Below are 72,089 nucleotides of genomic sequence, written 5' to 3'. Positions count from 1 at the left end.
GTTATTTATAGGATGAACATCGCGATATTTGTTGAACATGCAGCAAGAAAATCCTAATTTAATTTTGTCATTGAATTGAAATAGGAATTAAATTGTAATTCCACATCTCATGACAACTTGTAATAGTTAACTAAGTTAATTTGACTTAGTTGGCTTAGTTGATTTGAGTTGAGGATCTAACTTGAGTCATGTAGAGTGTCTCCTTCCTTATAGGAGCCCTAGTTGAATTTACTTTGTGTTGTAATTAATTAATTCAGTCTAATTAGGCTAAAGTCAGTTAAACTAGTTCCAACTAATGGAGGAATTAATGGGAGATCCAGTAGTGGGGTGTAACCTGTAGTATTGCGGTGTAACCTGTAGTGATCAACCAGTAAACTAAAGATTCATTCATAATTAACTCATGCATGACAGATCAGAGAAAGACCCAGTTGAGATTGGAGAAGGGTGACTCAATACCAAAGTACTTGACCAAGTTCACCCAATGTTGGGATGAGCTTGGAAGTGTTGGTGTTATAGTTGTTGAAGACGATCTAGTGAGCTTAGCACTTCTAGGCCTTCCCAAGAGTTGGCACAACTACCAGGACTTAGTTAATGGGATGGAGAAGCTACCAGAGTGCTTGGAAGTGTTGGTGTTATAGTTGCTGAAGACGATCTAGTGATCTTAGCACTTCTAGGCCTTCCCAAGAGTTGGCACAACTACCAGGACTTAGTTAATGGGAGGGAGAAGCTACCAGAGTGGGAGTGATTGTGGTCCGACTTGGTACAAGAAGAGATTCGTTAGAACAAAAGAGATGGATACTCATCCAAGCATGATGATGAGGAGAATTGTTCATTGGCTGGAAAGACTATGAAAGGGAAAGGGAAGTCATCCCATTCCAAATCAGATTCCAGTCAGGGCAGAAAGAAGAAGGACATGGCTAATATTAAATGTTTTCACTGTCACGAGCTAAGAGGCGATGCCAAAAAGTGTTCACACAAAAAGGTTGGAAAGAATCCATCAGGAGGTGTAGCAAGTGATGCTCTTGCTTCACAATTCAAACTGGATTTCACCCTCATTGCTTGCATGGTGACATCGGTGATGGGTATTTTGTGGTACCTGGATAGTGGAGCCTCATTCCACATGATCGACAACAAAGAGTTCTTCGGTGACTTGGAGGAGAAGGACCTCCAGATGCACATCGAGATGGGAGTTGATGGGAGGTATAGCGTGACTGGAATCGGTACTGTTACCTTTCATATTAAGTCTGGTTCTCCTCTCACATTAAAATATGTCATGTATTTTCCTGGTTTGAAAAAGAATTTGGTTTCAGTTTCCATGTTGGAGGCCGTGGCTACGATGTCATATTTAGCAAGGGAAAGAATTTCCTTCATCACATAGCCTTAGGACAAGTGAAGTAGATCGGGATTTGGGTGAAGAACCTCTACAAATTAGATGTGGAAGACTTCATTGTTTTGAGCACAAAAGTAGAGAAGGTGCAGAGCCGAGACATCGATGAGTTGTGGCATAGAAGATTGGGTCACTTGCACCACAGAGCTTTGAATATCATGCAACAAATTTCTACGGGACTTCCCAGAGAGACACATGAAAAGGGTGTACATTGGGGAAGTACACTAAATATTCCTTTCATGATAAAGACAGTCGAGCGCAAGCGATGCTTGATAGAGTTAACTCATATGTGTGTGGAGTGTTCTCGACAACATCCACGGCCAAGCACAAGTATTGTTAATATTTGTTGATGATTTTTCTCGTAAGTGATGGATTTTCTTCATGTAGAAGAAAGATAAGGCATTTGCTAAATTATGTGAATTTAAAGCACTTGGCGAGAAATATACTGGCAAGAAAGTTAAAGCTCTTAGAAACGATACTGTGGAGAATATGTGTTGAATGAATTCAAGAAGTTTTGTGCATTAGAAGACATTCGATGGGAGTTAATAGCACCTCATAACCCAAAAAAGAATGGGATGGTTGGAAGGAAGAACAAAAGTATTGTGGGAGATGCATGGACAATGTTACATGATCATGGCCTACCATTGAACTTGTGGGTTGAACCATGCAACACAATTGTTTATTTGTAGAAAAAAAACCCTCATTAAATTCTCGGGATGAGTACACCAAAAGAAGCGTTTTCAAGTAAGAAACCATATATGGCACACTTTAGGATCTTTTTTTTATCATTCTATTGTCATGTTACCAAGGATGCACAAAAAAATCTAGAGCCAACAACTAATTTGGGTATATTTGTGGGGTACACTGATACACCTCATAACTATCGAGTGTACCTACCATCCAACAAGATGACAATGGTTTGTAGAATGTGAAGTTCGATGAAGAGAAGGCCATGAGATGTTCCTTTGAAAGGGAGCTTCAGTTACATGCAAATGAGGAGATTTTAGCTGCAAAGGAGGAACCTCACAATGATGTGGAGTAGCCACATGCAAAGGAGAAAATAGTGGAAGCACTCACTCATGCAAATATTTCCAGAGATGGAAGGAAGCACACCAGTGAGGCTAACAGAGTGATGCATGATGCTTGAGAGAATGTGGGAGCACCCACATCACAACGAAGGAAGAGGAGGTCACCAGATTAGTACACTGGCTACATGGCTTTGATTAGCGAGAGTGTAGAGGTTGAGCCATCCTCACTCGAGGAAGCAGTGCAGCAACTAGTACGGGTTGATGCCATGGTTGAGGAGTATGACTCCATTATCATAAACAATGTTTGGGAAGTGGTCCCAAGAGCAACAGATAAGTTAGTGGTGAGTTCCATATGGATTTATAAGGTAAAGCAAGTAGAAAATGGGAGTGTGGAGAAACATAAGGCCATATTTGTGGCTAGAGGGTTCTCTTGAGTAGAGGGAATTGATTACGAGGAGACCTCTTCTCCAATATGAAGGTACTCTTCAATCATATCTATTTTAACATTGTTAGCGCAAATGGGATGGAAGATACATTAGATGGATGTGAAGACAACATTCCTCAATGGTATGCTTGAGGAAGAGGTGTATATTGAGCATCCAGAAGGATTTGAGACCTTCAACAGAGAGTTGCATGTTTGCATACTCAAGCGAGCATCATATGGACTAAAACAAGCACCTTGTGCTTGGTGCAACAGAATTGACAGCTATTTCACCGGGTTGGGCTTCACCTAAAGTGAAGCAGATGCAAACCTTTACTATATTGTGGTTGAAGGTAAATTGTTGTTTATAGTATTATATGTTGATGATTTGACTCTAACAAGTGATGAGAATTTGATAAAAATCTTGCAAAGAGGATCTTGCAAGAGAATTCGAGATGAAGGACCTGGGGCTCATGCATTACTTTCTTGGTATGGAAGTATGGAAAGGAGATGAGGAACTATTTGTTTCTCAGGTAAAGTATGCGAATGAGATACTACAGAAGTTCCACATGGAGAGCAACAAACCCATGGAGACTCCTCTAGCATGGAATTAAAGGAAGGAAGATGCTACTTCAGGTGAAGTAGTGGAATCTACTATTTATAGATAACTTGTGGCTTCACTTATGTATTTGGTGAACACACAATCGGACATGTGTTTTGCAGTTAACCAAATTTGTCAAGCCATGGTTAGGACAACCATACTTTATTGGAAGGCAACTAAACATGTGTTGAGATACCTGAGAGGCACCACTTGGTTTGGTCTTTGGTACAAACAGACAGAGGGAGTGAAGCTTCAAGGCTTCACAGATGCAGATTGGGAAGGCAATCCATTCGACCGAAAGATCATATGAAGGGGAATCTTTAGTATTGGGTCAACAATAGTTTCTTGGTACAACAGGAAGCATAGATTAGTTGCACTCAGTTCAGTAGAAGCCAAGTACATGACTGCTAGTCAAGCAACTTGTGAGGCTATCTGGATGAGGAAGATCCTTGTTGGGTTATTTGGTCAACAAATGGATCTTATAGTGATTTACTGTGACAATCAAAGTTGTATAAAAATCTCTGAGAATTCAGTTTTTCATGAGTGGTCCAAGCATATCGACATCCTGTATCACCATCTACGAGATTGTGTGCGGAGGAGAATCATGTTGTTGGAATACATTCCTACAGAGGAGTAGGATGCGGATATTTTGGCAAAGAAATTGTTAAGATGCAAATTTGAGTTTCATAGAGGCAGGATCAGGGTAGTAGATAATCTCTTTCTTGTTGAGAAGGAGTGTTGAAAATGCAACAAGAAAATCCTAATTTAATTTCGTCCTTGAATAAAATTAGGAATTAAATTGTAATTCCACATCTCATGATAACTTGTAATAGTTAACTAAGTTAATTTGACTTAGTTGGCTTAGTTAATTCAAGTTGAGGGTCTAACTTGAGTCATGTAGAGTGTCTCCTACTTTATAGGGGCCCTGGTTGCTTTTATTTTGAGTTGTGATTAATTAATTCAGTCTAATTGAGTTAAAGTCAGTTAAGCTACTTCCAATTGGTGGAGGAATTAATGGGAGATCCAGTAGTGGGGTGTAACTTGCAGTGATCACCCAGTAAACTAAAGATTCACTCATAATTAACTCATGTATGTCAGATAAGAGAAAGATCCAGTTGAGATTGGAGTTCAAGGACAATGTACTATCAATTGAAAAATCATCTGAATTGTACATATGGTGCATGCAATTAGAGGAAGGCCTATGATGATTGCGCAATTCATAATTGTGAAATTTCCCAAGTAAATATGGACTAATTCCCAAGGAAATTGTGCAAGGAAATAGGAGCTTCGCAGGCAGCAGAATTGGCTTGAGCTTGTCTAGGAAGTAGTGAGATAGATAGAGATAGTGCAGAAGTTACTCAAGCTTGAGAAAAGCGTTGTAATCTTCTCATATTTTATTATTAATGCAGTAGACAAATAGTAGGGGTTTTTAGCCGTAGACTTCCCTAGAAAATCATTGTGTTATATTTGATTGAATTCTTTCTATTGTATACTTCATGATTTCATTGATCGTTTATTGTTTCCGCTGATCAGTAGAGTAGATTCAAGTCAATCGTTTTAACATATTACAAGCTGTAGTTTGAATGTACAAGGAATTTCTACAATATGGCTCTTTGATTGACACATAACGAATCCCTCCTAGTTCATGAGAAATGCCCAACCTTTTTGGGCACCTTGGTGGAGCCAATCGACATGTCCACTTCCTCCTAACTTATTTCGATGACTAGTAAAGTTTGCTTCCATGTTGGCCTTACTCCTTGCAAATCAGTCAATGCTTTAGCTTTTGTTAGTTTTTCATGATTTCATATGATGCATCTAGACCATTTTGTACACTATTATATAGACTATCTACACTCAATACTGAATGTGTCCCAACTCGCTAGTTATGCAACTATTTAAACTATGTTGATTATATGACTAAAAACCTCAAATCTCATTGCTAGTTTGGTTTTCAGTGGAAAACTACAACAATAGAAGTATGACTATGACTATATTTTGATGGCCATAGAGGTATGACTATGATTATATTTTGGTTCCAATGACCAATAAAAAGACTGCTAATTTACTAATAATAATAAAAAAACAAAACAAAACAAACTATTATTAAAATCAATGTCTACGTTTATCCTCCAGAAGTATTCACATCCACCGCTGAACGTTGGGAATGTTTGTGTGAAGTTGGTATCAAAAGAGACATGGAGTCCCACAAATGTTAATCTTAAATCTTTCTTCTTTGATGTTGGCAATGGAACACTAAGCAATTCCCACTCATCTTCTTGGGTATTGTCATTCATTGACTAAGTAATTATTTGTGCATTGTTGGGGTGAACATGATTTTTTCATAGGGAAAAAGCAACATGCTTTGCATTAATAAAAATGAAGTTGTTACATCTTGACAAAATTGCTCTATACCCAACCATACTGAAAATCCTGCAATAACGACAAAAAGAGAAACAAACCAAACTAATTTAGACACAAGCAGATCATACAGAGGTGTGGGTCACCACCCATTAAATAAAAAAAAAATATGATTGCATATGGCAACGCAGTGCCCAAAAAGAGACATGGGATCTAGACAAGAGCATGACAGGTGAAAACGTAGACCATCAAGCAAAAATGAAGTGGCCAGAACTAGTGACTGATCCCTGAACCAGAAAATCAAAATGAAAATATCTAGGATGTGTCGATTTCCCTCGCTTGGATAGCAGGTTTGCTAAAGTATTTTGCTCTCTGAAAATATGGTGGAAGGTTAATGAGTGAAAAGTAGACCTCATAGAGCAGATATGTTCCATCCAATGGCCCAAAGATGGAGCGTCAAGAGTGGAACTACCCGATGCCCAATCGATTGTCACTTTGGAATCCCCAAAGATGGCGATCTCATCCACCACTAGCCATAAGGCATATCTTAGGACTCCTAGAGGGCAAGCACCTCAACTCGCATGTTAGTGCTGAAACCACCAGTCCAAAAGAAGTGATAATGAAGTTAAGGGGATAGGGAGATAACATCTCTACACCCACATAGGCACCATCAAAGAAGCCACTTGGATAGCTATGGCCAATACCTTTGAAGGTCTTGCCACTCTGATTTTTGGAAGATGAAAGAGGACCAATCTCCAAGAAATACTCAACAACTTTGAGGGAATTATATCTCAAATTTGGAGTAGCATTGTTCAAAATGTAAGCACTTCGACATCGCTAAATCGCTAAGAAAAAATACAAAGGTATGGTCTTCTACACTCTGTTGTGGTGTTCCCAAGAATGGAGGCAAGATAAGATGGAGGTTTTGTCCACATCATTGTTAATGTTAAGCATAGAAGTGATTTCCTACCAAAACAACGAGGGTGTAAGGACATACCAAGAAAATATGCATGACATTCTCCTCCACAGAGCTACAAAGAAGGCAAACTCCAAGGCCAATAAAACCTGTTTTGACAAAGTTATTCCATGTTAATATACGGTTGTGAACAACTAACTAGGTAAAACATTTGAGCTTTGCGAGGACCTCCCATTTCCACATCTAAACCAGCGAAATAAAATAGAGATTAAACCTAAACCGTAATATATATATATATATATATATATGAAATTTAGTGTTATTATCTTCTTAGGATGAACATGATTACATTATATTTTTATGAAATCATCACCACATCAGCGAAGTCAATAATATATTTTAATATAATTTTTAACAACGCTTCACCCAACCACTAATAAAACTACCTTTAATATGAGCCATTCTTCTACTTTGAACGAACCTTTGCAATAATTTGTACCCATCTCTCACGTATAAAAATGGGTTGGGAAATACCGGGACAAGACCTTGTGAATCCCACATAGCGAATATGAATCCGCCACGGAGATTTCTTGTTTCAAATACATCGAACAAACCTCAAATATTACGACGTTCATATTCAATCCAAACTTAATTGACATGTAAAAGTTACATATGGAATCCAACCAACCAAAATTGGAAGGCTACATTCCATTTTCATTAACCAAACTTTACCTTCCTTGAATGCTCTGCGTTCAACGCAATTCAACTCCCTTTGGAGTAGTTGTCATCCAACCCAACTCCCTTTGGCGGATGACAGATAACCAAAAGTGGAAGGCTACATTCCATTTTCATTAACCAAACTTTACCTTCCTTGAATGCTCTGCTTTCAACGCAATTCAACTCCCTTTGGAGTAGTTGTCATCCAACCCAACTCCCTTTGGGGGATGACAGATTACCTGTAACTTTTGTAGCTGTACCTAAAATATACTCGCATTTACCTAAAACACACCTAACTTTGGTAGCTCTAGCCTCAACACCACAAACGTTCAGATGAACGGGTTCTTTTGTTCTCAAATGTACGTCTAGTATTCATACGACGGAATTTATTAATTCATAATTCATAAACGTCGGGAACCTGAAATTGACAACCATTCTACCAAACAAAACCTCTAGGACCACGACCCCGAAGCTGAAAACGTCGGCCTCTGTGGTTGCCCTGCCCGAGGCCATGTCATGTACCCAAAGATCCCACGGACAACATTAGTGGCATGGTGATCGTTGTCGTTGTGGGCGACGAACTCCACCAGCGCAAAGCCCCCGAGGCGAGGGCTCAGGTCGGCATTCCTCGCTGCAACACCCTTGTGCACAGCGATTTTGTCCCAGTCCTCGTGCAAGTACAATAGCACCACGGAGAGCCCCTTGACAATCTTGTACCAGTTGGGCCAGTTGATCACGAAGCCCTTCTTGTGGCACAACATCTTGCTCAGCGACCGGTTAATCAGGCAATGATAGACGACCAGGATTTCACCCATCTAAGTGCTCCAGCCCCGGTTGGAGAGCTTGTGAGTGAAACTGGCACGAAGCCGCACAGGTTTTCATAGCGTTTAACTAAGATTAGCACGTTCGAATCCCTCAACACGCTATGGTAAGCTGTGTCGAATTCTAATTCGGCAACCATGTTGACTATTTTATCTTCTAATTTGTTTGTGGATGGAATGTTGTAGACCTCTTTCATTGTGTCAATCTTCTCATAATGTAGTCAAAATTGCATTGAGAAAACTTATGTCCCTATTTAAAATAATGCTGCTCAATATCCCAAAGTGAACCCAATTTTTTCAAAGAACAAGTTCGTATCTTCCTGCGCACTAATGACATTTTTACAGGGCATCAAAGCACACTTCTTGTTAAACCTATCAACTACCAAAAACAGTGAGTCATATCCCTTCTTGGTTATTGGTAAATCTCCCACAAATTCCATGGAAATGTTTCCAAGGATGATTGGGTACAAAAGATGATAGAGACCCTATTTCCTATTGTTATGCTTTCTAGTACAACAAAATATGCATCCTCTTACAAATCTAGCTACTTGTTCTTGCATCTTCGGCCAATACACATACCTCTACAACTTGGTCATTGCCTTTCCTACAACAAAGTGTCTTGCAACCTCGGAGGTATGAGCCTCTCTAATAAGCTACAATGAATCACATTTAAGAACATGTAACTTATCAAACTTTTAGAGTAACCCATCCTCGAGATGTTAGTCAACTTTGTTGACACAATTGTGCACATGACTCTAGTTTCGCAATTGTCGAAACACCTCCTTGAAGTCCTCATGCTCTGAGTATGCCTCTTTGTATGCATCGTCGGTGAATGACTCCATGTGCATCAAAGCTCCCAAAGCTGTAATTTTTGATGTGGGTGTTCGTGAAAGCATGCCAACCCACTTTTTTATGTTTCCCTTCTTATACTTCATCACTAAATGAAACTACTGTAAAAACTTCATCCACTTGTAATCTCTAGTTTGTTGTAGCTTAATTTAGGCATACAGACACTGTAGCGACTAGTGATCTATGTATATTATTGTTTCCTCTCTCATCTAATAGTGCTTCGAGTTCTTCACAACTTGCACTAAGACATAGAGCTCCTTGTCGTAGGTAGGGTAGTTAAGAACTGTCCCATGAAATGCTTCATAATGGTAGCATACAAACATTCATCTCTACATCATAATTGCTCACATAGCATACCCACTTACACCTATCTCCACTTTGAAGGGTTATTGTGAGTTCTGGTGCTTAATTAATCTTTTTCTTTAGTTCGTCAAGGCCCCTCTACTGACCCTTGCCACTTTTTATAGCATGAAATGATATTGCTATTGCTGAAAATGATTCTATGAATGTCCATATATATTTTGTTGTCCTAAAGGAAACCCCTAATCTCATAAACATTAATAAGGATAAGTTACTCCATGATTACCATCTTAGAATAAAATACTTACCTTTTGTAGGAAAAAAATGTATTAAAAAAAACTAAAAAAAACATTCCAAAAAGAGAATAAGGTTTATAATATATTTAAGAAAAAACTTATAAAATATATTTTTAAAATTTTGTCAATATTAGAGGGTTTTTTATCATAAGGATTCACACTCTAAACTAATTATATTCTCATCCTTCTAAATTGTAAAAATATGATATAATTTTTTCCTTTAATAAATATTTTTTATATAAGGCCTAAAGAAGAGAATGATAAGTTGTATTATTAAGGTACTATGTAGTGTAAACTTTATCAATTTAAAACTCTATGGGTAAAATTCCAGCCATGTTAAGGGCTATTGTGATCCCCAAGTGATTTTCACAGCTTAAATGCCCTTGGGTCACAACTATGTCAACCCACTTGTTTATGTTTTCCTTCTTATACTTGATCACTAAATGAAACTACTGTAAAAACTCATCCACTTGTAATCTCTAGTTTGTTGTAGCTTAATTTAGGCCTACAGACACTGTAGCGACTAGTGATCTATGTATATTATTGTTTCCTCTCTCATCTTATAGTGCTTCGAGTTCTTCACAACTTGCACTAAGACACAGAGCTCATTGTCGTAGGTAGGGTAGTTAAGAATTGTCTCATGAAATACTTCATAATGGTAGCATACAAACATTCATCTCTACATCATAATTGCTCACATAACATACCCACTTACCTCTATCTCCACTTCGAAGGGTTATTGTGAGTTCATAATGCTAGAACTTGTGCTTAATTGATCTTTTTCTTTAGCTCCTCAAAGCCCCTCTACTGACCCGTGCCACTTGTTATACCATGAAATGTTATGCTATTGCTAAAAATGATTTTATGAATGTCCATAAATATTTTGTTGTCCTAAAAGAAACCCCATCTAATAAATATTAATAAGGATAAGTTACTCCATGATTAACATATTAGAATAAAATACTTACCTTTTGTAGGAAAAAATGTATTAAAAAAAACAAAAACAAAAACATTCCAAAAGAGAATAAGATTTATAATATATTTAAAAAAAAACTTATAAAATATATTTTTAAAATTTTATCAATATTAAAATTAAAGGATTTTTTATCATAAGGATTCACACTCTAAACCAATTATATTCTCATCCTTCTAAATTATAAAAATATAATATAATTTTTTCCTTAAATAAATACTTTTTTATTAAAAAATATACAAATTGATAAAAATTGTGCATAAGGCCTAAAGAGGATGATGATAAGGTGAATTATTAAGGTACTATGTAGTGTAAATTTCATCAATTTAAAACTTTATGGGTAAAATTTCAGCTATGTTAAGGGCTATTGTGATCCCCAAGTGATTTTCAGGACTTAAATGCCCTTGGGTCACAACTACTTAAGCTTCAAGGCGTGCAAGTGATATTAGGATTCACATTACCCAACAAATTCTATGTATATAATACTTTAAAAAGTATTAAGTTAATTGATGAACTATTTAATAAAATAGATAATGAGAGAAAAATCATAAGTTAATAAGTCAAATAATATCACATTTTTCATATTTACAAATTTTATACATTAATAATTTTTCACAACTATAAACTTCATATATCAATAGTACATATCATGAAGTGATTATTTACATTTCTATATTGTTAAATTAATAATGAATGTACAATTGTTATTATATCAATTTAGATCTACCAAGTGCTGAGAGGGATCATTTCTCCCTCTTAGCTCTAATATATATATATATTTCTTTTTACATAAGAATATCGTTGGTAAAATCATGTGTTGTTAAAAGGTGGACATCTAAACCGCTAACAATAAATTGACTATTTTATCTTCATTTTAATTTAATTATTGATTTTTTGTTATCTTATTTTATTTTTATTTTTATGTAATTTGACTGATGCAAAATGTTTATATAATAGGACAAGACATTTCAACATATCTTCCACATTAAATTAAGAGTGTCTCTCAACACAATGAAAATATAAAATAAAAGTACATTTTTTTTTTGTAAATTTGTCTTGTATTACTATTGGAAACCAAGGAGATTACATGAAGTTCTGATATTGAGAGCAACCAAGATATTGAAAGTGGCATAGATACCAAATACCCTGGTTATAGAAACCAAAATTTGGGCCATTGTAGACTTATAGGACCCAGAAAATAGGGAGGTTCTATAACTTCTCATCTTTCTATCTTCCCCCTATACAAAACTAGTTATTTGGATGAGCCGAGAAAAGTACTAGAAAGTATAACAAAAAGTAAACAACATAGATACCATATATACATAGGTAGAAAAATAGAAACATAAGAATACTAATCGAGGATGATGATTGTAGATCCTGGAGAGCCAACTGCATGGAACTATTCTCTGATAGAGAAACCTTAGCAGAAATGGAATTGAGAGGGATTGCATTGATAATTACTTCCCCTTTGTCATGTCCTTTTGATTTAGTATTAGAATTTGAAACAATATATCTTTCCACCTGGTTCAGCCTTACCGCTATATCATCCAAGTTGTAGCTGATGTCTCTCATAATGCGCTTTATTTCTTCCTGTCCTACAAAAAGTTTGTAGTTATCAATTTCTTTATCCCTCATGACCATGTTTAAAAAAGTCTCCAACTGGCGATGAAGGGTGATGGAGTGCAGAAAGTGAAGATGTCTCTTCCTGAATTTTTTAGGGTCTCGAAACCATTTGAGACAACCTCCACTAATATCAAAGTTTGAAAAGTATTATTGTCACTACATTATTTAGCTTCCATCTTTAGAATTTCCTTCATGACCTCTAGTGGAGCAGCCTCGAAAAAATTGGCAACGAAATCCCATCCAAAGAGTGGTCAATGCCTAGAAGAGGAAGGCCTTGTAGCACCTCCTCGACGAGTTGATGGTCGTTGCCTAGGCACCATGAGTTCCCTACAAAACACAATCAAATCGACTATGACTAACCATAGAAAATGTTGGCAGGAAATATAGTGGAGGGAGGAAGTGTGGATGTGAATGTTAACACAATTGAAAGTACGAAAGGAGAAGTTGATGTTAAATGAAGGTAGTGTGGTATAACTGTGAAGGGACACTCAAGAATGCATATGAATTTTTAAAATGGATGATTGATGATGTACCCTCAAACACATAAGAAGGTGAAACACCTTGATACATTCGAGGAGACTCTAGACTAGAAATATAACTTGAACCTGAATAACAGAGAGGATTGTAAGGTACTGAGAGCCCTTAGAGACTATTTCAAAACAAAATTGAAAAGGTACTTGAATACCACACCCCATCGACGAGGACCAGGCAGTTGAAAGAGATACTAGTTGGATTAGAGCCTTATAGGGAAGCCAGGGAAAGAACAATGACCAAGTCAAAAATCAGTCCTGAACCAGTGTTATTCAAAATTAGAATGAAGAACATCGGTGATTACAACTTCCTAGAGACCTAGGACATAAATTTGAGTGACAGTGACAAGATACAAAGGGATTTCATAGAGACGGGGGAGGCATCCATATGTGGAACAAATCTTGAGATAGTGCCACTACCCAGTCGTGAAACCACCATCCTAGAGCTAACCCAGAATCATCATAGCAATGAGCACCACGTTCAATTACTGACAAACTTCCTCAGTTCAGCCTCCTCGTGATCTTCGTGGGTTCTTTATACAAACTCTTTTGCATGGAATTCCTAAGAAGGAGAGTGAAGAGAGGGTTGTTGATGCCGCAAGTCGATGGCCAAGTGTCCTTGAAAGGTCTGAGACTTTGCGGTTCAAATCGAGAATGTGTGATGCAATAATAAATTGAGCAAATTTTCATGTAAGGGAGATCCCAAGTGATAGCCAATCTGCCATAAGAGTAGAACTCCTTTGCCATAGAGACAAAGGGAATTAAAAAGTGTGATGATCTCAGAGTATTTGAGGATGTAATGCTTAGTGGGTGGGAATTTAATAGGCTGAAACAAGCGAGGAGAAAAAATGTACCTGCATCCATCCCAACCACGCGGTAGCCATGTGGATTATCATGGAGGGACCATACCACTTAACATAAACCGCCAAAGGTCATGTCGAAAAGAGGACACATTTGGTAAGAGACAACATGAGCATTAACATGAGTGTTGTATTATGTGTCTGTTGGAGAGACAATGCTAGGCTACCGAAAAGCTTACATGGATGATCATCCTCATTAGGGATAAAATTAGCACAACCATATTTACCGACATGGTTGATATACATTGATAGCCATATATGAAGCACATGTACAACCACATTTACCAATGTGGTTGATATACGTCGATAGGCATATACCAATCACATTATAATTATTAGGTGTATCTTGTTAATTAAAGGATAACTATATATGATTCTTAATAACTATATAAATAATAAAAATTATATATATATATATATATATAGCAATTACTAATTATTAATAGTATTTATTTATCTCTCGCCATTATGTTATTGTCAATTATATATATATATATATATATATATATATCTATGGGGATAATATTAATGATATATAGACCATATATTAAAATAAAATTTATTATAACATAACATGCATATATAAACCCAAGGGATTATTAATATTGATGATGATGGTGGTGGTGGTTAACGTACACTGAGACCCAATTGGTCTATCGGACCTATAATTTTCTTAGTGTTTAATTGTCTGGCTCCTCGTCTTTCTTGGCAAGATTGGTGCTGTAGCTTTCTTTTTTTTCTCTATGGTCTTCCAACTTCCTTTATCTTGCGTCTCCTTCATCTCTTATGGTTCTTGGGACATTGGTGTCTTAGCTTCACGATCTATTGTGTTTGTCCTTTTGAAGATAGTCGAAGAAGAAGTTTGGTCTAGGAGATCTGCTTTGCTGGTAAATGAAGATTTATTTTGTGCGGTATTCGAATCCTCATAACTGTTGATGCTTGAGGGGTTGTCAAGTTCACTTTTTTGTTGTTGGGTGGGGCTTTCCCCTGCTTGTCTTGAGAGTTGTTTCTTTCGTGCCTGATTTCTTGTGATTCAGAGTTTTCTTGAGAGTATTCTTCTTTGATGACAGTGTAGTGTTCTTTTTGTGCTCCTTCCCACCATGTAGATCTGTGGTGATTTTTTCTAGCAGAATTTTTCTGGGAGGCTTTTGGGCAATTTTTGGCTAGATGGCTTGTCTTAAAGCAGGATCGACATCTGAAGAGGATACTTTCATAATCGAGTTTCTGGTTCCACACATAGTCTTTACTTGTTAGGTTTATTTCAGTTGGGAATCCGGCGCTGAAGTCCATTTCCACACAGATGCGTGCATAGGTGGTTCTGGCATATTCCTTTGTTTCTGGGCACCTGGAGTAAAATTTCCCAGTTGCATTTCCAATGGCTTTTAGCGAGGGGAAATTCCAGAGATGCAAGGGTAGGTTTGGAAATCTCACCCAAACTGGTTTTGAGGTTATGATTGTTGTTGAGGGATCGAATGATGGGTTCCATGGCTTCATGAATAGGCCTGAGTTTTCCCAAAACCAAGGGCTAGAATCTAGAATACATTTTCTGCTTTCAGGGTTTTCAAAATCTACTATAATGAAACCCCTAGCGCAGGGGTAGATATTAATTGCATCAGAAATGATAGGCTTCCATACCTTCGAGATCCAACTGTGGAGAGCTAACAGTCGCGGCCAAAAACCATTGAACCAGCAGATTAGGGCAATTTCAGAAAACTTCAAAGCCTCATCGAGTGAGGCCTGGACCACCTGGACAGTGGGAGCTGGGGCTTCACTGACGATATGGGCAGGAGCTTTCCCCCTAGAGGTGGACAGAACTGAGCCAGCAGCTATTTTTGCAAAGCTGGGAGCCATCTGGAGATTTAATATTTGCGAGCTGTTGAGATTTAATATTTGCGAGATTGATCTCACAGGATCCCCCACAACAGAGAACAAAATGTGCAGCCACAGAGATAATTTGCCAGCCGCAGAGATCAAAGCCCTCGCTTGCTTGCTATCTTAAATCCCAGAAAATCGCTTGCTATCTTAAAAATGGTTAACTATAAGTTCAGAAACCCTTGGGCCGCAGATAGCAAGAACCAAATCAGGTTCTAGACAACCAAATTTGAGCCCAAAATTCCCCAAATGTAGAAGAAAAAACCCGACAAAGTCAGATCTAAGCCCTAAAACAACCTTAGATGAAACCTTAGATGCAACGGATTATTACTATTATAAACTCAAGCGATTAATCGACCCAAGGGATTAATATTATAGACCCTTATGATTATTATTATAAACCTAAGAGATTAATAAACCCAAGAGATTATTAATATTATAAATCCAAGTGATTATTAATGATTATAAAGAATGTATATTAAACCCTATATCTTAAGCAAACTATATTACAAATCTAATATTAAAACACTATATTATAAACACAATACTTTAAACCCTGTTATTAAACTCACTATTATAAACCCTAATATCAAATCCAATATTATAACCCCAAATATTAAACCCCAAGAGATTTATATTGAACCCAAGGAATTAATATTATGAACCCTATAAATAATTATGTTATTTATATATGCTTATATAAACCCAAGAGATTTATATTGAACCTAAGGGATTAATATTATAAACCCTATGAATAATATTATATCCTAGGAATATGAACCCCTAGATTAATATACATAAGAAATTAATATTAAATACCCAAGAGAATAATAAACCCAAGGGATTAGTACTAAAAACCCAAGGGATTAATATTATAAACCCAAGGTGTATAAACCCTAAGATAGCTATTATAAACCCTAAAATAAACATGGTTGACCATGGTTTAGCATTTTTTATTTTCATATTGAGGCAACCTTTGTCACAATTCAATGTTGGGCCATGGTTGACCATGGTTGATTTTCATAGTGATACAATCTTTGTCACAATGTTACACTAGAGCATGGTTGACCATGATTGACCATGGTTAATGATGGTTGATCATGGTTAACGATGGTTGACAATGGTTGATTTTTATATTGAGACAATCTTTGTCATAATGTGACGTTGGACCATGGTTGATCATGCTTAGAAACCCAAGGGATTTATATTAAACCCAATGATTAATATTATAAATAGTATGAATAATATTATACCCTAGGTATATGAACCCTTATATTAATAAACCCAAGGGATTGATATTATCAACCCAAAGTAATAATAAACCGAAGTAGTTAATACTAAAACCCCAAGGGATTATAAACCCAAGGGAATAATATTAAACCCAAGGGATTAATATTATAAACAAAAGGTATATAAACCCTAATAAAAATATCATAAACCCTAAAATAAACATGGTTAACCATGGTTGATTTTCATATTGAGACAAACAATATCACAATGTGATGTTGGACCATGGTTGATTTTCATATTCAGATAATCTTTGTCACAATGCGATATTGGACCATAGTTGACCATGCTCGACTACGACTAACAATGGTTTCTCATAGTTGACAATGGTTTAACATTGTTGACCATGGTTGAAAATGGTTGACCATGGTTGATTTCCATATTGAGATAGACGTTGGACCATGGTTGACCATGATTATAAACCTAAGGGATTTATAATAAAGTGAAAGATTAATATTATAACCCTATGAATAATATTATACCCCAGGAATATGAACCCTTAGATTAATAAACCCAAGGGATTCGTATTATAAACCCAAGGGAATAATAGACCTAAGGGGTTAATACTAAAACCCCAAGGATTATAAACCTAAGGGAATAATAAAAAACCAAGGGGTTATTATTATAAACCCAAGGTATATAAACCTTAAGATAAATTTTATAAACCCTAAAATAAACATGGTTGACCATGGTTTACCATGATTGATTTTCATATTGAGACCATCTTTATCAAAATGCGACCATGGTTGATTTTCATATTAAGACAATATTTGTCACACTGTGACATTGGACCATGGTTGACCATGATTGACCATGGTTAATTATGGTCGACAATGATTTACCATTGTTGACGATGGCGAACAATGGTTGACAATGGTTGATTTTCATATTGATACAAGCTTTGTCACAATGTGAAGATGGACAATAGTTGACCATGGTTGACCATGATTATAAACACAATGGATTTATATTAAACCCAACCATTAATATTAGAAACCCTATGAATAATATTATACCCTAGGTATATGAACCCTCCCATTAATAAACCCAAGAGACTGATGTTATAAACCAAAGGGGTTAATACTAAAAACCCAAGGGATTATAAACCTAATGGAATAATGTTAAACCCAAGGGATTAATATTATAAACCATAGGTATTAAACCCTAAGATAAATATTATGAAACCCTATAATAAAAATGGTTGACCATGCTTTACCATGGTTCATTGTCATATTAAGACAAACTTTGTCACAATGTGACGTTGGACCATGGTTGATTTTCATATTGAGACAATCTTTTTCATAATGTGACATTGGACCATGGTTGACCATGATTGACCATGATTGATGATGACTGAAAATGGTTTACAATTGATGACAATGGTTTACCATTGTTGACCATGGTTGTCAATAGTTGACAATGGTTAATCATAGTTGATTTTCATATTAAGACAATCTTGGTTTAGGAATATGAAACTTTAGATTAATAAACCCAAGGGATTGATATTATAAAACCAAGGGGTTAATACTAAAACCCCAAGGGATTATAAACCCAAGGGAATAATATTAATCCTAAGGGATTAATATTATAAACTCAAGGTATATAAACCCTACGATAAATATTATATACCCTAAAATAAACATTGTTGACCATGGTTTACCATGATTGATTTTCATATTGAGACAATCTTTGTCACAATGCGATGTTGGACCATGGTTGACCATCGTTGATTTTCATATTGAGACAATCTTTGTCAAAATGTCAAATTGCACCATGGTTGCCCACATTGACCATGATCGACGACGATTGACAATGGTTTACCATTGTTAACAACGATTTACCATTGTTGAAAATGGTTTACAATTGTTGACCATGGTTGACAGTGGTTGATTTTCATATTGAGACAATCTTTGTCACAATATGGCGTTGGACCATGATTGACCAAGGTTGACCATGATTATAAACCCAAGGATAAATATTATAAACCCTATGAACAATATTACACGAGAGGAATATGAACCCTTAGATTAATAAACCCAAGGGATTGATATTATAAACCCAAGGGATTAATACTAAAACCCTAAGGGATTATAAACCCAACAGAATAATATTAAACCCAAGGTATTAATATTATAAACCCTAAGATAAATATTATGTATAAAACCCTAAACTAAATCCTATAAACGAGAATAAAGCTTAAACCCTAAAACCAATATTATTAACCAAAATGTCAAACCATAATTTATTTAATGTCGCAATTATATATTCAATAAACTGCAATGTAATGTATCACGTGACAATGATTGTCACATTTCTTGTCACATTGCGACAATGCTTGTCAAACTACAATATTGGATATATTTTTGTACCATAATGGCATCACAATATTAGACCCTAATATTAAACCAAATGTTATAAAACCTAACATTATAAAACCCAACATTATAAACCCTAAGGTTAATATTATAATCCCTATGATTAATATTATAAAGCCTACAATATATATTATGAATTCTAGGATGGATATTATAAACGCTAAGATTAATATTATAAACCCTAATTTTATAAAACCCAATATTAAAAACTAATATTATCAACTCCAATATTTAAAACCCAACATTTTAGACCCTGATACTAAATGCAATATTATAAACAGGGAAAATTTTAAGAACCCCCCCTAAATTTACATGTGTAATAAATGGGCGAATCTCCATGGTATATAGGAAAAATGGAAGGCGATTTTATCAATAATATGATATGTATATATAATTTTTTGGCGAATCTCTCACCAAGCATGGGGAATATTTTACTCAATTATAAAATCTTGTGTTTATTGAATACACAAATGAAATCATTGCATTTCTTTAAAATATCTTTTGAAATCAAAATTACCGAAATTACATATCGATAACCTAGTGGGTGTAGGATAAAATTCACCTGTGCCATTCACAAAAAGCATGAGAAAAAACCTAATACTATATATAAAACCAAGAAAAATTCAAATTCATCACTTCTAGGGACCTCGTAACCACCCTGCCAATACACAAGTATGTTCTTGTTTGTAATTAGAAAAATTACCCAAATTACAATCTGTTTACTCCAGCATATGTTGGAAAGTTATAGAAGGATGACTAGTGCAATCAATCCATTCCTTTTAGCCCTGGATTTGTTTCAGTTTAAAAAAGAAGTATACAAATATACTTGTCCAATGTCTATGCTTTAACCATTCACCTTAAGATGCTTTTACAATATAATTTCCTAAGTCTATTTAATATCTTCATTATCATAAAAACCAACCTATATCCATCTTAACTCCACATCTACCACTCTTACAGGGATGAAATCTATTTATCCCTCTGAGCGCTTGGTAGACCCAGAATTATGATGGATCTAAAATGATAGAATTTCCCCTTTAAATAGTATATGCTCACATGAATACCATGGTATTACCATGGGTCAATACCATGGGTTATCATAAACCTAGAGCTTAAAATTACTATTAGTAATTTATAAAAATTAATAAAATTAATAGTTGTTTTTTATTTTATTTTTTATTTTAACCAAGCTAAAATGTTTAACATACATTAAATTACAACATCCACTCTTACTCTTGATCGGATCAAATATTTTTTCACTCTATGCTAGTTTGCATATCACGATATTTGATACCTCTCGGGGGTTAGTAGATCCAGAGTAAAGATGGATCTATGCTGGTTTAATTCCCCCATTTAAATAGGCTACATTCCAGGTGAATACCATGGGTCAATACCATGTGCCATTTTATTTTTATTAATACTAATATTATGGTTAATAATGTTTTTGGCATGGTATTAATAACAATCTAGTCTATGGTATTTGTCCCATAGTATTTTGCCCATAGGTTTCACCTAAAGATAACACATTTTTTGAGTTTTCGTAAATATAAGGTGACTTATGGAGTAAATATAAAAAAATGTTTTATTTGTTTACCATACCTCTCGTTTATTTATATTTTTATTAATTTACCATACCTCTTTTACAAATATGGTATTTGGCCCATAGGATTCACTTAAATAAAGCCTCTTTCTTGAGCCTTCAGAAATAGAACGAGGGTTATGGACTAAATATAAAAAGAGGTTTTATTTATTTACCATGCGTCTAGTTTATTTATATTTTTATTTATTTACCATACCTTTTGAGTAAGTATAAAAAGACGTTTTATTTATTTACCATACCTCCACTTTACTTATATTTTTATTTGTTTACACCCTTGCATGTATATAAGCTGACTTATAGAGTAAATATAAAAAATGTTTTATTTTTTTACCATACCTCTCATTTATTTATATTTTTATTAATTTACCATATCTCTTTTATAAATATGGTATTTGGGCCTTTGGCCCATAGGATTAACTTAAATAAAACCTATTCTTGAAAATAGGTGAATGGATTCACTTAAATAAAACCTATTCTTGAAAATGGGCGAATGGAAGGTTGCAACTCCTAATTTCAAGGGCTAAATTTACCTTTTTTACCCTCTCCCTTAAAATAAGGTGGGCTATTTGAGGTGATTTGTAAAAATGTACTATGATACAAAATATTCGCCCACTAAAAATTTAAAACCCCTTAATTTCGCCAAAGGGCGAACATTCGCCCCTAAAATTTTCTATGATTATAAATCCAATATTAAACCCTAATATTATCAACTTAATATTAAACACAATATTGTGAAATCCAATATTACAAACCCTAATATCAAACACTGATTTCGTAATGTCTCATTGTTATATTGAATAAATTGAAATATTGATCTAGGTGTATATTGGTGGCTACCCGCTTATTCCACCTAGACCTCTAGTCGGTTTCATCTTTTTCCTTGTCTATTGTAGCATTTACTATTTTTAGCAGTTTTTTCGAGTCCTAAACTTCTAGAGCAGTTTTTACCCCCTAAACGACAATTCTTTTAGGTCCACAATAGGGATGGGCCATGGGCATTCCAAAAATATTGTAGTACTCAGATAGATATTTCTAACAAGGTATCATACGTGCTAAATAGAGATAATATGACCAAGTTACAACCCCCAGAAGTTGGTTGCCCAACTAACCCCAACAGGACCCATAAATTCTTTGTGGTCCATCTCCTAGGGTTAGGGTTTTGGTTGTTTAGGGTTTCCCCTTATTGTTCAATAATAAATAGGCCCTTGAGCCTCATTGTAAGATAGTTCAGAGGAGTGTAGCTTCCACATCGCTTCTTAGAGATAAGCTACCAATGCTCGAGCCAGTTTATCTCCATTATGTTTGTAAGTTTGTTTTAGTATTTGATATTAATGAAATGAAGTGTTATTTCTATTGCATCTCTGTATTTATGGTTATATCTATGATTTAGTGTGTTCCTGTTTAAGTTTGGATTAGTGGTATCAGAGCAGTATGCTCTTTCTCTGTTTTTCTTTGCATGTCCCCAATGAGGTCAAGATATAAGGAGTTAGGGCTCGAATAGGTCGAATATTTGCAAGGCCAGCCTTGAAAACCCCAACGGCCTCCCATGGCGGAAGAGAAGAAGATGAGGGGGCAGGATATCCTTTCAAAATATTTCTTGAAGAATCCCTCGAGCGACAACTTTTTCCAGATCCTTCAACGGATACCCAAAGGCGATGCATTTCCTTCCAACAACCACTCTAGTAGAGCCACACCCTTCAAGGTACAAGTTAACTTTGACATCCCCATATTTTAAGGTCATATAGATGCCGACACCATAAATATATATTTAAATATGCTAGAAGGATATTTTTTTATTTTTTTTTTTATATATATTTTTATTTTTATTTTTATTTTTTTTTTATGTTCATGATTTTTCTAGTAGGGAAAAGATTAATTTTTCACTTCTCAAAGACGCCCCCCATGTCAAGGACTGGTGGGAAACCTACTATGAGAAGAAGGACAAAATTACACCCTCACTATTCATTCGAACCCACTTGGAATTCATTTCGGGACACCATCAAGGAGTAGTACTACCCTGTCGGGAGCTATGAGGATAAATACATAAGTTGGACCATGCTACAATAGGGAAAGGACCAAGACGTGCCAAAGTTTACCAATGTTTTTCATACCCTTCACATGAAGTTGGATATCAAGGATGTGGTACTCAAGTACCACAGTTGTCTACACAGGTACATTTAAGACAAGATGGAGTTCTTATACATGTCCTCTCTCGGTACGACTCACTGATACGGTGTGAGGATTGAATATAAATTTAAACAGAAGAACAAATACTTTGGATCTGCGAATATGAAGCAAGGGAAAGGCGCCCCCAAACCATAGAGAAAAGGAAAAATCCAAGGCAGGACAAGTTAGGAAAAACTGCTAAAGCTGTAAGAAAAGAACAACACCACGAAGACAAATAAGGACACGGGAAAGTGGTGTGAATTCCATACAAGCTCCACTCACAACACAAGTTAGTATCGGGCCAAGTAGTCATTGGTGGTTGAGCTGAAGGCTTCTGAATCAAACACATGTTCCAACTTTGAGTCAGAACCCAACAAGGGGAATGACAAAGGGAAGCAAATCATTGATGCAGATCCCAGTGCCACCGTGGCCACCACCAAGGTCCAAAAGAATGAGCCTGAAGATCCAAAGGAAAGGGAACACCTCTTGCACTAACAAATGTGGGTGGAGGTTTCTTTGTTGCAATTCATTGTCGACAGCGGGAGCAAAAATAACTTCATTTCAGTAGAGGTAGTGAAGCGACTAGGCCTATCAACTACAACACATCCACAATCGTACACCATTGGGTGGCTTCACCAAGGACAAGATCTTTGTGGCACCCAACAGTGTTGCCTTCTCTACAACATCAAGCCCTTCACGGATGAGTTATTGTGTGATGTTTCTCTTCTTGAAGTTTATGATGTATTATTAGGACAACCATACTTGTCGAAGTGGCCTGTTGTATATGAGTCTAGACCTCGCTCTATGATTATTGATTTGGGTGATAAGTTGTAAAGGATATCGGAGGTAGCCCCACCTACCGCCATCTCTTTGATCACTGTAAAGCAATGCAGTAATATCATTTCACAAACCAGTAAATTTATATTCCTTATGATTCATCCTCGGGGAAAGAAGGATATTATGGCCACGACTTCCAGAAAGGGCTCCTTCGCACAACAACAACATATGGACAAGATCTTAGAGGAGTATAGGGATATTTTCACCTCACCTACGGGGGTACCTCTACACTATCAGCTGAAGCACTCCATCGATATGACCCTGGGGGCGCCACTACCCAATGGACTGATCTGTCGATGCTCTGTTTTGGAGAACGATGAGATCAAAAGGAAGATTTAGGAGTTTTTGCAGAAAGGACCATCAAGCCAAGCTCATCACCCTGTGGGAGCCTGATTGTATTGGTACAAAATAAGGACCAGAACTGGAGACTCTGTATTGACTATTAGGTGCTAAACAATATCACTGTTCGGAATAGGTACCCAATCCCACAGATCGATGACCTTATGGACTAGCTAAAGGGGGCCAAATATATTGACTTGAAGTCCGGGTATGACCAGGTGCCTATCGAACCCTCCAATGTGAGGAAGTATGCCTTCAAATCCTAGGAGGGCCTTTTTGAATGGTTGGTCATGCCTTTGATGTTGATGAATTCCCCCACAACCTTCATTAGATTGATGGATGACATCTTATGACCCTTCACCAATGCATTCGTGGTGGTCTATTTAGATGTCATCTTGATCTTCATCCAGAGTTGAGAAGAGCACGTCCGCCATATTTGACAAGTCCTCCAAACCCTGCTACAACACAAATTGTATGCCAATTTGGAGAAATGAACTTTTGGCATGACCCAGGTTCAATATCTCGGGTACTTCATTGATGCGTAGGGTGTGCATGTGGACCCAACCAAGATATAAGTTGTTCAGGATTGGCCAACCCCAACCACTCTAATAGAGCTCTGTACCTTTCTATCTCTCACCAATTTCTATCACAGGTTCGTGTTGGGGTTCTCTCATATCACTTGGCCTTTAAGTCAAGTCACTAAGGGTAGAGAAAAAACAAATTTCTTTTGGTTTGAGACCCAGGAGTAGGCATTTTCCAAGTAGAATAATTTCCTCTTCTCTGCACCAGTTCTCACATTACCAAACCTGCAACAACCATTTGAGATTGAGACAGATGCCTTCGATAATGCTATTGGTGCAATTATTACTCAACAGTGGTATCTAGTGGCTTACCACAGTGAGACACCTTCAGACACAGTCTAAACTTATCCCACATATGACAAATAAATGTATTTCATTGTGCAGATCTATCTCTAATGGAAGCATTACATTATGGGGAAGGAAATGGTCATCCACACAGACCACCGACCCCTGCAGTTCAAACAGACACAAGGGAAGTTACAAAACGACTGCCATCAGAAATGGTTCATATACCTACAACAGTTCCGTTTTGACATTAAGTACAAGAATGCCAACACCAATACTGTTGAAGACTGCCTTAGCCGACCACCAATCATGGCACTGATCATTGTGCTCGACTCTTGTGGGCATGAGACTTCGCGGTGGTTGCATCTTTACAAGAGAGACCCTGAATTCGACAACACATATTGGACACTTATGTTAGGTAAGAAAGTTCCAAATTTTCACCTCTAGGATGCACTGTTATGCCACCTAGGACATATATGCGTACCTTCAGGAGAGCGTGCCAAGATGATTTGGGAGGCACACTATAGTTGGGTCGCTATACATTTCAGAGTAGAGAAAATAGTGGCAATACTGCCACAATATTTTTATTAGATGAACATTCATTAGGATGTTGGGAAGTACATCAGATCATGCACTGCTTGCACCATTTCCAAACCAACCATCAAGAATCAAGGCCTATATACTCCTATGCCTACTCCTATTCTACCTTGGGAATCCATCTCCATGGATTACATGTCGGGCCTTCCTTCTACTAAGCATGAAAACGACTGCATTTTTGTAGTTGTCGACAAATTCTCTAAGATGGTGATTATGGCGACCTACAATAAGAGTATCACAATAGAGGCCACTGCTAATATCTTCTTTGAGCGAGTGTGGGTACACTTTGGGATCCCATAGTCCAGTGTCTCATATCGAGACAGGAGATTTCTAAGCGCATTTTGGTCAAGTCTCTGGTTGATGTTGGATAACAAACTTACTAAGTCCACGACTTTCCATCCCTAAATGGATGGTCAAATAGATGTCATCAACAGGATATACATTTTGCACATGTACAACTCGAAGCATCAACGCACATGGGATGAAAGCCTCCCCTATATCCAGCATAGCTACATTACGTATCTCCATAACTCAATGGGCCACAACCCCTTTTAGGTAGGGCTAGGATTTCATCCATTATGTTCCATTGATGTGGCCATATCATTTGCAACTACTCAAGCAGATTCAGCTCACATCCAGTCTGAAGCCGACGGGGAAAACAACTTCATTAAGTGCATTCAAAACATCCGCTAACAGTTCCATGATATATTGACAGAGCCAATGATAAGTACAATCAACGCCATGATCAACATCGGGTGTCGCATATGTTCCAGGTGGGAGACAAAGGTTGGCTACATTTGTATAAGGAGCACCTCACTAGACCCCACCGCAAGTTTCTCCTCCTCTGATATAGGCCATACACCATCACTAAGGTTGTAGGGAACAATTCCTTCAAGCTCAACATTCCATCATTCCTTGGTATGCACCTAGTGTTCAATGTAGATGACCTCTAGCCATACTTTCCACCATTGCTGGACACATCCGACATTTCATAACAACTCACACCAATAGAGCTAAATGTAGACTACATGGAACATGCCACAATTGATCAAATTAGGAACACGTAAATCAAGAACACTCACCAACAAAGGATTGAGATGTATCAAGTTGTTAAATCGGGCAAAATCCTTCATCGGGGCAAGTGTTTCACCAAGGACTAGGTTCAACAAAACTTTCCTCACCTCATGGAAGCTCTGCACGTAATGGGGACCATGACTTCCTAAGGGGGGAGGATTGATCCATGTGGATATTGGTGGCCATCCCGCCTGTTCCACCTACACCTCCAGTCTGTTTCATTTGTTTCCTTGTTTATTGCATAATTTACTATTTTTAAAAGTTTTTTGGGTCCTAAACTTCTAGAGCAGTTTTGGCCCCCTAAACGGTGTTTTTTTTAGGTTTGCAGCAGGCCCAAAGCTAGAGGCAAGGGCTTGCTGAAAATCCTGTTGTACTAAGAGAGATATTTCCAACAAGGTATCGTACGCACCAAATATAGATAATATGACCAAGTTACGACCTCGGGAAGTTGGTTTCACAACAAACTCCAACGGGGCCCACAAACTCTTGGCCATCTCCTGCGGTTAGGGTTTTGGTTGTTTAGGTTTTCCCTTGTTCTTAAATAATAAATAGGCCCATGAACCTAATTGTAACATAGTTCAAAGGGATGTAGCTTCCACATCTCTTCTCAGAGATAAGCTACTAATGCTCGAGCTAGTTTATTTCCATTTTGTTTGTAAGTTTTTTTCAATATTTGATATTAATGAAATGAAGTGTTATTTCTGCTGCATCTCTGTATTTATGGTTATATCTGTGATTTGTTGCATTCTTGTTTAGGTTCAGATCAAATATAATGTAACATTGTGACAATCATTGTTAAATTGATTGTCATGTTGAGACAATGTGATGTTGAGCACATTTCTGTACCATTGCATCATCGTGATATTAACCGTAGGATTAGAATAAAACCCTAAGATTATAAACCCTAAGATATTATTATGCATATTGGGAATTAATATTATAAACCTAAGGGATTATGATATTATAAACCCGAAGGATTAATAAACCCAAGGGATTAATATTATATACCTAATGGATAATAAATCCAAAGAAATAATATTAAACACTACGATTTGTATTATAAAAACAAGGGATTATAAACCATATGATTAATTATAGCCCACATGATTATAAACCTTAAACCTAATATTATAAACCAGAATATTAAAACCGAGTTTATTCAATGCCACAATGAAACATAGAATAAACTGCATTGTCATGTATCATTGTTACAATGATTGTCATGTTGGTTGTTGCATTACGGCGATGCTTGTAACACTACAACGTTGGATAGATTTTCATACCCAAGGGATAAATATTATAGACCCAAGGGACTATTAATATTATAACCCAAAAAATTAATATTATAAGCACGAAGGATTAATAAACCCAAGGGATTATAAACCTAAGGGATTAATATTGAGCCATAGGATTAAAATTATAAGTCCAAGAGATTATAAACCATAACATTAATATTAAAACCTAATATTAATATTTTACTATACATATTAGGGATTAATATTATAAACCCAACAGATAATAAACCCAATGGAATAATATTAGACCATAAAATTTATATTATAAACCTAAGGGATTATAAACCCTAGGATTAATATTACAAACCCTACAATTATAAACGTTAATATTGTGAACCATAAAACCAATATTATAAACCAAAATAAACCGTAAGCCCAATATTAGAAACCAAAATATTAAATTGTAATTTATTTAATGTTTCAATACAATGTTGAATAAGTTGCAATGTAATGTATCATTGTGATAATTATTATCATGTTGCTTGTTGCATTACAACGATACTTGTCACACTGCGATGTTGTTTGTCTCATGATTGATGATGGTTTACATTGATTTACCATACTTGACCATGAATGACCATATCCTACCATGGTTGACCATGGTAGAATGACTTTGGTTGACCAAAGATGACCATAGTTGATAAGGTTTACCATATTCAACCATAGAGATCTTGATCATGGTTGTGACTATAGTTCACAACCATAGTCAACCAATATTACTAATATTCTTTTTTATTAATATTATTATATTAAAAATATTATAATATTCTTTTTAATGATAATTTGAATAATAATAATAATAATATTATTATTATTATTTAATATTAAAATATTACTAATATTATTATATTAATGTTGTTTTTTATTAATATTAATAATAATATTATTATTTAATGTTAAAATATTATTAATGTTAATTATGTTAATAACCATTAATAATTTTAATGTTTTAAATGATTAATATTAGTTTTATATACTAATTGATATTAATATTAATAATATTTAATGTTAATATTCATTACTTAATAAAAATATTAAATGTTAATATTATTATCAACCCTAATATAAGTCTATTATTATTAATATACTTATTATTAAAATCTAATATTAAAAATAAAAAATAAAACAAATATTAAAAATAAAACCTTAAAACCTAAAATAATATAAAAACCTATAACGGAAAACATAAATGGCAAACCTAAAACCCTAAAACAAAAATATTTAAGACTTTTATAGCAAATCACTCATATTCACTTGAATATTATTAAACAATAAATGCTAAGCATGATCCTTTTTTTCTTACCCACGTGAGATTTCAAGGTTTTTTAAGGATGTCTGCCAAATTGTAATTTGTGGAAAAATAAAAAGAAGGGTAATTAGTAAAATAAATAAAATATCTTCATATATTTATTTAAAATTTTAATCTAAATAATTTATCTTTTGAGAGGTATTTACATTAAAAAAAATTTAAATGGTTACTAACGTAGAAAATTATTATATTAAATTATTGAAAATGTAAAATTATTATTATTAATCTAAATTTTAATATATTAGTAAACCTAATAATAAATATTGTATTAAAAAATAATACGCAATATTAAAAATTAATCTATCTTTTGATAGGTATTTACATTAATTTTTTTTCAAATTGTTACTAAAAGTAAAAAATTATTATATTAAATTATTAAAAATGTAAAATTATTATTAATCGAAATTTTAATATATTACTAAATGTAATAATAAACACTGTATTAAAAAATAAAAAATAATATTAAAAATAAACTTTGTAAAATGTTTATATGTATGGTGTATTTGAAATATTAGTGTGGCATTCTAAATTTTGAAATATCTGATTTGTTTCAATGGTGTAGCCTTAGTTATTTTGTATTTTATTTATTGGGTTTGATATATTGCTAACAGAAATGACCATTTCATTCAACTTATCTTTTTTGTGTTGTTGTTGGTGTTTCTTATACCATCCTCCTCCATGAAATTGAAAAATCAAAGAGTTCATACCAAGGATTTTAATATTTTTATACCTTCCTCTCACAATAATCAAAGATGTTTTTGCTAGCTTGTCTTTCATAATATTGGGTTCATTTAGTTGACGAGTATCATTTATTTGACAAATATTTATTAGGAAATAATTAAGTTCTAAAATTATTTTATTAGTTTTATTTTTCAATATGAATATAAATCTAAATACACCAAAATAATAGTTAGATTTAAATTTATGGTAATATTGTGGTGGTATTATTTTTATAAATTTAATTGACAATTTGTATTTTTTATTATTTTTTTACTACAACACAACATAATATTGAAGTGTGATAGCATCTATGGAAGAAACATTTCAATCTTTTCTTAAGTTTAAAATGTTAAGTCTAAACATTTCTTTTCTTATATTTATTAAAAAGTTATACCTAGAGGACTTTTGTGACAGAACTCTAAAGGGTGATAATAATATTTTGTTGAGATTTATATAGTTTAAAAAATTAAAATTTCTTATCTTGGAACTGAAGAAAAAATAAAAGAGCGAGACAACACTGATAGATTGAGGGAAAATAAATTTGTATGCTTTCAATTATGGTGCTTCAACCAATACACAGAGAGAAAATAAATTTTGGGCTTTCAATTGTGGTGCCTCAACCAACAACATTGATAGATTGAGGAAAAATATTTTTTTGTGATTTTAATTATGTTTCCTTCTTGCTTTCTTCATAGTCGCGTGCAGTGAATCTTATTGAGAGCAAAAAATAGAAGCATTCTTTCCTTTTAAGTGGTAATGTTGCTGAGAGAGAATGTGCCCTCTTGAGAATATGTGGTCGTGAGAGATATTATTAAATATTTATCTCTGCCCACAAATAAATACCATCTCCCATAGTATTTCCACTCTGGCATTGCTTAAGCATACCAATGTGTTTCTGTCAATTCCAATTAAGCAACCAATTCTAAAATCCTATTTTAAAATCTACATTCACAATGAAACTTTAATGTTTCAAATTTGTTCACCCATCATTTCTTCAAAGATCAAGACCCTACAAGCTTGTTATGCGTAAGAAAAATAAAAAGAATACTGAAAATATAGAGGGGAAATAAGAATGAATAAAGAGGCTAACATATCAGAATGCCTTTTCTCGCCTGAGAGTACACAACCATGTGAGTAGCTGCAGGAGGAATCCACTTCCTCTGCTTCATAATTTCTGTGGTGGTTGGCCTGCCACAAACCTTACAAAAGACAGATTACTTATTACATGGTTTATATAAAAATCAAACCCTATCTATCATCTATTCATTATTTTCTTTATAAAACCCTATTTGTTTGTGTAGGTTGATTTGTTACAGGAGGAAGTGGAGATGAAGCAACAACAAAGGGAATTACTTCTACAGCACAACGTAAGGCGTGTAACTTTTCCAGCGATAACAATTCAATGGGGACAACATGAACACCAACAATAACATATTCTTATTATGTAATGAAATGGGGCATCCTTAAGTCGATTGCAGATTCCCCAAATATTAGGGAATCGGACGAACATGGGCACGGTCAATTTTTTGACCGCGCCCATGTCTGTCTGATTCCCGAATATTCTATGAATCTGTAATCAACTTAAGCTCAGAGAATGAGATGTTACCACTTATTCATCCATGTAACTCTTCCACGATCATACGTTTCAAAAACAAGCATGGGGAAGTCATCCACGATTATACGTTTCAGAACAAGCATGAGATATGTTTCAGAATGCGAAGAGCTAGCTGTTTTAAAATTCAATTTATGTTTTATAAAATTTAGTTTTAAATTTATTTCTCACTAATCATGATATCTGGTTATTTATGTTTTATAAAATTTAATTTCAAATTTATTTATCATTAATAATTATAGGTGGTGAATTATTAATGGTATAATAAATTTTTATTTTTAATTTAGTAAAAAAATAATTTTAATAAGATTCAATCACTTGATTTAGATATGTAAAGAAGTTACCTCCATCCATTAACGTCTTTTATTTTAGTCATATAATTAAAATAAGTAATTAACTAAATAATTAAATTACCCAATTCCAATAAAGAAACTCATATCAGCATAACAAAATAAAAATACTGTCTTTTACCAGTATGAAACCTTCATCCCCTAAACGTAAAAGATATTTGTATGGATTTGGTATCAATACAAACACAAAATCTAAACTAGTGAAAATCTAAGTGATATTGCAAACATCGACTAAATAATTCCATCGCCATTGTTTGCATGAACATGACTCCTGTATATTTTAAAATCGTAGCCTCATCACCGAGGTTAATAATAGATTTTAATATGGTTTTGAATTATATGAACTTTACGACGCTTCACCCAATGCCTATTTAAACTTACCTTCAAATGAATCGTTCTACCTTTAATATTTTGTTCCCATTTCACATATAAAAATGGATTGGAAAACACCGCGAACAATTAATTCTTTTCATAAATCCATTTAACAAACATCAAGTATTTACGTTCTTATCCATTTAATCTCACATAACTTAACTTCACATATGAAATCCAACCAAAACTCGATGACTTTACTTTCCTTGAATGCTACTTTCAAAGTCTCATGTGGAGTAGTTTTCATCCAAGTCAACTCCTGTCATCAAATTGAAAGGTAATTGAATTTTTGACCAAATTCTAGTATGTAAATATAAGTTTTTGATACCACATTGTTTTTTATACCATATACCACATATTTAGGGGCTTTTTCAATTTACAAATTGGTTCTTTTATGTTCATTATAAAATTAATGAGCTAATTTTTTGTAGATTTGTTTTTCAACATTTTCATGTAGAAACATTATCTTCACATCTATTTACTCTACTTGAAAATTAAAAGTAGCAACAATAAATAAATAAAATATAATACAAGTTAATTCAACGACAAGAGAAAAAATTACACCAAAATCAAATCCCTCTACTTAGGAATATCCTTATGCTATAAAGCAAGCTTTATACTTATGCTCGTTACCTTCTACATTCAACTTCTTAAAAATTACTCATTTCCTACCCATGGATTTTCTTCTCCTTGACAACTCAACTAGATCTCTAGTCTCATTTTTATCTAATGTAACTATTTATTCAAATGCGACCTTCATGAAGATTTTATCATCCTCTGAATCCACTAACTCCCTAAATTTTATGGGATTGTTATTAATAATAATTAAATATGAAAACTAGAATAGGAGGTTTTTCTTCTTCTAATTCTCGTTCTTCCATTGACTTAGATTCTCCATCCTTTAATTCAAGCTCTATAATCTCTAGTTCATTTTCCCTTGGTAGCAATTCATGTTTGGGAACATTTTTAACATATTTAAAAACTACATATTGGTTGTAAACAATGTTCTTTATTATTAGGTTTTAAAGTTCATAACCATCTATAGTAACTTTATAAGCAATAGATATAATTTTTTTAGATTTATTATCTAACTTACTCCTATTGTCCTTTAAAACATGTACATCATCATAATTACCAAAAGCTATGAGATGTTTAAGAGAGGGTTTCTTACTAGTCCAAACCTCATGTGGAGTTTTTTCAACCAACATTGATGAGGGTGATTAATTACCAAGTAACAAGCAACAACCATTGCCTTTGCCCAGATATCCTATCATAACTTGGCACCATTGAGCATCCACCTTACCTTTTCCACCAACATCCTATTCAATATTTTTACAGTTCCATTTTGTTACCAGATTGTATGGAGTAGTCGTTTGCCTTGATATTTCATATTTTCATTTTACTTATAGATACCTAAGTAGCTTCGAAACATACAAAACACCTTGGAGTGTTCCAGTGGTTCCACCCTTGAGCAATAACTTAACTCTTCCACATCCTATGATTCTAATCATCAATTTATCTATGTGGAAATTGTCACCTCTAAGAAAACAATGCTTCCATTAGACTTTTGATATTCACATGACAATTCCCTATGAGAAATATGAAAAAAACACTTGAGTCAATTGATACATCATGATATGGATGTGTGCTTGGAGAATACAAGTACACACTCCCTCCTTCCTCTGAGAATGCATTCCTTCTCTAGAAATAAAATATCCATTCCCTTTATCAACATTTTAAAATATAGAGTCCTTCTTATGATGCCTATCTTTAATGCATTTCCTTACAAAATTTCCTGGAGATTTATATCCAATTTAGATTTAGATCTCCCACCCCCTTGACAATTTATTTTTACTTCTATATTGGGAACAACCTCATGCAATTAAGGCATATGTGCTCTAGCTATCCATCGTATTCCACATCATTTGTTTTCATAGCAAGGATGAAACCACATAATCAAACTTTAATATGGTTTCATTACTTCCAATAGCCACAACCAAAGTATCTTATGAATTTAACAAAGAACATAGTAAACTAAAGTACTTATCTTCATTAGAAATTTAATCTAAATAGACAACAACTAACTTACCACAATATTAAAGTAATTTAGATGCTTTGACATAGAGTATCCATCATTCATACTTAGGAGGTATAGACTTCATCAAATCAAAGTAAGTAACTAATGAACACTCGATAAAAAAAATACCATAAATAACAACAACATAGCCTCAAAGCATGAATCCTAAGAAAAGTGTTGTTAGCAACACTTAAATAAGATCACATATAAATAAGAAATAAGTTTAGAAACAAAGAATGATTTCTGATTTTTAACCATTGAAACCATAAGTGAGCACACATTCCACAATGATACTATGCCAATATCAATAAAATAGTTTATCAACATAATCATAAGGTCAGCATATCATATAGCATCAATGTGTTGCAAAGTAAATCCCACATCACTAGAAGACACATGAGGAGACAGTACACCAAAGCTCATAGGAACTTTCAATTCATTAAGCTGATAATATTCATGGCACCAACATACAAGGTCTTCACCAAATCCATCATTGGAAATAGACCATTACTCCTTTCATTCACTTGAATATCATAAGTTCTCAAAACAATATACACTAGAATTAGTTCAAAGCCAAAAAGTCCTTTACAATGTGTCATGAGGGTATATTTATAGAAAAGAGGGTGACTTTTTTTTTTCTACCTTTGACCCTTGGACTTCCTCATGACCTTTCGAATTCCTAATTAGTTCTACTCTATCCTACCTTTCAATTCACAACAAAACAAATTGATTTTACTCTAACAATTTAGTAATAAACAATTCTGGGACATCTTTGTGCAACTACTCCACGAGGTAGGTACACCAAAGCTTGTACTCAATAGCTATTGTGGCCACCTTCGGCTGCTCTTTGGCATGTATGTGGAGGAATTCAAGGGAATCAAGAATGAGAGTGCTTCTCTTGACCTTGATTTAATTGGATAGGGTTACCAACTTTATGTACATCCTCGTTGGCTCCACCACATACCATGTAATGTTTTCCTTTGTTACCTGCAAATCTCCTATGCTGGAATCCTATGTGAAAGGGTTAAGAAATGATTGAATATCCTGTAGGATTTCCTCCTACTTCCTTACTTATCCAACTGCTCCAATGGAAGGAACCCCATGAAATTCAATCATAGACTCCAACCCACTCAACAGATGTCTTTAAGAGGCAAGAACCCTGTCAACATCCCTAGTCAACTTATCCCGTGACTGGATCCTAATATGTATCTGGACTTTTTTCGTTTTGGGTGGTTATCCAATCCTTCTTTGGGAGAATTTTCGGTGCTTCTGGATACTTATTTTTCCACTCATGAATGTTATTGAGAGTTGTGATAACTTGTTTTAGCATGACATATTTTTCTTTTGTGTCGGTTTATATGGCTAGGATAGGGGACACAATGTGACGTACTTTTGGAATCTCCTCATATACCACTACCATGGATTCTCTCAGGGTCTCAACTTCTTCCTTGATTGATTCCTGTAGTTATTGTGTGCTTGAGTGAGCAAGGGACATGCATTTATTTTCTTCTTCGAGCCTTTTCTAGTGTTATTATAACTTGCCATCTCTCTTCTCATATACGTAGAGCTTGCCCTAAAGTTCCACAATCTGCTTTCTCATTCTTCCCACATTTATCTCGGTCACAGCTACAAAGGTAGTTTCAGTCGAAGAAATCATCTTGGGATTTATTGTAGTATCTAGGAAAATGTCTTCAAGGGTTCTGCAATGTTCCTCGCATAATACTTTCTTCTTTCCTACACAATCTTACAATTGACTTGGTCAAAAGTAAGTATTGTGATATCCAATACCTCCTCCTTTGCTTCATGGAGAATGACCAATTAGTTAAGAGGTAAGCACCCTACAATAATGGGGGTGGAAAAAGGAACATCTAATGGAGGAAGTTCAGCCTGCGCAAATTAATATTGGTGTTGTTTCTGTTGTTAGAGATCTTGCTTGTTTTTCTCGTTGATCTCTTCTTGTCTTTTCTTCAGCTCCTCTTCTTCTTATTTCCTTTTTTCCTCATCAACCTTCCTCCTATGTTCCTCTTCTATCCTCTTATTTTCCTACTCTTCCTGCTCCCACCTCCTCTTGAGTTCTTCTTCTTGTTGCTTCTTCCTTTCCATCTCTTCTTGCTCTCACCTCTCCTTTTCCTTTTCTTCTTGGACTCGTCACTCCTCTTCCTCCTTTTTTAGTCGTTCTTCCTCTTGTTATTTCTTCCTTCTTTCTTCTTCAAGTTATTTCTCCTAAAGGTCCTTGGGCTGTTGATCACCTGATTTCTGTGACTTCCTTAGCTCTTCTTCTCTTTTCCTTTTCAACTCTTACTTTTTCCTGGCTAGGGTCGCATTTATTTCTTCCATAGTTTCACCATCTTCCTCTTCCTCTTGCACACATAGAGGGTCTTCTAGTTCCTCACTTTTATGTCTTTTAAATTTCCCACCTCCCTTTTGTTGCTCACCTTTTCTCTTGATCAAGGCAGATTTGGCTTGTAGGCTTATGTTCTCTTGGGGATGCTCAGCTTGCTTATCTTTATTTTCTTATTGCTCACTCAGGTTGAATTCTCTAGCCATATTGTACAAATTTTTGACCTTATCTTCGTGACACTGCTTGGTATGCGGGTATGACCAGTTAAAATTAGCCTTCTTACAATGTGTGACTACCATCCTTTTGGGGTCATACGTACAGTGACTTAGAGTCACAAAATGAAATCCCTTCATGTCCTCGACCTCTTCTTCGACTTCCTTAAATATTTCAACAGTATACACTCCAATAGTGAGTGGGAAGGTGGGCTAGGGATTTTTCTTGCCCTTATTTAGTGTCTTCGAGAATTCTGTAGTCATATGGTAACATACTTCCCGCAGTAGTAATTTTTCTGTGGCGACCTTGGAAGTGCATGAGGAGGTTTGTACGAGCTGAAGACCCTGATGAACGTGCCCTCCTGGATGGGAAACCAATCCGCTACTTTGGTAATTGTCTCCATAGCTCTCTTTGACATGCAAGGAGGGTCTTCTCCGAAGAGAAACTAGTATAAAGGGGCGATGAAAGATTCAGAAATCAACCCAAGCACACTCTTATATCCTGGATCGTAAAATATCTTATAATGATGATGTATGGGTTCTATCGCACTTGTTGTCCAGTTATAACTCCAATTGCCGAAATGACACCTTGCACATACCACATCTAACAGGTACGATGCCATATAGAATTTTTATAGTTGATCTGCCTCAGGATACTTTTCCGCATGTATGTTGGTCTTCAATGCAGAAGTAAGGATGCTTTCCTAGTTGAATACTATGCCTCTCATTGTAACAATGTACATGATAGGGATCCATGTCCCAAGAAAGGTATCGATGTCACGCCTCATATACAATCGATTCATCATTGCAACAATGAGTTGGAAAAATTTCTTAAGGCCTTACATCCTGTACACTCGATCATTTTTCATCTGTAACCTAGAAAGGTCTTGCCACCAAGACCTTAAAATGTATTTTGTTGGTACCAAGGAGTCTAACAACCACTTGGTATTAAAGGCCTCTTCTTTATCTGGAAAACTATAATAAGTAGCAATGTCTACGGATGAGATGGTTGTGAAGGCCTCACCTATATGGTTCCTTACTACCCACCGATTTGGGCCAATGTTCTGCATAATCCAATCGATGGTCTCTGCACATTAGCATACATGAATATGTGAGGCCACTTTGTTAAGCCTAAACCTATTGACAATGAGGTATACCTTGAAGTCTTTCTGGTCCTTAGGGATGTCCTTCTTAGAAAATTATGTATATATGTCGAACCAGGAGAGTTTTGTAGTCTTATTGATGTTGCATGTAATGTCCCTATAGATAGGAGGCAATTGGCCTTGGTGGATTTCTTGGATACTACTTTCGGTGCTCTTGTGGGAAGGCTTGACTACTACAGGTTCCATTTCTCCAAAGAAAGAAGAAATCATAATGCACTCAAGATCGTCGTCGCCTGGCATGTCAAAAAATCAATCCCACGATGAGAGAGACAACATGAATAATGTATAACAAATAGAAAAACACAATTATAACTTTAGAAAACTGGGCAAAGTTTTGGGCCAAATTCCAACTTAAAAGTAGGTAGCTAGGTTGCATAGGATAGGAGTCGAAAGAAATAAGGGAGCCAAATTAGCGACCTAGCAACTTGAGTCAACTGGGTCGCAGACTTAGGTAAGTTGTGAGGTCGTTGGTCGCACGCTTAGGTAAGTCGCGAGGTCATTGGTTGTAGGAGTCCCAGGGATGGATAGGTCGCAGGTGTCATGGGATCGCATGTCACATAAATCGTTGGCTTGCAGGTCGTGACTTTAGACCTATCGTGGGTTTTACGAGTGCGACTTGTCCTTTCGGTTGGTCTCACGGAGAAACAAGGCTTGGGTTGTAGCTTTTGGGCCCTCTCTTGACCCTAAAGCCTAGATAACTGAGAGGTAGGGTAGAATAACCATAGAATGGTTGAATTAATGAGGCAAAGGGGAAGCTAGGGGGAGGAAAGACAAGTTAGAGGTTTTCAGTGGCTAAACAAGCTCAAAGGGGAAACCAAAATAAAATAAAGCCCTCCTGATTTGGGAAGGTGTAGGGTCACACTAACAGGGAGGACAAATGGCATGAATAAATGATGGTAGAGATGGGAAGAGTCACCTACCTAGAGGAAGTCATGCACCCCGCCTAGCTGCCTAGCCTTCTCTGTCACTCGAGTGACTCTGAGTGAATGGATAAATGAGTTGGGTGTGCAGGTGATATATATAAAAAAGGGGTTGCACGTGTGGGCCACCCTAGGTTTCTAGTTCGTGGGGTCTCATGGTCACGAAATTTTATCTAAAGACTCATGCTACCTTGCAACTTGGCAACCTATGAGGTGTCTGGGTTGCGAGGTCGTAGGTCGCATGGATTGACAACTTGACTTACTTGCGACCTAATGCCCTAGAGAGGTTGCTAAGTTGCAAATTAGTGAAGGTCGCAAAATTTTGGACTATCTAGTCAATTGAGGTGTGACCTAGTGACTCTTCTTGGTTTCTTGGGGAAGGAGGTTGCAAGTCGCTATCTTTAACTGAATGAGAGTTGATTTTGTGCAACCTGCGACTTAAGAGGAAAATGGACCTTAAGCCTTGTAGGATTGTATTTTTTGGGGGCTTGAAGGGACTTGGTTTTCGATCAGGATGATGAAGTGAGATTGGAAGGTGGGTGAAAGGTACGAACTAGGCACAGGGGTCCAAAACTTTTGGAATGGGTAGAAAGTTTGGGAGGGGGTTGTCGCAGGGATTACAACAATTGGCGATTCATTGGTAGAACCTCAATATCTATGTTCGTCCTTGATTTTTGGGATGCAGTGGATCCTAGTGAGTGTGTTTTTCTAAAATCACAAATCCCACTAGTATCTCTAGGTTACACTTGTTTTTTATCAGAAGTCCCCTGCTATTTGGACTTGGACTTGTTAACTGCATAGACCACAAACATTCTTAATGACATGACATGAGGGTCCAAATAATGATATGAGCTATAAATATATTCGGTATTGTGGTTACATGTCTCTGGTGTTCCTCTGCTACTAGCGAGGCTCGACAGTACCCCAACAGAGTCACTCCCTAGAGAATGCAAACGTTGCTCCACTGCTAGTGAGCCTGGACAGTACCCCGACGGAGTCGTTACATTACCTCTCTGTGCAAGAAGCCTTTATCAACATTTTCCCCTTTATTTACTTTATTCATATGCTCACTAACACTTATTTATTGGGCATTTACTTTCCTAGGTGGATGAGGGATCTCGACTTATTTTATTTGCAAGTGATGTTTTTTCTGGTTTTAAGAGACTTTATTGTTTTCCTAAAATATGTTTCTCATTAAGGTTTTCCTTTCCCCTTTTCGAGTTAGTGGGATAAAATAATTCATTCAAGTTGTCTAGTCAAGCCAAGAGCAGGGTCTTAATGTTGACAGATAAGGTGCCATGGGTAACTAATTTTCCCCACCGAGATAGATCTTCACACTTCACCTTGACTGCGACTTTAGAAATGATCAAGTACAGGCACAGACAAGAGTAAAAATCATCAATTAGTGTAGAGCCTACCCCAACCCTATGGTGTCTAACTCGGGCAATGTTCCATAATTTTTTATTCAAGGTAGGATCTTTATTAGTAACTTATGATATGATGAAAGAAAACGAGACTAAGTGTAAAGGGAAAAAAAGAATGGGACTAGGGATAAGAGAGAGAAAAAAGGGAAAACAGATAAGAATACAATAATATACGGATAGGGAGCAGCTAGGTGAAATAGAATTTAAGGTCATGGCCATTTACGGGGAGGGGCTCGATCCTCCCTTATAAGGTTTGTAAATGGTAGGTATGTTGGCCAATTTTCTCCTTAACTTGAAAGGGTCCAATCCACAAGGCCTGGAATTTCGTGTGCTTGCCTTTGTCCTCATGGGATTTATCCCATTTAAGAAATAGGTCACCCATGTTGAACTCATTATTCCCTATGGAATTCTTATCGAACCACCTCGTTATTCGTCTTTAGTGCACGTAAAACTTCTCCCTAGCCTTTCATATTTATTCCTCCAATTTGAGAAGAGTGTCAATTCAACTTTGTATTTTAGGACATGGTGTGCCACACAACTCTTGTGACAACAGGAGAGTGGGTAGGTACAAGTTTGGAAGTAAAATGGATTCCTTCCCGTAGACTAGAAAATAAGGAGAGGTTCTAAGAGATGGTTTTGGGGTGCCGTGGTCAACCCACATCGGATTGTTTAAGGCATTGTGTCAATTTCTTTGATGTAAATGCAAGGTTTTCATGATAATGTGGAGCAGGTTTTTGTTGGTGGAATCTGATAAGCCATTTTCTTGGGGATAATAGTTAGCTGAATGTTTCAAAACAATACCATTTTCCAAATAAAAATCATATAACCTTAAAGATTGGAAATGAGTAGCATTACAAAAATGAGGGAAGTTGGAACATTGAACCTGGTTATGAAGTGTTGACTATTAAAATATACTACCTCTTGATTGTTGATTTTCTGCAACGGGATGGATTCCACACACCTCGTGAAATAGTCAGTGGTTATGAGAATCTACATGTGATGTGTTTACTAGTGTGGCACAATCTCCCTAATGACATCTATTCCCCACTACTAAAATGGGTCTTCCACTACTATAGATTGGAGTAGGGTGGCTAACCAAAATTCTTTTCCTACACTCTTTTGATAGATAGAGAATTTACGAACATATGCGTGAGCATCTTTGAACAGGGTGGTCCAGTAGAAACAAACCCTCATGATTTTATGGGTCGTGGTATCGCCAGCGTAATAACCCCCTGTTGGCCCATCATGTAGCTCCTTTAACACCCATTGGGCTTCATCAGATTCCAAGAACTTGAGCAACATGTCATTGTGGTGTTTACAAAACAAATTTCTTCATATTAACTGATAAGATGTAGCCTTAAGCCTCACATTTTTTTTTTTGTTTCGTGGACATGGTAGGAGGAAGGGTCCCTTGTCTTAAATATTGTTTCAGATCGACATAACAAGATGAAGGGTCGTGTGTCATTGTGAGGTCATTTTGGTACATCTTGTTTAGTCAATTTAATGTCTGAAATTGCTAACATAAGTTATCGACCAGGGTTAGTAAACCGATGAAGTGTGGTGCACAATATGTGCTTAGTTAAACTTGTTTCTTACTTTGTTGAGTATGTTTTTCTATTGTTTTGAGGGTTTTGTCTTTTATGCCTAATGATTTTAATGGATGTTAAGTGTCAATGAGCAACTAAGTCTAATGGATGTTTAATATAAAAACTAATTTCTAATAAGGAAGAAAAGGAAATGTACTTAAACTAACTTAATTTTCATAACATCAAATCAAATAAAAAACTTGAATGGTTAGTCTAATCTAGGCCAACATTGTGCCTATGAAAAGCAGAGCATTATTATAGATACAATTGTATTCATTGATAAGATGAAAATGAAATCACTTCCTATCCTATCCTTGAAAACTCTTGATAAAAAATAAAACTAATCCTATTCTATGAAATGAAAGCAAGCAATATAAAAACAACTATGATCTATTGCATGCTCAAATACTATTGTGAACATTCAATATAGGAAGATGTTGAAATCATCTTCTTGAAATGACTTAAGAAATTGAGTATACATTAGATGTGATATAAGAAAGCATCATAAAAGCATGGAAAGGAAAACTTGCAACTACTATGTGATCTAATGCCTCTTAGGCAACCCAAATTGGAAGAACTACCTTCTTGGACTTGTTGATCATGAGATTACACAATAGATGAAAGCTTAATCTAAAAAGCATGACAAAAGCATAAGGAAAGAAACTAAATCACTGTTTATTCTTAATGCCTCAAGAAACCAATATTGGAAAATAGTTGAATGCTACCTTCTTGAGAAGCTCTTTGGAAAACATAGGGTTAAACAGTGAATGTAAAGTTGAATCTAAGAAAGCATTGTAAAGACATGTGAAAGAAAACTAAGTCATTGTATGCTCTAATGCTTCAAGCAATCCAATTTTAGAAAATAGATAAAACACTACTTTCTTGAGATGCTCTTAGGAAACATAAAATTACACAGTGAGGTAAATCTACATTTGAAAAATAAAATAACATTTGCAATGGAAAGCTAAACTATTTGCATGAATCAAAGTAAAACAAACTAATTAATCTTACAAATTTACAAAGGGATGCACATGGTTGATGGGGGCCCTTCCATTGTCCAATAGCATTCCAACTCGCAAAACTCACATTCTAAAATTCAATAAGAGAAAATAACCTTCTGTATTGATAAACTCACAACTTTACAAAATGGAAATCTACATTCGTAATCTCATTACATCAATAGCTCTTCACTTTACATCCCATTCCATCTCAAGCCTTGTTACAAAACATTCTATAATTCTTTCTCTTCTTTTCCTCCTTTTACCCTTGATAGGAGAAAACTTCCCCTATTTATACAAAAAGATGAGAAGCTATCTCATTAATGAGAGTCCATGAATCTCTCCCTATATCTCTAGAGTTACAATCAAAATAGAAAATGATAAGACACATGTCTTCTTATATTTTCAATACAAATAGGAAATGAGACACATATCCTTATGATCCCATGATCTTCTCCACTCAAATTCGAATTTGGTTTTGGGAGGCCACATAAAGGTCTTTTAGAAGCTTCCTTTTGACCTACACATGTCAACAATCTCATCCCACTTGTTAGGTATAAGCATATGCACATTATTTTCTAATTTTTAACCATAAATTCATTTAAAAATGCTAAGAATTAATAAAGTTTGGAAAAACATAAATGTGACCCAATAATGATAATGGTAAGGTAAATGTAATGAAATAGAGGTGGAGTGAAGGTGAAAATATGGAAATATAAGTGAAAATGTAATGGAAGTGAATGACAATTTCAAGACCCAACACATCTCGATATCGTGGTCTGAGCCTTCTAATTCTTCATTTTGTTGATTTGCGACTTTGGCAGCCAATATACATAATTCGTGCCCTTTAACCATGTGAGATAACTTCAAATCCAATTCATATTCATGAACACAAGTCATTTATTTTTCCTTCAGCCAACTCTTGTTGGAAGAACAGTGACCTAACGACGGGATGAGGGAATAACACTGTTACATGGTTATTCAAAATGTAGGGATAGAAATGTTTAACTACTTTGTAGACTGTGTATGCATGTTTATCCATGTCTGGGTAGTTGAGCTCTGAACCTTGTAATCCTATGCTCATGAAGGATATGGGCCACTCATCATTGTTACCATCCTTCTGAATAAGCAAAAAAACTAGGGATGAGTCTAAGGTGAAAGTGTACATAATGAAATCTTTGTTGAAGTCTGGGTTGTACAAGAAGGGGCTTCTATGATGGAATTCTTGTTACAGTAAAATGCTTCCAACTCATAGTGATTCCACTTAAATATTGCATCCTTATTTATCATGTTTTGTAAGGGCTTAATGATCTGGCCAAAATCATAAATAAATTTGTGGAGAAGTTAATTTTACTTAGGAAAGACTACATATCTTTCTTGCTACTAGAGATTGGGATTTGCACGATAGATTTTATGTGTTCAGGGTCAACAGTAGTTCCCTCTTTGGTTATGATATGACCGAGGAGGTTTCCTTTAGATACTGTGAATATGCTTTTCTTTTGGTTTAGTGAAATTGTGTACATTTGAAAACGCTCTAATATATGCTTCAGATGGTGGAGCTGATATGACCTCCTTTCCGAAAAAACTGTGACATCATCCAAATACACCACTATGCTTTGACCCATTAGTCCTCTAAAAGAAATTTCCATCACCCTCTAGAATGTTCCTCTGGAATTGATAAGGTCGAAGTGCCTATGTAGAAATGAAAATGTTGTGCACTTCATCCTGAAAGTTGTCTTTAGATGATCTGGTTTGGCAACTAACACTTGGTTGTATCCAGAGAAGCCATTGAGCAAGGAGAACATTTCAGAACTAGATACTATCTAAAGAATCGGTTCCATAGAGGGAACCATATAGTTATCTTTATCTGAATCCAAGTTTAGATTTCGAAAGTCGATGCATAACTGAATTTCACCCGACTTCTTCCGTATGTGAACCAAATTCGAGACCCAAGTGGAATGCTTGACTTTGAAAATGATGCGTGCATCCAACAACTTCTTCAACTCCTTCTGGATAAGGGGTTCTAGTGTGGGGTGTACTTTCCTTATTTTATGCTAGAACAGTTTGACCCCTTCCTTTATAGGTATAACATGCTAAATGATCTAGCTGAAATACGTCCAGGAAAACATACCCCGATACTTCTTGAACAAGTTGACAAATGATTTCCTCTCATAAGGTGAACATCCTACACCTAGAATGATAAACTTGGGGTTAGGTTCGGCTTTGAGATTGATTTGAGTGATGAGAGAGTGTGTAAATTTGAGTCTTAGTATTCATGGGGCCCTGGAAACAATTCTGCAGATCGAATAACCTTTCCAGCACAACAACACCTTTGGGCATGGGATTTCCCTTATGCTAATATGCTTCTCCTTGCAAGGATCTTTCATGCTCTTCCTCATCTATTTCTGCATCCTTGAACACCTCAGTGTTAGCCATAAAATTAAGTATCTATTGATCATCATTGAGAACTTGTAAATTAATTACATTATCGTGGACAATAGGCTTATAAGCAATCTCAATAGAAAGACCATCTCTTAAAGGTGTAAACCTAGCTACGACATTATCTGAAGTGTAAGAGGTGACACTATTGACCCTAGGAAGATAATTACTACTAAAATATTTAAAACAAGAGAATAAGCACCATAGCTCCTGATGATAATTTTTTTAGATGTGCTGATAAACAGTGAATAGTATTGTGTATCTACCTCGTGATGATTATAGAACTACCAATCACCTTCAAACATTCAACTTTTAGGTCAATAGTCTGTTTGACCCCAAAGCTCAGTGCCTCATACTCTACAATGTTGTTAGTGCACTAAAATTATAACCTACAAGAAATAAAAAAATTTGTTTTTTGTCGGTCCATAAGGATACAGTTGGCACCGACTCCATAATGAGTTTATACCTATCATAATATAAAGTCAAAAAATAATTCCTAATTACATCTATGTTAAAAGTATTTAAATCTATTGTAAAGGGTTCATTAGCATTAGTTGGAAGGCAAGGAAATAGTTCCAGCTTCGTTTCAGGTGGAATAGGCAATGGCGGGGCTTCATAACACCAAATAACTTTTTCCAAAAAACACATTCCCAACTTTCCTAAGAAAAACTAATTCCCTCTTTTAGGGCTTCCAAATCAGTGACTGTATGCATCATATAGGGCTCGCTATTGACTTTGATCTAGTTGTTCTTACCTTTATAAGGCATCCATAAGTGGGACGAGTCAGTCACAAAATATCCTTGGATTTTACTTGACTAATGTCTACTAAGTAACAACCCATATGCTTCTGGAATCTCAACCACCACTATGTCAATGCATTGATGCACCCTAGAATCGAAGAAAACCTAATTATCATATTTTTTAATTCTCTTACTGCAGGAACTTGAGATCTATCCAATTGATTGATTTTGGCATCTGTCTTCTCAAGCTAGATGTTCAACTTTTTACAAACTGATAAAGGCATGACGTTAGTTGATGCACCAAAATAAACAAGATAGTTGTGCACGTTGTAGTTAAAGATCTCAAACATTAGGAGGAATGAGGGGGTTGAGCCTCTCAAATTTTCATTCGCAACATTAACAATGGATTGGAGGATAATCAGGTCTCAGACTGGATTCCTGAGCTAAGTTTCAAGGATAAGGTGGACCAGTTGGCGGATGACAATGTAGCGAAGGTTTTAATAATTAAATCACGCTGGTTGGCTATCTTGGCAAGCTCATACAATGAAATATTGTCTCACGTCTTCTTCATATCTTCAATGATGTTGTACCCCAGGTCTAACTTAGAAGTGCCTTATGTAGATGCTTAAGGGATGGAAGGGGACTACGTGAAGTTAGTTGAGGTTCTGTGAATCAAGGAGTTTCCCTTACCATTTACCGAAGTATCTTTTGGAGTTTGGCTAGATGAATTCTTGGGAGTGGAGGTTGAGGGTTGATTTGAGTTGTTTGGTTGAAAAATCATCCTCAAAAGTTCCTTCTTATTCTCCTCCAGTGTGGGATCTTCTACCAACCCGTTACTCCTTATGCTATAGGTCTTCGGTGGCTTAGGGGGAGGGGTCTCCCCTATGTTGACTTCTTTAATGGATTAGACTTCTCCTTCGCGGAAGACCTCAAAATCTAGAATAGCGGAATCAACATTCTCATTAGGGGGAGTGGTTTCTTCCTCAGGGTCATTGGAATCTTCGTCGTCATCTCCAATGGTCTTCTCCTCAAGCACCTTGGTAACTACTGCAAGCATATTGTGTATTTATTGCAGACATGTATTTTTGAATAGGCAGCTTGGTGAAAGGTGCAGTAATTTTCCATATATAGCTCTTCTACGTTGAAATTTGATTCTGAGATGATTTTGCGGGTGGATTGGTGTTCTTCCTAAAGAAAGTTTTAGCTAGTTTACTTCCCAATGAGGTCTCGCTATCCTTCCTCTTCAATTCAGAGACTTCATTGGTTAATTGCTTCAAGGATTTGGCTAAACCCTCAAAATCGAAAAAATACTTATCCTTATCACCAGACTTTCCAGTTGAGGCCTGAGCCTTCTTAATTGTTGACTTAGACTCTTCTCGGGTGTCATGCTCAAGTGCCCCAATGGAAAAAAATCCTTCTCTACGGCAAGAGCTCCTGTGAATTTTTCCACTAAAGTAGCTTTAGCTTCCCTCTTGAAAAACACAACAATATCATGCAATAGAGCTTTGGTATAGTAATCAAGAATGATAAAATCATCAAGTGCCACATCCGCTAGGAATTTATTCAAAATGTTAGTGAATCCTTTATTAAAGTCCTTGACCTTTTCCTTCTTATGGCACTTTAAAGTGCTTAATTCGGTGAGGAGCATGGATGGTGTCTTATCTTCGGAGAAATTTTCAAGAAAGGTCTTTCAGAACTCATCCCAATTTCATATGGAATCCACTGACAAGGAGTGATACCATGTTGCGGATTTATTCTCTAGGGTGTAAGGAAAAATCCTATAAGAAACATCATCATACTACACCCTCATGATTTGCAAGGCTAAGTAAAAATTATTGATATGATCTTTAGCCATGGTTCCCTTTTCAGGGTCAAACTTCGGGAGATGTTTCTCAGGGTGACGAGGCATGTCATGAAGAGGACCTTAGATGCCTAAAGGGGACTGGGCCATCTAGGCTAAAGGTTGTCAATTGTCAGGTCTTGGTAGTGGCAAAAATATGATGTGGTTGGTGTTTCCTTCATAATCACTTTCAGTGCCTGACCTAGACCATTCACTAGTGTGAGAGAGTTGTCTACCATTACCTCGAGGGAACCTCGGTTGTCCTAAATCCCTGAAGTCCCTAACGTTTCTAAAATTTCCTAGTTCCTTAGGAACCTGAGAGGTCTCTTGTTGTTGGGGGGGTCTACATTATAAATTTTGATCTGATTCATAATATTCTCATCATCCCCTAGCCTATGGACCACCGCAAGGTTTCCTCTAGGTGGTTTATCATTGACCCTAACATTTTCTGGTAGTGGTTTATTATTTCCCCGTATATTCTCCTGTCGCAACTAGTTATTACCCCATGTAACTGTGCTCCTAAGGAATTCTCTCTCGGATGCTGGGGGGCTATCCCATCCTTCAATTAAGAGTCTTTAAACGACATCCACATAGTCATCCAAAATCATCACAATCAAATGTGGTTCCAAATTAACCAAGATGTCTTGATGGGTATGGTGAGGTTTGGAAGTGTGTGGGTTAGGGATTGAACTTGTGGAAGGGATGACCTTCATACCCTTAGTGAATTGTCAAGTTTTATGGCATAAAGCTCTTAGCTACTCACATGTGACTTCATAAAGAGGAGTTTCCTCTTCCATTGAAGCATCCTCGAGTGGAGGAGGTTGAGAGTCCCCGAGGTGGAGATCCCAAAAAGGCAGACCAAAGGTGGGATGAAGAGGTGTTTCGAGGGAAGGGGGACGAGGTTGATTACTAACTTGTTGGGAATTTTCAGGGTGAGGGAAAATGTTGATGCTGGCCATCAGGCCCTCCTTCTAGCAACAAATCTATTGACGGGCTAGAATTTACCAGCAACATCTAGGGGATCTCCCCAATGCAGAATCCAAATCATAATCTACACCGTTTGGTTTATGGATCCCATCTATTATGTAGGCTCGACTTCCATCTTGTTGGTTGGTTTTTTCTTCATACAAGAGGGAGAGTATTGGTTAAGTAGAATCTATAGACTTCAACAAACAAAAGTAACTAATGAACCCGTGATAAAACAAATACCATAAATAACAACAATATAACTTCAAAGCATGGATCCTAAGAAAATAGTTGTTAGCAAGACTCTAAATAAGACCACGCATAAATAAGAAATAAGTTTAGAAACCAAGAATGAGTTCGTAATTTTTAACCAATTGAAACCACAAGTGAGCGCCCAATCCGTAATGATACTATGCCAATATTAATAGAAACAATTTATCAACATAAGCATAAGGTTGGAATGTCATATACCATCCATGTGTTGCAAAGGAAACCCACATCACCAGAAGACACATGAGGAGATAGTACACCAAAACTGATAGGAAATTTCAATTCATTAAGTTGTTAATATTCATGGCACAAACATATAAGGTCTTCATCAAATCCATTAGTGGAAATAGACAATTACTCCTTCCATTAACTAGAAGATCATAAGTTCTCAAAACAATACACACCAGAATGAGTCCAAATCTAAAAAGTTCTTTACGAAGTGTCATGAGGGTATATTTATAAAAAAGAGGATGACTTTTTTTTCTACCCGTGACTCTTGCAATTCCTCATGACCTTTGAATTCCTAATTGGTTCTACTCTATCCTACCTTGCTATTCACAACAAAACAAATTGATTATACTCAAACAATTTAGTAATAGACAATTCCATGACATCTGTGTGCAATTGCTCCATGAGATAGGTGCACCAAAGCTTGTAATCCGCAGCTATTGTGGCCACCTTTTTCTTCTCTTCATCATGCCTTTGGATGCATTCAAGGGAATCTAGAATGAGAGTGCTTCTCTTTACCTTGATTTGATTGGATAAAGTTACCAACTTTGTGTACATCCTCACTGGCTCCACCACATACCATATACTGTTTTCCTTTGTGACCTGCAAATATCCTGTGTTGTAAGCCTGCCTGAAAGGGTTAAGAAATTCTTGAACCTCCTGTAGGATTTCCTCCTACTTCCTTACTTCTCAAACTGCACCAATGGAAGGAACCCCATGAAATTCAATCACAGACTCCAACCCACTCAACAGATGTATGTAAGACGCAACAAACTTGCTAACATTCCTAGCCAACTTATCCCATGCCTGGATCCTAATGTGTATCTGGACTTTTTCGTTTTGGATGGTTATCCAATCCTTCTTTGGGAGAATTATCGGTGCTTCTGGATACTTATTTTTCCACTCATGAATGTTGTTGAGAGTTGTGATAACTTGTTTTAGCATGGCATACTTTTCCTTCGTGTTGGTCTGTATGGCTAGGATAGGGGACACAATGTGATGTAGCTTCGACATCTCCTCATAGACCACTGCCATGGCTTCTCTCAGGGTCTCAACTTCTTCCTTTATTGATTCTTGTAGTTCTTTTGTTCTTGAGTGAGTAAGGAGCAAGCATTTATTTTCTTCTTCGAGCCTTTTCCTGACTTCTTTTAACTTGGTAGATCTATGCTCAGATGTGTAGATCTTGGCCTGAAGTTCCGCGATCTACTTGCTCATTATTCCCACATTTAGCTTGGTCACATCTATGAAGGTAGTCCTAGCTAAATAAATCATCTCAGGATTTACTATAGTATTTAGGACAATGTCATTCTATGCGGTCACGGATAGGCATTCTACAGGGTTCCTCACATAATACTTTCTTCTTTCCTGCATAATCTTACGATTTACTTGGTCAAAAGTAAGTCTTGTGAGATCCAATACCTCCTCCTCTGCTTCATCAGGAATTCCCAATTCCTTAAGAGGTAAGTTCCCTCTAGTAATGGGGGTGGACGAAGGAACATCTAATATTGGAGGAAGTTCAGCCTGCGCATCAGACTCTTAATGTTGTTGTTGTTGTTAGAGATCTTTATTATTTTTCTCATTGAAATATTCTTGTATTTTCTTTAGCTCCTCCTCTTCTTGTTTCCTTTTTTCCTCATCATCCTTCCTCCTTTGTTCCTCTTCTATCCTCTTCTTTTCCTTCTCTTCTTTCTCCCACCTCCTCTTGAGTTCTTATTCTTGTTGCTTCTTCCTTTCTAGCTCTTCTTGCTCTCGCCTCTCCTTTTCCTTTTCTTCTTGGACCCATCGCTCCTCTTCCTCCTTTTTCAGTCATTCTTCCTCTTGTTGTTTCTTCCTTCTTTCTTCTTCAAGCTGCTACTCCTAAAGGTCCTTGGAATGTTGATCACCTGATTCTTGTGACTTCCTTAGCTCTTCTTCTCTTTTCCTTTTCAACTCCTTATTTTTCCTCACTAGGGTTACATTTCTTTCTTCCATAGTTTCACCATCTTCCTCTTCCTCTTTCTTGCTTGGAGGGTCTTCTGGTTCCTCACTTTTATGCCTTTTAAGTTTCCCACCTACCTTTTGTCGCTCCCATTTTCTCTTGAGCAAGGCAGACCTGGCTTGTAGGCTTATGTTCTCTTGGGAATTCTCAACCTGCTCGTCTTCCTTTTCTTGTTGCTCTCTTAGGCTGAATTTTGTAGCCATGTTGTACCAATTTATGGCCTTATCTTCATGAGATTTCTTGGTATGTGAATATGACCAATTAAAATTAACCTGCTTACAATGTTCGACTACCATCCTTTTGGGTTCATATGTACGGTCACTTAGAGTCAGAAAATGAAATCCCTACATTTCTTTAGACTCTGCTTCCACTTCCTTAAAGATTTCAATAGTATACGCTCCAATGGTGAGTGGGAAGGTGGCCATAGATTTTTCTTGCCCTTATTTAGTGTCTTTCGAGAATCCTATAGTCATCTGATAACATACTACTTGCAGTGGTAATTTGTTTGTGACAAACTTGGGAAGTGCATGGGGAGGTTTGTATGAGCCGAAGAACCTGATGAACATGCCCACCTATATGGGAAACCAATACGTTATTCTGGTAATTTTCTCCATAGCTCTCTTTGACATGCAAGGAGGGTCTTCTCCGAAGAGAAACTAGTATAAAGGGGTGATGAAAGATTCAAAAGTGGACTCAAGCACACTCTTATAGCCCAGGTCCCAAAATATCTTATAATGTTGATGCATTGGTTCTATCACACTTGTTGTCTTGTTATAACTCCAATTGTCGAAATGACACCTTACACATACCACATCTAATAGGTACGATTCCATATAGAATTTTGATGGTTGATCTACCTCAAGATACTTTGTCGCATGTATGTTGGTCTTCAATGCAGAAGCAAGGATTCTTACCTAGTTGAATATTATGCCTCTGGTGGAAAAAACGTACATGATAGGGACCCATGTCTTGAGAAAGGTATCGATGTTAGGCCTTCCATACAATCAATTCATCATTGCAGCCATGAGTTGGTAAAATTTCTTAAGGCCTTTTGTCTTGTACACTTGATCATTTTTCACCCGGAACTTAGAAGGGTCTTGCCACCAAGACCTTAAAATATCTTTTGTTGGTACCGGGAAGTCTGACAACCACTTGGTATTAAAGGTCTCTTCTTTATCTAGAAACCTATAATAAGCAACAATGTCTGGAGATGAGATAGTTGCAAAGGCCTCACCTGTATGGTTCCTTACTACCCACTGATCTGGATTAATGTTTGGTATAATTCAATCGATGGTTTCTACACATGGGAAGACAAGAGGATTCGAAGCCACTTTGTGGAGCCTAGACATCTTGACGTTGTGGTATACCTTGAAGTATTTTTGGTCCTCATGGATGTCTAACTTAGAAAATTCTGCATATATTTGAAACCAAGAGTGTTTGGTAGTCTTATTGATGTTGCGTGAAGTTTCCATGTAGATAGGAGGCGGTGGGCCTTGACGGATTTCCTGGATACTTCTTTTGACACTCTTGTGGGAAGGCTTGACTATTTGAGGTGCCATTTCTCAAGAGAAAGAATAAATCAAAAGGCACTCGAGATTGTCTTCACTTGGAATGTCAAACAAGCAATCTCACAATAAGAGAGATGACATGAATAATGTATAACAAATAACAAAACATGATTAGAACTTTGGAAAACTAGGAAAAGTCTCAGGCTAAAGTCCATCTTAAAGGGAGGTCATTGGGTCACATAGGTTAGGAGTTGGGAGAAACAAGGTAGCCAAATTAGTGACCTGGTGACTTGAGTTAACTAGGCCACAAACTTAGGTAAGTCGCTAGGTCACAGGTCTTAGGATTCGTAAGGGCAGGTAGATCTTAGGATTTGCAAAAGTCACGGGGTCACAGGTCACATAAATCACTAGTTCGCAGGTGACATAGGTCGCAGTTAGTGAATTTAGACCTATCACTGGTTTTGGGAGTGTAGCCTATCATTTTGGCCGTTCTTACGAAGAAATTAGGCTTGGGTTGCGTCTTTTGGGCCCTCTCTAGACCCTAAAGCCTAGATCACTGAGAGGCAGGGGGGAATAACTAGAGAATGGCTAGATTTCTTAGGCAAAGGGGAAGATAGGGGGAGAAAAGACAAGCTAGAGGGTTTCAGTGGCTAAATGAGCTCAAAGGGGCAACCAAAATAGAATAAAACCCTCCTGATTTGGGAAGGTGCAAGGTCACACTGACAGGAAGGAAAAATGGTGTGAAGAAATGATGGCAGGGAGGGAAAGATTCATCTACCTAGAGAAGTCGTGCTCCTTTCCCAGTTGCCTAGCCTTCGGAGTCTCTCTAAGTGAATGGATAAATTAGGTTGGAAATCGGGCAATATATATAAAAAAGGGTTGCACGTGCGGGTCACCATAGGTCGTTGGGTTGCGCAGTCGAGGAGTCGCAAATGTTTCTTTGAAGGCTCATGTTACCTTGCGACCTAGTGACCTATGAGATCGTTGGGTTGCGAGGTTGTAGATTGCATGGATTGAGAATGTTAAGAAACTAGCTCACAAAAAGATAAAAAGATATATCAACGCCTTAGAATTCAGCCTCTTCGAGGGGGAAACCTCCTTTACATTACACAAATGAAAAATTATTCGATGATACAAATGAAAAAACCTCCTTTCTATATATAGGAGTCTAAGGGGTCACAATATAACCAAGCCTACTTAACAATAATAATATAAAGGCACAAAAATAACAATTGCGGGATTCTATGGGGCACAATAATAACAATATGGGGACAATAGGGGCACAACAATAACAATAAGGGATACAATGACAATAGTAATGGGGAAATCACTAGTATTATAGGGACCTAACAGAGAACGTGTCTTACTTGCGACCTGGCAACCTAGAGAGGTTTCCAAGTCGCAAACTAGTGAAGCTCGCAAAATATTGGGCTATCTAGTAAACTGAGGTGTGACCTAGCGACTCTTCTTTGTTTCTTGGGGAAGGAGGTCACACATCACTATCTTTAATTGAATGAGAGTTGATTTTGTGTGATCTGCAACTTAAGGGGAAAATGAACCTTAAGCATTGTAGGATTTGAATTTTTTGGGGGGTCAAAGGGACTTGGTTTTTTATCAGGATATGGAAGTGGGATTGGAAGGTGAGTGAAAGGTACGAAATAGGCGCAGGGGTCCAAAAATTTTGAAATGGACAAAATTTTTGGGAGGGAGTTGTTGTTGTTGTAAAATGTAACTAGGTTCGATCTTGATTATTGTACTTGAAGTCAAAATCTAATTTATTTGTCAAAAGAAAGTGAAAATAATTTTATTATTTAATTCAATTGACTTATTAAAGAATTAGTTTCATGCTTGGGTCAATTATAGGTCAAGCCTCCATTGTAGGCTTTAGGGTATTGTCAAAGTCAATGTGTTTATTGGTTAAATACTCCTCCGTCATCAAGTCAGTCTCCTCAATGACTCCTTCAAGTTGGTCTAAAAGAATCTGTCATAGAAATAATTCATGATGACGTATAACATAGATGCAACTCTTCATGAACATATGTTGGCCTATTTACATGGGGAAACCACTATATATGCTAGCTTGCTATCTTCCCATAACATTAACCTCAGAACTTACATTTTTCAGAGAAGTTTTGGTGATGAAGCACAATGATCAAGAAAAAGTTCATAAGGGTTTCATAGATATATGATCGGTACCTTTACACAGAGAAGTTTGGATATCTTATGTTGAAGGAAATGTAACTAGGTTCAGTCTACATAAATGTACTTTTGATATTTGTATTTATTCAAGAAAAAGAAATATTATTTTATAATATATGTCAATGAGTTTCTTTCTCATTGAAATAGGTCTAGCACTAGTTTAAGTGCTATAGGTGAGTCAAATAGTCAAAATGAAATGTTGAAGGCATGTTACACCATGTATGAATATATAGGGAAAACCTCCAAGCAAAGTCAACTATCCTCCTATGCAAAGGCACCATCAAGAAGCCCCTTCAAGCATGCTACACCACCATAGAAACCATCTGAAGTCTACTCTTCAAGTCGGCCTACAAGCAGTCAATCAAGTCGGCCGATAAGTTAGCCTAAAAGGAGGGACAATCCTCTATTTATAGAGGTTGTCCACTCCAATACAATGCACTCACTTCACTCTGAAATCAGTGCAAAAAAGAGGCTAAGAAAAGGACGAAGAAGAGGCCTTCTAGGGAAGCGAAGGAAGAGAGAAATAAGTCGAGGTGAAAGGGACTATTTTCTAGGGTTATCACAACCACACATGTGAGAAAGGTAGGGTCTGTATGTGGTCATTACAACAGAAAACTACAATAATAGATCTCTCTATTTTTGGGCTAGTAAACAAGGCATATAAGGCCTCCCAATCAAGCGAAGAGGAAGGGCACTTAAGAGAAGAAGGAAAGAGGCTACAAAAACAAGTAAACTCCCACACGTGCAGGAATTTAGGGCTGAAGTACTGTCATGTTGGGTCTAACAACTTACATAAAGAAGAATCTTGATTGGTAAAGATAAGAAAGGAATTATCCTATGTGAAAGGGTTCACTTAGGGTCAAAGAGAAACATCTCTTCTAAAGCTAGCATAAGAGAACTTATCAGCAAGAAGTAGGAGAATGAAGTGACGGAAGAATGAGGACGAAGTGTTGGGAAACAAAGTTCCAAAAGAAGTGCCAAGGAATAAGGTGCAGAAAGAAGGAAGGACTTGACTTGTTCTTGGAGGATACTCTTTTTCAGGGGTCTAGGGTTTCAAATTGATCAATAGAAGCTTCAATAAGAGAAATTCACTAAAGGGTTTTCCTCTCAAGAGAATATAGGTTTTGGCCATGACAGAGAGCCAATATCTTTTGTTCTTGTTTTTATGTTTTGGTAGCAATTTGATGAAGTTCACACATATGCACTAATAATAATAAGAAGAAGAATAAGCTAACAAATAAAAGTAAAAATACTCCACAAATTGTTATCAAGTAATGAAGGATCACTCTACACTACTTTGCCCTAGATTCTTCAACATGGTATCAAAGCTAAGCTGACACATCAAGGAAAGGGAAACTCAAGAACACTCATCAAGGAAAGACATCTACAAGGTTGAAGCATCAATTCTAGAAGTCTCAATCACTTCAAGGACAATAAGGGTATACTATCCATCATTCATCAAGGAGGTCTATAAAGCTAGAAGAAGAGCCTTACATAAAGGCACCTACAAAGAAGAGCAGATTGAAGCAAGACCTACATCATGCTACAAGTCTTCAAGCAAATCTCATGATCAAGAAAGTCCACTTGGAGAAGGCAACTTGAAGAAAATCAAAATCCAAGGAAGGCAAGCCATCAAGTCTTAAAAGAGGAAGAAAATCCACCTCATCTCAAAAATCTATCAAGTAAGTACATGTCCCTTTTTTAATATACATCAATGTCTCTTTGCAACGAAAGAAATAAATTGGTAGGTACCAATAATTTTCTTGCATGGAAGAAGAGGTCTGATCTACTTCTCAAGGAGAATGAACTCCTAGAACATGTCAAAGGTAATATCACTATCCCATCTAAGTAAAAAACTCAAGCCTTAGCCTAGTACAATAAGGATGAGACAAGAGCTCAAAGGATTCTGATAGAATCAATCAAAGACTCTCTCATTCCCTATGTCTCCAAGTTCGAGACATCAAAAGAAATTTATGGCAAGCTAGTAGAGCTATTCTCAGTATCCACAACCAGAGAAGTATTATCTCTGAGGAATGAATTGTACAAGATGAAGATAACAAAGGAAGGAATAGCTCCCTACTTCATGTAAATATCTGAAATGAGAGATCAACTTCAAGCGCTTGGGGAAGTCATGTATGACAGAGAGATGAAAACTATAGTACTCGATGCTCTACCTGAGGAATGGGGAAACTTCACATCAAGCATATATGAATAGAAGGAAGCAACCAATCTCAATGAAATTTGGTCTCTATTAATGACAAAGGAATCCATACTTAAGGCAAAAGAAGATGTGGGATCAAAGGAGCAAGCATTTTCCACCATGGCAAAAAGAAAGGGTAAATTTGGCAAGTTTGGTCCACGAAGAAAAAACAACAGACATGTCCAAAATCTAATGTTTTGTATGCCAAGTATATAGACACTAGAAAAGGAATTGTCCTAAGCTTAAGAAGGAAAACAACAAAAGGAAGAGGGAAGAAGCTCACATAACTCAAGAGATAAAAGAATAAGGAAAGAAGCAAAAGAAGGAAGATCATCTGGATCTCTACCATGACTAGGTCAAACTCTTTACTTCTAGACTTCTTTCAAAGTTTTGAGTAGAATAGGAGCATGTGAGAATAGAATATTACATGGCTAGAAACATCCTCTAGAATCTAGAAGCATGATGTACATAGATTTCTAGATATTCATGAAGATGTAGCACTTATAATAAGAAAAAATTCATGGGTAGAAATAGTTCTAGAATATAGGAGCATGGAAGATATAGCTCAAAATATTCATGTAGAAAAATCATACCTAGTATAGGACCTTATCCACGATGAAATAAAAATTGATCATGATTAATAATCTTAGAAGACCTCCATCATAAAAAGAAAAGGGACATTTTCAAGGCAAGGGTCTTTAAGATCTTATGATGGAATCTTCAAAATAAGATTCATGAACCTAAGCATATGTCTCATTGGGAATCCCATTCTTGGGATTCAATAAAAAGGATGATATGCAGGCAATCTAAGATGAAGCAAGAAGGGCCATACCAAATGATGATCAAAGGAAAAACAAGATGAGGTATGTATGGATAAAATTTCAAGTCATTTAGTATTGATTCATGGGAATAGTTCTATAACATGATAAAGTATGTAAGAATATATTTCACCAAGAACATGCTCAAAAGCATGTACTTAATGCAATGAAGGTAAACAAAATAATATGCTCACATAAGGAGTATAAAATTATTGACTACGAAGCAAGAAGAAATGTTGACTAGTCCAGGAAGAAAGCAATGAAGAAATACTCTCACAAGAAGCATAAGATGGTTGACCTGTCTATCTAAGAAGAAGAAAATGAAGAAATATATCAAACATGTGAATAACACCATGATAATCGAGAATCACCGAGAATCACTATCTGACAAGATACTTTGAAGATATCTCCCGAGAGAAGGAAGGACAACTTTGAAATTGGAAGGAAGGACTCTTGAAACCTATGAAGGCCTTGGAGATATGAAAGATGAAGAAATTGATTCTACTCTACAAAGATGTCGTGATGAAGAAGCCATCCATCAAAAGAAAAATCAATGTTGAAGCAATATCAAGATGAAGTCATGATGGGCTACTAGGTCGAAGCTTGTAAACGAGCAAGTACAACGAAGCATACATGAGAAGAGTATTCCAAAGCATGGAAAAGATGACAAAGGAGTAGACAAATGACAAGAAAACCTAATGTATGACATGAAAGCCACTTTCCATGAAGGAAGCAATGACATGCCAAGCCAGGAAGGAAAGTGATCGATGGATGGTGCCCTACCTAGAATAAGTTCAAACAAAGACTTCATGACATCAAAGAAAGGAAGGAGAACAAGCAGTTGAAGGACCCACGAAGAAGAAGTTTTTGATGAATGAAAGAGTCCCTAGTTAAGAGGGAGCTCTAACAAGTCCTTGATCAAGAGGGAGTTTTGGATCACCCCTGATTAAAAAGGAGTTACAATTCTGTTTTCCATTTCATGGGTCATGCACTAGACTAGGACTAACAGCCATAAGTTTAGATGAAGGTCATGAATGGAAATGTAGACATAAGATAGAAAAAACATTCTTGTCTTCACTTTGGAAGAAAGAATGGGAGGATTAGGTAATAATATGGCATCTGATACTCTTTGAGGATGTGTAGGGTATCCAAGACAAGAGTAGGCAAGAGGACCGATATTCTTTGAGCACTAGGAACCCAAGATAAGAATAGTGCTAGAAGGTCATACTCGAAGAACACCTGGGTGGGTATGTACCTTGAGAGACAATGATGAAGGTGTCTATAAATCATTGGTCTAGCCAGCATTGTAGCTCATGATCTCATAGAGGGATGGAGTTGTTAGTCAAGGCCTTGCACTATGACAATGTTTATGGATATAATGTTATAACAAATGGATTGCTAATCCGGTTTCTCTTATGTGAATTATTCAAGATTGATGATATCCAAAAACCTTGTAATGTTGTATGAATACCTCCCTATTTAAGAGGGAGTGTTGAAGGAAATGTAACTAGGTTCGGTCTTCATAAATGTACTTTTGATATTTGTATTTATTCAAGAAAAAGAAATATTATTTTATAATATATGTCAATGAGTTTCTTGCTCATTGAAATAGGTCTAGCACTAGTTTAAGTGCTATATGTGAGTCAAATAGTCAAAAGGAAATGTTGAAGGCATGTTACACCATGTATTAATATATAAGGAAAACCTCCAAGCAAATTCAAGTCTCCTCCTATGCAAAGGCACCACCAAGAAGCCCCTTCAAGCATGCTACACCACCATAGAAACCATCTGAAGCCTACTCTTCAAGTTGGCCTACAAGTCGGCCTAAAAGGAGGGACAATCATCTATTTATAGAGGTTGTCCACTCCAATACAACACACTCACTTCACTCTGAAACCAGCACATAAAAGAGGCTAAGAAAAGGACGAATAAGAGGCCTTATAGGGCAGCTCAGGAAGAGAGAAAGAAGCTGAGGGGAAGGGACTATTTTCTATGGTTATCACAGCCACATATGCGATAAAGGAAGGGTATGCCTGCAGTCATTACAGCAGAAAACTACAGTGACATATCTCTCTGTTTTTGGGCTAGTAAACAAGGCCTATAAGGCCTCCCAATCAAGCGAAGAGGAAGGGAACTCAAGCGAAGAAGGAAAGAGGCTACAACAACAAGTAAACTCCCACATGTGTGAGAATTTAGGGTTTTAGTACTGTCACGTCAGGCCTAGCATCTTACATGAAGAAGAAGCTCGATTAGTAAAGAGAAGAAAAGCATTATAATATGTGAAAGGGTTCACTTAGGATTAAAGAGAAATAGCTCTTCTAAAGATAGCATAAGAGAACTTATCATCAAGAAGTAGGAGAATGAAGTGTCGGAAGGAGGACGAAGTACTGGGAAACAAAGCACCGGAAGAAGTGCCAGCGAATAAGGTGCAGAAAGAAGGAAGGACTTGACTTGTGCTTGGAGGATACTCTTTGTCAGGGGTCTAGGGTTTTGCATTGATCAATAGAAGCTTCAATAAGAGAAATTCACTATAGGGTTTTCCTCTTAAGATAAGAGAGGTTTTGGTCCTAACGAAGAGCCAATATCTTGTGTTATTGTTTTTATGTTTTGGTAGTAGTTTGATGAATTACAAACATATGCACTAATAAGAAGAAGAAGAATAATAATAAGATAACAAAGAAAAGTAAAAATACTCCAAAAATTATTATCAAGTAACGAAGAATCACTCTACACTACTTCTCCCTAGATTCTTCAACAGCTTAGTATACATAGTTCGGATGAATTAAGAATTACAGTGACCTCCATTCAGTGATGCATTACAATGACTTCAGTTTGGTGGTACTATAGTGGTATTCCGATAGTATCATGGTGTTATTATAATGGTGCAATAACAAGATGAAGAAGCTCAAATTGGTTTCAGAAGTGATCTCTTCAAAGACAAGTGTGAAGAAGACTAACAGCTACAGGAAGTCATGGAACTAATTCATAACAAGATTGACTTGATGGATGGAGGATATCTTGGTTTATATTGTAAGGTTCTTGGTCGTCTCATCTTTTGAATCTACTGAAGGAAGAATTTGTAACTAGGTTTTCCTCTCAAGGGGGGTTTTGACCTGATAGTGTGTCTATATATTGTGTTCTCTCTTTTTGTTGCTTGGCATTGATCTTGATGATAATAAAAGATAATTAAGAAATCAACTACTAATAATGAAAATATCACAAGTTAATTTCATTAAGATGAAAATCGTTTTAACTACCATCTTTATGGATTTTCCAACATGGTATTAGAGCTATGGTCATGGTCAAAGGAATTTATAGGCTAATAAAACTAATATAACTCACTACAGTAGCTTGAATGATATCAGTGTTGCTGCATAAGGTTGGATCTCTGATATTATTGTAGAATACAATTGATTTCAGTACTATTACACAGTGATGAAATTCATACTACCTCTAAGAAAGATTCAATGTCTTCATAGTGAGTTGTTGTGGAAAGTATTCAGTCATAAGAACTCAGACTAGTGCCATTAAAGTGATATGATCTCATGAAGAAATATAACAAAGATTAGAAGTTTGCAGAAGGAAGATGGTTTGATATCATTTCAAGGAACTCTGTTAGGATATCTATGCTTCTGCAAGTTCGATGTTATGTAAACAATGTAAGGAGGTTTGGATCCAAAAATGAGAAAATGAAGTGAAGATTATCTCATGTTCAATATTACTACTATAACATTGTTTCGATACCATGCCAGTGAGAAGAATCAAAGTTAAGGGTATAATTGTAGTGATAAGGCTTGTTGTTATAATAGAGAATATTTCGGTGCAATTTCAGTGATATAAATTTAGAAGAAGAGACATATAAATGGAGATATTCAAGTTGTCATAAGACCTTTTCTATATTTTCATCATAGAAATAAAGCACCTAGTCCAGCTAAAGTATGACCGAAGTGAGGAAGTTTCCTCAATGTATCATTAGGATCTCAGAATCATGAAAAAGGCTGACATACTCAAAGAACAGATTGAAGTCCAAATTTCTAAGCTGATCCAAGTCTGGTCTAAAAATTCTGAGCACTAAAAACATTCATTTGGAGACTATGAAAGGAATTCGAAGTTTGTTCTATAGGAACTCAAGTTTGAGGTACCAGTTCAAGGAATTCAAGTAAGAGGTATGTAAACACAAGGTAAGTATGCTCATGAGTTCTTAGATTTTCAATATATCTAAATGGTTCATATAATCCTTGTTGATATCTAGTCTAGGCTAAAGAGTGTATTTTCAAGACAACATATTAGAACCTCAATCCTCTCCCTCTAAGATTTACAAAGTAATCTAGGATTCCAAGCAAAAGTCCTTGATTGAAAGAAGGAATAACTTTTCATAGGATTCCATCCTCCATGTTTTCGTAGGAGATCTAACTTGAGAAATGAAGTCATGTTATTGGTATCACATGTTTTGCTTGAAAGCATGCATTACAACTATAGAGGATCATGGCTTACACTTCAAGAAATATCTACAAGGTTTGTCATGAATCATCTCTAAGTATGTCTATATATCTTATAAAATCCGCTTTATTCTATTTTTGTAATTTGTGGTCATTACAAACATCTTTATTACTAAATATATTGAATCATAGTGATTCTTGTTTTGGGTGCTTCATCACTTGATAAATATACCCCTCCTCATATTCTTAATTTATTTTATAGAACCCTAGAAGGGTACTCTGGAAAACCCTAACCTAAGGGTATGCTAACAATGTGTGAAGCCCTAGCTTGCTTAGGGTTATTGGAAATGTTATTTGAAGTTTTTTTTATGATGTCATGTTTGGGATTTCGGTATAATCACGAAATCTTAACTTGTTAGGATTGAATGTTGTTTGTCTGAGATCTTAAACCTTTGAGATTTTGGAATAATAGGGTTTTCTATGAAACACTATATCTTTAGGGTTTGGTTGGGTCTGTAAGCAAAACCATGGTTATGTATTTAGAGTCCTAGGAATGAAACCCTAGGCATGTGTCCATTGGTTGAAAGCCTAACTTTGTTTAGGTCGGTATATGTCTAACATTTCCTGACATATGATGCGCTTATGTTATATTGATGAATTCCTAGGTATGTGTTGACTTAAGTGTTAATGGTCATGAGTCTTAGGGTTTGGAAACAAGCCCTAGTCAAAGTTTGATGATTCTACGATGATGATGTTTTTAAAATCTAGGGACTTATAGATAAACCCTAGTAGTAGTTAAATTTTCTAAGCTTGTATCTATGAATCTATATAATAATTCCTAAGAATTTGTAAGATTGAAATCTAGGGTTTACATCAAACCTTAGTAGATACTTGTCATGATGTTGATTAAGCTATGATTGGTTTTTGTTTTTTAATATCATGTATGAAAACGATGATATGTATGAAATATTAATGAGGAGTCTAACCTATGAATTCTAAAAGTTGTTAGATTCATTGATTTGATTTGGTTTTAGAATTCACTATATGAAAGAACTTGTCATTGAAATAATATTGGAACCCTAGAATAATGAGTTTGAAATCTTGATTACCTATGAATGTTATTTAGGGTTTGTATCTAACCCTAGGCAAGAAGCTGAAGTATTGAGGTATAGTCTCTTACTGATTATGTTTAGTTTAAATGTTTCCCTTGTCATAAGATTTTGATATGGCTAACTTCATGCTTCTATAGTTTTGGTTGTATTTTTTATCTAAGTTGTGCATGTACATCATCTGAAAGTTGGTGAATATGATCGTAAGTAAATTTGATGTGATAATGATGATATATGAATGACTCTGACAAGCAGGATGGAAGCCATGAAAGCTTCTCTGATGTTGTAAATAAAAAGTAGAACTCCCTAAGTTAAGAAGGAGCTTGGATGAAATATCCCTATGACAAGAGGATGGTTGTGAATATTCTTTGTACAAGAATGATTAGATCCTATCTATTTAAGAGGGAGTGACAAATATAATTCTCTACTTCATGTGTCATGCACTAGACCAAGACTAACAACTCTAAGTTTTAGTGAAGGCCATGAGTAGGAGAAGGAAATTGGCGAATGCATTTTGAGGTGCTGCTGAAAGAAGGAAAGCATAATATGATTGAAGAAAATGTAGTTGCATATGAAGTAGGAATGAAAAGTGTATGATTGAGGAATCTTCTGTCAAATATTCGGTTGGTAGTCCTCCCATGGAAAATTTATAAGCACCATCAAGTGGTCTGGAAGAGCCCAGAGGTTTGTATTTGATTATGTACATGTGAAAGTATGTTATTAATTGGGGTTGTGTTTGTACAGGTGAATCTCTCGATGGTTTTGATAACATGTTGGTTACCAATTAGTTTGATTGGGGAATATTGATTATCCTTGATCTTCTAGATCAAGAGGTGTTGAGGCTTTGTGAGTGAAACATTGCCTAGGAGGAAATTTGTCTGACACTTTGTGTTGATAAATAGGTCCCGAAGTTGTAAGGGTGGCATTGGTCATTGAGCTCTAACATGCACCTGGATCTCTGGGTTTATGGTTAGCGAGTAAGACTGATGGTACCTAGAGAGGCTGAGAGATTGATTCCATCTTATTCCCACCCAAATTGATTGCCCTGGTTAGGAATCTAGTCCATCGCATTGTGGTGATTAAATTGTTGAAAGACCAATGGATATATTGCCTTGGTTAGGAATCTAGTCAATGGCATTGCAGCTCCTAAAATTCTTCATAGATGATGTGATTTGATATCTTCCATGTACCTCCTTGGTTATATGTAAATATGAATACCTACCTAGTTAACAGGGAGTGTTGGAAAATGTAACTAGGTTCAGTCTTCATTATTGTACTTGAAGTCAAAATGTAATTTATTTGTCAAAAGAAAGTGAAAAGAATTTTATTATTAAATCGAATTGACTTATTAAAGCATGGGTTTCATGCTTGGGTTAATTATAGGTCAAGCCTCTGTTTTAGGCTTTAGGGTATTGTCAAAGTTAGTGTGCTTAAAAGACTCCAACATCAAGTTAGTCTCCTCAACGACTCCTTCAAGTTGGCCTAAAAGAAACTATCATAAAATGAACTCATGTCGTCCTATAACATAAACGCAACTCTTCATGAACATATGTCAACCTGTTTACATGGGTAAACCACTATATATACCAGCTTGGGATCTTCGCATAACATCAATCTCAGAACTCACATTTTTCAGAGAAGTTTCGGCGATGAAGCTCGGTGATCACACTGAAGTTCATATAGGGTTTCATAGATATATGATCGGTACCTTTACATAGATAATTTCATATATCTTAGTATACACAATTTAGATGAATTCAGAATTACAATGACCTCCATTCAGTGATGCATTGCAGTGAATTCAGTTCAGTGGTACTACAGTGGTATTTCCAAAAATTCATGGTGTTATTATAATGGTGCAATCACAAGATGAAGAAACTAAGATTGGTTTCATAAGTGATCTCTTCAAAGGCAAGTGTGAAGAAGGTTGACAACAACAACAAACCATGGAACCGATGCATAACAAGATTGACTTGATGTATGGAGGATGTCTTGGTTTAGATTGTAAGGGTCTTGGTCATCTCATCTTTTGAATCTACTGAAGGAATAATTTATGACTAGTTTTTCCCCTCAAGGGGGGGTTTTCCCTGGAAGCGTGCCTATATCGTGTGTTCTCTCTTTTTGTTGCTTAGCATTAATCTTGATGATAAGAAAAGATAATTAGGAAATCAAATACTAATAATGAAAATATCACAAGTTAATTTCATTAGGAGGAAAATCATTTTAACTCTCATCTCTATGGATTTTCCAATAGTTGTAGTGGATACAACAAAACCATAATGGATTAGTTTCCATGAAATGTTGTTTTGGTGTGATGGTAACCTCTCTTTGAATATTCACACCTTTCCATACATTCAAACTTATCATTGCAAATGTCCAATCAATGGTTGAAATTTAATTGGAATCTGTGTTGTTTTGAATTTACTAATGTTATTAAATAAGGGACTATATATTGTCCTCCAATTGGTTGACCATTATATCCATGGTCATATTTATAGTGGAATTCATGCAAACTCTAGGTCCATTAGAAGGGTTACCACTTAGTTATATCAATGCAATCAAATCGAATTGAGTTTCTATTGAGCAAAGTTGCCCCTAATGGTTTTGGAATGCCTAGGATAACTACTAAATATTCTTTTTTTTCCTCCTTAAATATTATTGTAAAGAAAATATTTAATTTTTGGATATTCCAATATTTGTATGAATTTTGTTGTGGATATTGTAAAGGTTCAACAAAGTATTGGAAGGAAGGAAAAGTTAAGCACTATAACTCTCTAATATACATTGAAGATTCCAAAAATAATGCCTTTTTGTATTTCAGAGTTCTAACCAAGGAGGATTACTCATACTCTTAGTTGTACTACATGATTCCTAAGTACATAGGAGGAATCTCCTTAAGTGTTAAGCTTAGTGTACTATAGTGATAAATATCCAAAAGTTATATGTAGGTATGTGTAGGGGGTTTTTGACATACCCAAGAGTACATGGAGATTAAATCCAAGAATATATTTCATGTAACATGATACTACTAGTTAGGTACCAATAAAAGTGTACAATGACATCCAACCAAGTGACCCCGCTTGTATTCTTGTGTGCATGCTTCTCAATTGGTAATTTTATCCATTAAACAATAGATCTCTATGTTTATAGATGTTGGATACATCTCTCACCCAAGAAAAAGTTTCTAAAATTCAAACACACGTTAGCATATGACTACTCTCACACTACTTGTAATGCATTTATGTAGAAAAAAAGAAAATAGTTAAGAACAATATATAAAGAAATTCAAATTGCATAAAAAAAATAAAATAGACAAATATTATTGAACCTATAAAATAAATAATCTTTTAATTTATATCCCAAACTTGGTGAGCAATATTCACATGTTTCTTTGAGTGGGAAAACTCCAATGAGATAGAGTTGCAATCTAATGATAGTTCTTAATAAATGATTGTATAGCTATCTATACCATAAATAGTTTTTGTTTACCTCAGATGTTAACAACTAATGGCCCTTAATGGTTAAGTCATATTCATTAATATGTACCAATTATCTTTTGTACGTTATTCAATAAAAATGATTCTTTATATTTATTAAAAAAACATAACTACCTAATGAACCTTCTCAAAAGAAAATAGTCACTATAAATACTTAACTACTTAAAACCCTAACATTAATTGAATCTAAAAATGTTATGATATGAATGAAACTTGGAAATAATTAAATTGGACAGACACACAAATCCTCATTAATATTTAAAGTTTATGTGATATATGAAATCTTTTATGAAAAAAAACCAACAACAAAGAATAAATAAATAAATATCTTTTTTATCACTTTGTATTTAATCTAATTTAAAATTTTCATTGAATTAATATATAAAAAATAGATACAATTAAATTTTGATACTATTATACTAATAATTGTAATGCTTAAAAGTATTTTATAATAACGTGTATTTATTATTAAATTAATTATTAATAATGTTTTTAATAATATTATTATTTTTTTTTTAAATATAAAATAATAAAATATTAAATCAGAATCTACTTCGCTCAATTATTTCAAAATTATAATGACTTAAAAAATAGATGTACATATCATGTGCTTAATGTATTCACTCTATACGTCATTTTCGTAAAGTCAAAACAGGGCAATTAAGGGAAATCCACATCATCTTCTTCTAGAAGTGAGAAATATCAATCACCTTAATGCTCAAAGAAAACCCGAAAAAAAAAAAAAACTCCCAGCTCCCAAAAATGTCAACGAAAGACTAAGTAATTGCCTCTACAAGATTTTGATATGAGTTTTAATGTTTATGTTGTCTAGTGTGAGATATAGACGGTGTTCCATGATCATGGTTTGATATTAGTGTTAAGAACCTTCACTTATTTATATCTCAAACATTTATTTTGTCATTGACTTAACCATTATGATAGATCCATACATTTGAGTCCATAAATAATTAATGACAGAGTAAGATCTTTAGTTATTATATACACGAGAGAATAATCACAAATTAAACCAGTATAAAATATATCTTCTAAATTGGTATTAATATTATTTTTTTTCAATCCCAAAAATCACACCATGTCTATTTATAAATCATATTTTTATATATATATATTTTTTTCAATTATATAATATTAAAAATAAAATTTATTTGGTTATATATATATATATATATATATATATATATATATATATATATATATATAAAATTCTTAATTCTCAATTCTTAATTTTTAATTGAATTATTATTATTATTATTTAGTGTTTTCATGGTTTATCATAGTAGTTTACTTTTTATTATTTGTAATTTGTTTGTATGCTTATGATTTTCATGACTAGCTTATGGTTTAAGAAATTATGACTTTTGAGTGTGTCTATAACTTGTAAGACTAGCTTATGGTATAATAAAGTGCAGTCCAAGGGCATCTAAGCCATCAAAATAATCCTAGGATTGTAGCGAGCTTGAGGTACTCCAACCCTTAACATGGCTAAATTGTTTAAGTGTTTTCTCTTGACTAGTGAAAGTTTTGAACCATGATTTCCTTACAAAATGAAACCCTCTAAGGGTACTGCAAGTTTTGAACCATTTCTGCCTTACAAAATGAACCCTCCAAATCCAATTGTTGTAGCAATGAATTGACCTATTTAAAGGACATGGGATGGATTTCAATACATTATTGTGGTTCATAGTTTTTCGGTACAATGACAAATTCAAACTCTACCTCAAAGTAAACCTTTTTTTTGAAGTTAGGCATTTTACATTACGTCAAACGAGGATTACATAGACCAATTTTTTTTTTTTCTACTAGTTTGCTTGAAGGGAAACTACGCCACTAACATAAGTTCTGAGTCTTGAGTTTTCTAAGACCTCATCTATCTAGAGCATCTTGTAAATATAAAATTATAAAAATAGGCTGATTGTATGAGACCTTGACATACATTGATATGAGAAGACAAAAAAGAATACTAGTGCTACAAGCAAAAAAATAGTGAGTCATAAAAACTATTGGGGAGAATCTCCAAAGATCTACGTTGGGTGGTCACTACCCTCATCTAAGGATAAGGAAATGTTTGTTGATCTCCTAGCTCGAATTGTCAGCGTGTAGTCTATACTGTCAATTTTTTCTTCCAACTCTGTCAATTTGATAGAATTCCCCCATTGAGTCCTCTTGTACCTCCTTATGTGACCCACAATATTCAAATGATGTTTAACTTTGTGTTGATGTTGTGACATAATTAATAAAGTGGTGGGAGTGCATGCATTGCACCAAATATAGTGGCAACTGCAAACCCCTTTCATCTAAGTTGGCATCATATCAAGGCATGGAGAGAACTCCCACTCTGAGTTACCCTCCTTGGGGCATACCTCAAAGTAAACCTTACCAAAAGTGAACATTTAACCATTAAATTCAACTCCTTTTAACTTAAATTTATTTATTATATACAATAATAAATAAACAATCTCCTCGTGGGGCAACCAAGTGGTTGGCACTATGGGATGTTATCCCCTCCACCCAGTTTCAAATCTCATGGGGGGTATCTTTGGTCTATTGTGATAAGGCTCAAGGAGTAGGTTCCCCCATATTCGTGGAGTCTCGAATCTTGCTAAGTGATAAATTCCTAGTATATCTAGCTTACAAGCTATTGGGTATACTCTTGGTGTTATAGTGATATCTGGTAGGTTTGATCTTGGGCCTCACCTAGATTACTCCAATGAATTACTAATTCATTATGATTAAAAAGAAACAATAATAAATACACAAATTGTACTATAATAATAAATAAATAAGCTGTATTATATAAAACATAACTAATCATAAAATTATAAATAAAAATAATATAATAAATCAAGATCTAAGTTATTTTGGTAAGTATGAAATGTTAATCGCGTCCCCCATTCAATGTTAAGAATGTTTATGTGAAGTTGCAATCAAAAGTGACACACAAAATCTTGTTATCTAGATCTTCTTAGATGTTCCTAATGAAACTCTAAGAAATTCCCAATGTTATGAATTACTGTAACAAATTTATATTATTAAAGCCATATCCCTATCAATAAGGTTAATAATAGGTTTTAATATGATTGATAATGTGTTAATGGTGCTGGAAACTATTATGCAACCAACTCACAAAATAGAAGAAAAGATATATCAACACTTTCAAAATCAACCTCTTCGAGGGGGAAACATCCTTTACATTACACAGATGAACAATTCTTGGATGATTCAAATGACACAACCTCCTTTCTCTATAGTAGTCTAAGGGGTCACAATATAATCAGAGCCGACATAAAAATAATAATGTAAGGGCACCACAATAACAATAATGGGATTATATGGTGCACAACAATAACAATAAGGGGGCTACACTAATAAAAATGAGGGAATACACTAGTATTATAGGGGCCTAACATGCCTCTCCTTCAAAAAAAGTGTTGTCCTTAATACTTGAGTAGTTCTAGATGCTTTTGTATAAAATTCTCATCCTCCCATGTGGAATCTTCCGCGGGTAAGTTCTTCCACTTTATGATATACTCTGAAATTGATCGATTTTGTAATTATCGAGTTCTTGTTTCCATGACTACTTCAGGTTCCAATATGATTTTTCCTTCCTCGTCAAGTTTTGGAAATATTGTTTGAACTTGGAGCTTGTCACCTATAACCTTCTTTAATCATGAAACATGGAAAACTGGGTGCATTCTAGAAGATGTAGGAAGCTCCAATTTGTATGCCATAGTACCAATTTTTTACAACACCTTATAAGGACCATAATACTTTTTGTGATAATTTATTATCCTTCTTAGCTTGCTTAAGGGACATTTTTTTGTATGGTTGTAGCCTTAAAATTACCCAGTAGCCTACATCAAAACTTCTTTTGCTGCGATGTTGATCCGCCTGTTGTTTCATTCTATTCTACGCCAAAGTGAGGTTATCCTTTAAGAGTTGGAGAACTTGTTGTTGATGCTATATGTAATCTTCCACTACTTGAACCTTAGAATTTTCTCTTAAAGATTACGTGAAGGATGGTGGATGATATCCATAAAGTGAGATAAATGGGGTCATTTTTGCTGCAGTATGGAAGGAAGTGTTATACCACAATTCAGCTAGAGGTAACCATTTGACCCATTATGTTTATTTATCAGATACGAAGATATCCTTCCAAACATTTGTTTACTATCTTAGCTTTCCCATATGATTGAGGATGATAAGATGAGCTATGAGCTAATTGAGTACCCAAACAAGAAAATAATTCCATCCAAAAATTTCCAATGAAGATAGGATCTATGTTGCTTACAACAGTCTTTGGGTTCCCATGTAGCTTTTGAATTGTTTCCATAAATGCAATAGCAACTGTACTGGCTTGAAATGGATGAAATAACACACAAAAGTGTGCATACTTGGTAAGTATATCAACTACCACCATGATGATGCTTTTTCCTTCGGACTTGGGTAAACCTGTGATAAAATCCATTGAAACTTCCTCCCAACGTTGACTTGGAATGGATAAAGGTTGTAACAGACCCGAGGTTTTAATTGCATCAACTTTATTTTGTTGGAATACCAAACATTCCGCCACAAACTTTTGAATATCAGATTTAACGCCATCCCAAAAAAATTCCTTCTTAATCCTGTGGTAAGTTTTTAAAAGCCTGAGTGCCCTCCTAAGGGAGAGGTGTGCAATTCCAGAAGAATATTTTGTTTGAGTTGGGAATTCTTACAAAGGTATAAGCGATCTTTGTACCATAATGCATCATTTTTCCAGCTAAATGTA

The sequence above is a fragment of the Pinus tabuliformis genome, chromosome 4_2 (genome assembly GCF_031772625.1).
Source record: "Pinus tabuliformis cultivar Carrire ecotype Pingquan chromosome 4_2, CPIR1, whole genome shotgun sequence".
NCBI lineage: Eukaryota > Viridiplantae > Streptophyta > Pinopsida > Pinales > Pinaceae > Pinus > Pinus tabuliformis.
Note: the sequence above shows the minus strand (reverse complement) of the source record.